The 60,948-nt window shown below is 42.7% G+C and overlaps 1 protein-coding gene across 5 annotated transcripts; it reads left to right on the top strand.

The window, feature by feature from the left end:
• Window positions 1-245: 245 nt before the first annotated feature.
• Window positions 246-52,739, top strand: RAB3IL1 (RAB3A interacting protein like 1). Of its 5 annotated transcripts, none has more exons than XM_060770542.2 (12): window positions 246-526; window positions 26,646-26,898; window positions 27,945-28,040; window positions 30,273-30,350; window positions 35,325-35,543; window positions 36,519-36,644; window positions 38,264-38,392; window positions 38,524-38,636; window positions 39,436-39,459; window positions 43,720-43,819; window positions 45,707-45,773; window positions 46,892-52,739. In XM_060770542.2, exons 1-12 carry the CDS (start codon window positions 516-518, stop codon window positions 46,972-46,974), a joined length of 1,299 nt encoding a protein of 432 aa, XP_060626525.2. In that variant the 5' UTR covers window positions 246-515; the 3' UTR covers window positions 46,975-52,739. The 5 variants fall into 5 exon arrangements, with proteins under 5 accessions (XP_060626525.2, XP_060626534.2, XP_060626542.2 ...); XM_060770559.2 differs by having other exon boundaries at window positions 247-526; window positions 36,570-36,644; XM_060770551.2 differs by lacking the exon at window positions 39,436-39,459.
• The last annotated feature ends 8,209 nt before the right edge of the window (window positions 52,740-60,948 follow it).

Raw genomic sequence — 60,948 nt, 5'->3', positions numbered from 1 at the left:
GAGTAGTGTGGTGGGAGTCTCTTTCTCAGGAGATATTTTAAAGCAGGGGCTGAATCCAGGCCATTTGTCAGGAGTATCCCAGAGGGTTGGACTAGATGGCCTTTAGTGGTCTCTTCCCAGTTTAGGATTCCGTTCATGAGTGGATAGAGTGAGAGAAGGGGGGTCACGTGAAAGCGGGGGGGGGGAGAGCTTTCGGGGAGGTCACGTGACCTCTCCTCCTCCTCCTCCTCCTCCTTTCCTGCCCCCTCCCCCGCCCATCCCTTCTCCTCCAGCTGCGGAGGCGTCCGAGCAGCTGGGCTGGGAGGGTTTCCAGCGCCTGCCGCAGCGGCTCCAGGAGGGGAAAAGCCAAGGCAAGCGGGCCGCCCTGCATTGAAGGCGAGCTCTGCGCTCTGCCTTGCAAGGAAGGAGACCCGACCATGGCTATGGCTATGGCTATGGCTATGGCTGCGGCGGCGGCGGCGGAGGCGCCCTCCTTCTCTTCCTGAGGCTCCGGCGGCCACGTCCTTGGAGGCAGCATGTGGCGCGGGTAGGTGCTGCGGGTTAACGGGGAGGGTGGCAGAAAGGGCACCGAAGGGGGCTGCTTCCCCGGGGCCTTTTGGCCTGCCTTCTGCTCTGCACCAAGGAGGGGAGGCTTGGAGAAAACCCGGTGCGGAGGTTTTACAGCTTCAAGGGTGCATCTACACTGCGGAATGAATGCAGCTTGACACCACTCTCACTGCTGCCCTTCGCTTTCCCTCCAAACCACAGGATTCCACAGCAGAGCCGTGACAGTTCAAGTGGTGTCCAATCGCTTTCCTTCCACAGTGGAGAGCACCCCAAAGGGCAGCAGGGACCACTCTGTCTTCCAAGTCGCATCTCGCTTATGGTGACCCTCAAGCACCCCGTCACATTAGTTCTCATCACACTAGAGAACGAATCCACTTTAAATCCGGTTTCTGCAGAATTCTGGGAATTGTAGTTTAGGGAGGAACCTTTAACAGCCTCACTAAACTACAAACCCCAGAATTCTGTAGGAGGCAGAAACCAGTTTTAAAGTGGATTCATTCTCTAGTATGATCAAGTAGCTTGACACGATTTCTTCCAGAAGGTGTTTGCAGTTCCCTTCCTTGGGCTGAGAGAGAGTGACTCACACAAGGTCATCCAGTGGGTTTCCATGGCCCACCAGTGGTTTGAACCCAGGTCTCCAGAGTCATCATCCCAATGTTCAAGACATTTTGTCACACTGGCTCCTCTGTGGGTTGGGATTGTGGACAGAGGCGGCCCTAGGTAATTTTCAATGGTAAGCAAACAGTATTTTGGCACCCCCCCCCCCCCAACCAATCACTGATGTATATTTTCTGTTCGTCGTGGGAGTTCTGTGTGCCATATTTGGTTCAATTCCATCATTGGTGGAGTTCAGAATGCTCTTTAATTGTAGGTGAACTATAAATCCCAGTAACTACAACTCACATATGTCAAGGTCTATTTTTCCCCAAGAGTGCCTCAAGAGCGCCCCTGGGCAAAATCAACTATGCTGCAAATGCTTACTTTGCGTAATGGGTTGAGCCACCCCTGATTGTGGATGTGGGAGACTTTTCCCCGCCTTGCTTTGCACCCTCCCCATTCTTTCCCATGCTATTCCTCTCCTACTCCCCAACTTCTATTAGTTCAAGCCTGAACCTGATGGGCAAAGGTCACCCAAGGATGGGTGGGAGGCATGAGACTAGAAGTTGCAGATGAAGGGTCTACCTTCATTCTACCTGCCAAAATGCTAAAGACCCTCAGGCACCCCATCACAAGGTTTCCTAGACACGATTTCTTCCAGAAAGCATTTGCAGTTCCCTTCTTTGGTCTGAGAGAGTGTGACTCACACAAGGTCACCCAGTGAGTTTCTGTGGCCCAGCAGAGATTCTAACCCAGGTCTCCAGAGTCATAACCCCAGCATTCAAGTCTCACACTGGCTCCTCTGTGGGTCGGGGTTGTGGATGTGGAAGACTCCTCCTCCTTTGCTTTTCATACTCTCCATTCTTTGCCATACTTCCTCTCCTCCAAAGCAGAATAGAGGGGTAGCATTACTTCCCTAGATCTAGGGAAGTAATGCTACCCCTCTATTCTGCTTTGGTTAGAGCACACCTGGAATATTGTGTCCAATTCTGGGCACCACAATTCAAGAGAGATATTGACAAGCTGGAATGTGTCCAGAGGAGAGCGACTAAAATGATAAAAGGTCTGGAGAACAAGCCCTATGAGGAGCGGCTTAAGGAGCTGGGCATGTTTAGCCTGAAGAAGAGAAGGCTGAGAGGGGATATGATAGCCATGTATAAATATGTGAGAGGAAGCCACAGGGAGGAGGGAGCAAGCTTGTTTTCTGCTTCCCTGGAGTCTAGGACGCGGAACAATGGCTTCAAACTACAAGAGAGGAGATTCCATCTGAACATGAGGAAGAACTTCCTGACTGTGAGAGCCATTCAGCAGTGGAACTCTCTGCCCCGGAGTGTGGTGGAGGCTCCTTCTTTGGAAGCTTTTAAGCAGAGGCTGGATGGCCATCTGTCAGGGGTGATTTGAATGCAATATTCCTGCTTCTTGGCAGGGGGTTGGACTGGATGACCCATGAGGTCTCTTCCAACTCTTTGATTCTATGATTCTATTCTATGAACCTGGAAGATCACTCAAGGATGGGAAAAAGGCTTGGGACTAGAAGTTGTGGATGAAGGTTCCTTTTAGTTAGCTGTCTTCTAGCTGCCAGAATGCTAAAGACCCTCAGGCACCCTGTCACAAGATTTCCTGGACATGATTTCTTCCAGAAGGCCTTTGCAGTTCGCTTCCTTGGTCTGAGAGAGTGTGATTCACATAAGTTCAACCAGTGGGTTTCTGTAGCCCAGCAGAGATTCGAACCCAGGTCTCCAGAGCCATCACCCCAAGGTTCAAGTCTCACACTGGCTCCTCTGTGGGTCGGTGTTGTGGATGTGGTAGAATTTTCCCCACCTTGCTTTGCACCCTCTCCATTCTTTTCCATGCTACTCCTCTCCTCCTCACCAACTTCCACTAGTTCAAGCCTGAACCTAATGGGCAAAGATCGCCCAAGGATGAGTGGGAGGCATGGGACTAGAAGTTGTGGATGAAGGATCCTTTTATTTAGCTGTCTTTTAGCTGCCACAATCACATGTCCATAGCAGGAGGAGATCGATAATCTGGTCTCCAGAAGTTTGACCCTCCAGTTGAATTCTGAAGAAAAAGTAAACACACCATTCAGAACTGTTGTTGTGGAGTGCCTTCCTGTCATTGTGATTTAGTAGTAAAGGTAAAGGTTTTCCTCTGACATTAAGTCCAGTCGTGACTGACTCTGGGGGTTGGTGCTCGTTTCCATTTCTAAACTGAAGAGCCGGCGTTGTCAGTAGACACCTCCAAGGTCATGTGGCTGGCATGACTGCATGGAGCGCCATTACCTTCCCACCGGAGCAGTACCTAGTGATCTACTCACATTTGCATGTTTTCAAACTGCTAGGTTGGCAGAAGCTGGGGCTAAGAGTGGGAGCTCACCCTGCTTCCCGGATTTAAACCAGCGGCCTTTCGGTCAGCAAGTACAGCAGCTCAGCAGTTCAACCCACTATGCCACCAATGACTGAGAGCATATGACTTGCTGAAGGTCACCCAGTGGGTTCCCATAGCTGAGCTGTAGTCCAACACTCAAACCACTACACCACATTGGCTCTATTCTAAAGAGCCCAGGATGGTATTTTTGTTGTTATTGCTATACTCATTTTACACATGAGAATTTATTTGCCTGATGGGCAGGGAATGAGGGAATGACCTTTCCTAAATTTAATCCTTAGCTGACCTGGAGTATGAATGACTTGGAGTATTTCTCTGTGGCCATGGACCGTTGCTGGGTTTAAACTGCAGGAAGCCACAGTGAAGTCAAGGAGCAGAAGGGATTTTGTCATAAGAAGACAAGCAGATCTTCCCAGTATGTATACTGGCCTACAACCTCCATCCTCTTCAGCCAACTGCCTGTAGGACTGGGAGCTATTTTGCAGGTTTGCAGGCTATGAGAGGTTTTAGTGACTTCCATGGATGCATCTACACCAGACATAGGAAAACTTTGGCTCTCCAGGTGTTTTGGACTCCCACCATTTCTAGCAGCATTTCTAGCAGCCTCAGGCCCTTTCCTTTTCCCCTCAGCTGCTTAAGCGGAAAGGAAATGGCCTGAGGCTGTTAGGAATGGTGGGAGTTGAAGTCCAAAACACCTGGAGGGCCGAAGTTTGCCCATGCATGGCTCAGTGTTATGGTATCATGGGAGTTAGATCTAGAGATTCCTAGAGAGGGGTTTCCTAGACATCTCTAGGTTTCTCAGCATCACTGGAAGAAGTTGGTCATGGAGTCGACTTCTTAGAGGACCTAAAGATTTATAGATGTCATTTAAAAATCAAATTTGTGCATAGTCAAATCACAGAAAAGCAAAATTATGAATGTGAAAGGGTGACTTTATGGGCTATCCCCGAGTTACAAACATTTGACTTACAAATAACTCATAGTTAAGAACAGGGGTGAGACAACAGGAAGCGAGAGAAATCAACCTCTAGGAAGGGGAATTCACTCTTGAAAGAGTTATTACGGGGAAACGTGTCTCCGTTGAAGCTTTCTCACCAATCCTTGTTTCCACAACAAGCCACATTTTTCAAAATCCAATTCTCATGGGGACCGAAAGTGAGGTGAAATATTCTGAACAGGGGCAAAGGCAGCAAAAGAAACACCACAAGGGTGTTAACCCCTATGCTGTTCAAAGATAAAAAAAAATAGCTATATTTGGCTGTAGTTATATTTCAAAAGGTACCTGTTCTGGCTTACATACAAATTCAACTATCCAGTGTGCCAGAATGTATCTTGTTCATAAGTTGGGACTGTGTGTTCTAGCTTTGGTCTTCTCCCAGCTAATGTGAGGCTCTCAGCAGGATTCCTCTGAGTGACTGTGTCCTTCAGCCCCTCTCCCAAGTAAATTAACTCATCATTAGACAATAATTGACTCTCTGAAAAAGCTGCTTGTGAAAGCTGGTTAGTTACAGCTCCAAGGAGAGAATGGCCCTCCATTGATTCTAAAGGGAAGAAATCCCAGGTTGCATGTGCTGCTGATTTTTGTCTGGTGGCTTTTCCTTGAAATCATCCCATCTCCAGAACGGATGTTGCAGTGGATTCTGCCTTGGATTATTTTTCTGCTTTTCCTCGCACATGAATTGCATTCCTTTCGTCTTTGGAGCAAATGGTGCAAGTGAGGTTAAAAGGCAGTGTGGCAGAGTACAAACAGTCTTTGTCTGGAGGGGACCATCCTGGGATTTTAATGATGTTTTGGAAGGTTGTGTCATAAAAAAAAAACTAGGAACAAGACCTGTTCTGTCATGAGAGGAAGACCCAGTTCTGCTGTCTTTAAAAAGTACAGAATTGTAGTATGGGGCAATCCACAGATAACAAGGTTGATTTTACAGAGTGATTTGTTTGCATGTAGGAGCAAAGAGCTTTTATATTGTATTGTCCAAGACCTTCATGGCCAGAATCGCTGGGTTGTTGTGAGTTGTCCGGGCTGTCTGGCCATGTTCCAGAAGCATTCTCTCCTGATGTTTCACCCACATCTATGGCAGGCATCCTCAGAGGTTGTGAGGTCTGTTGGAAACTAGGCAAGTGAGGTTTATATAACTGTGGAATGTCCAGGGTTTGAGAAAGAACCCTTGTTTGCTTGAGGCAAGTGTGGATGTTGCAATTGGCCACCTTGGTTAGCATTGAATGGCCTTACAGCTTCAAAGCCTGGCTGTTTCCTGCCTGGCAGGAATCCTTTGTTGGGAGGTGTTAGCTGGCCTTGATTGTTTCCTGTCTGGAATTCCACTTTTTTAGTGTTGTTCTTTATTTACTGTCCAGGCTTTGAAGCTGCAAGGCCATTCAGTGTTAATCAAGGTGGCTAATTGCAACAGTCACACTGGCTTCAAGCAGACATGAGTTCTTTCTCCCACTTTTGACATTCCACAGATATGTAAACCTCACTTGCTTAGTTTCCAACAGACCTCACAACCTCTGGGGATGCCTGCTATAGATGTGGGTCGAACATCAGGAGAGAATGCTTCTGTGACATGGCCATTCAGCCCGGACAACTTACAGCAACCCAGCTTTAATATTCTTGTACCTTTGATAACAAGTGGGTTACTTTTTAAATATTACAACTCTCAGAGTCTCTAAACCAACATGGCTAGTGGCCATACTAACTGGGGCAATATTGGGAATTGTAGTATCACCACTGCTAGTCCCTTTACCATGCTCTGCCCTTGAGGCTCCAAATTACAGAGTTAAAGTCGGTGATTCTGGAAAAAGCAAGGACCATCTATCCTTATTTAGATTCTTGGGAATGGCTTCTAGTATTGCCTGATCTTTTAAAAAAACTAAAGATAGGAAAATATTTTTGACTTTGGTGCAGGAAGATAAGCAATAGGAAAGAGGGACTGTGTTTTTCCTTGAAAAGCTTCAGAATGGATGTGTTTATGAGCCATATCAAATTCATGAAATGACTTTGATTTAACTGTGTCCTTGGTTTTATTGCTTGCCCTGTTAATTTGGGAGTCTGGCACATTGGAGCTGCCTATTTCTACCAAGTGTTGGAACTCTCCAGCTTGCCAGATGTACTGGAGCTGCAGCTCCCAGCATTCCTCACCACAATATGGGCTGTCAAAGCTACTCACAGTTTAACAGCACCTGGAATGCCACACAGTTCCCTCTTCTGGTCTATATCTTGTGACAGCCAGATACTGTAGGAAAACGGGTTGCTTACGTCAAGAATCTAATGCCAGGGGAGCTGGTATGAAGCAGTTGCTGCTGTGAAATTCAAGGACTCCGTTTGCAGATCAGTCACAATTAGTGTTGCCCTGATTTACAGCATTTCAAATTTACCACATTTCTCCAGAAATAAATACCTTAACCACAATGCATAGCCTTCACAGTGTGCCTGTGCAGTTAAATGAGATGTGGGAGCAAAGAGAGAGAATGAGGTTGTGTTGAATCCTTTTTTTCATGTCAGGAGTGACTTGAGAAACTGCAAGTTGCTTCAAGTGTGAGATAATTGGCTGTCTGCAAGGACGTTGCCCACGGAGCGCCTGGGTGTTTGAGGTTTTGACCATCCTGTGGGAAGCTTCTCTCATGTCCCCACATGGGGAGCTGGAGCTGACAGAGGGAGCTCGCCCACTCTCCCCAGATTCGAACCACCGACCTGTTGTCAGCCATCTTGCTGGCACAAGGGTTTTACCCACTGTGTCACCAGGGACTCCCGTGTTTAATGCTGATATGAGCTAAATAGTCTGAGTTTGTTTTATGTATCTTGATTGGGGTAGTGGAGAAGTAGATAAAGGTACTGAGATGTTGGCATTGCTGGGAAGAATTTATTTATTTTATTTGTTTAAAACTTTTGTTTCCCGATATTCTTTACCTCCATAGAGGGACTCAGACTGGCTAGGTAAACGAAGGGGTTCCCTTTACCTGCTTAGATGGGGAAGCATGAGGAGGACTGAAGGAACTGCAACCTGGAGGAAGGCTTTTCTTTTACCTGCCTAGAAGGAGAATCTGACAGTTTGAAGAAACTGGAATTTTAGTGTTTTGATGTGGCTGGAAGAGGTTCACCTGCTTGCTTAGGTGGTGTGTTTTTGTGTGTGTGAACAACTGGAGTCATTGTCTGGAATTGAAGTCTAAGGTGCATCTGTACTGAAGAAATAATGCAGTTTGACCCTGTTTCAACTGCAGTGGCTCAATGCTATGGAATCCTTGGATTTGTGAGGCACCAGCACTCTTTGGTAGAGAAGGCTAACAGCCTTGTAAAACTACAATTCCCAGGATCCTACAGCATTAATCCATAGTAGTCAAAGTGGGGTCAAGCTGCATTAATGTCACAGTGTGGAAAAAGTGCACTCTGATGTGTCATACTTTCAATTTCTTTACAATTTGTGATTTTTGGACTACCTTAGCTCTGTTGGACACACTGCCCCGGTCTCCAATGATTCCTTAGGCTTAGGCAACTGGCTCCCCATTTTATTTCAATCTCAATTTATGTTATGATTTCAGGAATGCAGTCCAACATAATCAAGACCCACCTCTATTTGGATAGTTTGTTGCATAGTCTATTTGTGAGGTGTGTGTCTTATATATTATTTTTCCCAGGGGGGGGGGGGTGATAGCTGTTGAGGAAGAAAGGTAATCTTGTCACATTTTTTTGTTTAATGTTTCTGTCATTTTAGTTTACCCAAAGGCTTCCCATTCTAAACCAGTGTTTTACCTAAACTTTGAATTGAATATTGCAGCAATTCACATACAATATAACAAGAAAGCAAGGCTCTATTGTTACCTGATTAAAACAAAGCAAGGTGCCAGTGAATATATCTTTTCGGACATTATTCTCAGACTTGGCACTAATACTTAATGCAGCTCGGCACGCTAGGAGATTCATTTATATGTCTTTATGAATTTATTTATATAGGAGAAATGTGGATAGTCTGCAGTTTCCCTCCTAACAACATGTCGCTTTGGATAAATGAAAGAAAGACCCCTTCTGCACTGCCATATAATCCAGATTATCAAATCAGATAATCTACACTGCTATATAATCCAGTTCAAAGCAGATAATGTGGATTTTATATGGCAGTGGACAAGGGGCCAAAGAAATGCATTGTGCTTTGATATGTAAGTTGGGTATATTTTTCTGCAGTACATGTGATAGCCAGAGGACAAAGAAAGGCTGGCTTATTTCTTGCATTGGCAAGGGTATATTTTTGCCTCTGAGTTGCTTTAGGGAAAAAAACTGAGACCCTTTTGGATGGTCCACATGTCAAATATGACATATATATATATAAATTCTGCTAGAAATTACTTGTAAGCAATTTGTCCTGCCAGAGCAATTCTGGGAATTAGAAGACACCCCCCCCCCCCCCGCCCCCAAAGGTAATGAAATGCAGACCTGCACATTTTCCCTTCATCTTCCCCTTTTTATTTCTACAGAATCTGGTTTTTAAAAAATAACTAGCAGTTTCCACTTGGCAAATAACATGGTGTGCCCTCTGGTCTTCTTATCTAAATTACAGAATGATTAGTTGAGGTCCCAAATCTTGCCAGGACATTAGGCAAGAGGAGCATCCCTGCCACAAAATCATGGGGTGAATTTACTGAAGTGCGACTTTCGGAAGTCTGTATTATCCCTGTAACTAAAGTGATGGAACTCTTTTGTCATAGTTACAGCTCATGATGCTTTCCCGCAGACTTACCTCTGCCACTCAGTGGAATTCTGATCAAAGCATTTCCAAGGCGCAGCAAATTCTCTACTGGGAATGATATCTGTAGGACTCTTCCAGTCATGGGGTGCCTTAAGGACAGACATCTGGAGAGTCCTGCTGATGTCCTGTTATAACTGCTTGCCTCAAGGCATTCCCACAGATGGCATGTCATTTCCCAGTGCCCCAATCTGCTGCATCTTGGAAACAGTTCACTAGGGGAGCTACCAGCCTGCAGAGATAAGATTTTGTTTCATGACCATAAGTGTGAATTCTCTGCCTTTATGGTAGACCTGTCTATGCTAATGTTGATAGCAGGCATGTAGCCGGGGGGGGGGGGCTTGGGGGGCCTCAGCCCCCCCCCCCAAATTCTCATGGTGGTCCGCGAGAAGGCCTTACTGGTGCATTATTTAAACTGTTATGTTTATTCATATCATGATCTGATCACCACACTCAATATATCCCATATACCAAAAGGTTTGCTAGGGTAGACCCTCTTTCACTCAGACTCAGCCCCCCCCCCCCGAATCAACCTCAGCCCCCCCCGAATCAAAATCCTGGCTATGGGCCTGGTTGATAAGCCAACCCAACTCTGTAAGTGCTAATGCAGAGTAACCGTACCACCAGGGCATTATGTAAGCCTTATCTTTAAATTGATTGGTTTCAGTTGGTGGCAGTTCAAACAACAGTCTGAGAAATGGACTGTTAAGAGAAATTAGGCTAATATTGGTGCTCTGTGGACATGAATATGGCTGAAAAGCCCTGAGTCTAGACACCTGGTTTGTTGTTGTTTATTGGTTCATTTGTTTCCAGCTCTTCATGACCTCATGGACCAGCCTACGCCAGAGCTCCGCCATTCCCAGCTCCATCAAGGTCAAGCCAGTCACTTCAAGGATAACATCCATCTGGCCCCTCTTCCTTTTTCCTTCCATTTTCCCCAGCACCATTCTCTTCTCCAGGCTATCCTGTCTTCTCATTGTGTGGCCAAAGATGAAACAAAATCTTCATCTTTGCCTCTAATATCCTTCCCTCCAGTGAGCAGTCAAGCATTATTTCCTGGAGTATGGACTGGTTTGATCTTCTTGTGGTCCAAGGCACTCTCAGGATTTTCCTCCAACACCACAGTTCAAAAGTGTCTATCTTCCTTTGCTCAGTCTTCCTTATGGCCCAGCTCTCGCATCCGTTCATTACTATGGGGAATACCATTGCTTTAACTATGCAAATCTTCATTGCCAGTGTGATGTCTCTAGTCTTCACTATTTTATCGTGATTGGTCACCTTTGACACTTTGTCATTGACACCTGGTACTGAAGGACTATATTGTAGGGTGGCTTTGTTCCATTTTCATAGTGTTTGTGAAATACATGCTTTGCTCACAGAAGACCTTAGCTTCAGTCCCTGGCATCTTGAGCAATGACTGTGAAAGCCTTTTGCCTGGAATTCTGGAGAGCCATAGCCATCCGTTATTGTCAGAACTAATTTGGATGGACCTTTGACCTGCAGATAGACAAATTGGTTGCAATTTTATTTCAAAAAATCAGAGGCAGATATCAGAGGCTAAGCTAAAGTCTGGCCCAGCTTACTTGTCCTAACGTATCTCCCTCTACGTTCCACCTCATAGTTTAAGATCGTCCGGGGAGGCCCTGCTCTCGGTTCCACCAGCTTTGCAAACGGCTGTTGGGGGCAAGGGACAGGGCCGTCTCGGTGGTGCCCCCCGCCTGTGGAATTCACTCCCCAGCAAGCTCAGGTTGGCTTCATCCCTCCTTTCTTTTAGAAAGAAATTAAAATCATGGTTTTGGAACCAAACTTTTGGCCAGCAGGCATGACAGCACCTTGGATGTCGAACTGGACTACATGACTGTGATAATGATGGAAATGATATATGATTGTGATAATAATGTTTTAATTGTTTTTAATCTATTGTTTTATTTATTGTTATATATTGCTGTTATAGTTGTTATATTTGTTGTGGCATTGAATTGTTGCCAGTGTAAGCCACTCTGAGTCCCCCCCCCCCCCTCCGGGGGGTTGAGAAGGGTGGGGTAGAAATGTTGTAAATAAATAAATGTTTTGAGGGACTGAGACCTGAAGGGACTGAGACCTGAAGTAAGAAGTGTATGGTGTAAATTCAATGGGAATGAGTGGGGCCACTCACACATCACAATGATAGCACCGCAATTTCACTTTAACCACCATGGTTCTGTCCTGTCAAATCCTGGAATATATAGGGAGGAGTATTTATAAATTTTCAGTCATAGAATTTCTCTGATGCCCCACTGGATTATAAACCCCAGGATTCCTTCGGTAGGAACCATGGCAGTTAAAGTTGAATGCTAGTATTAAAACTGTGCAATGTGAATGGGCCCCTGTTTGAGAAAGTACAGGAAAATTACTGTTAGGTCTGCTCCTCATTACCTATAGAGGCACTAAATCACAGGTTTGGTAAAAGTTCAGTGTTTTGAGTTCACATAGGGCTTTAATAATAAATAGGTTACACAAAAATAATAATTAAATCAATGGCTTGCTGCCTGAAAACAACCATAGCTTTTTTCAAATTAGTACTGGAACACAAACTCTTCCAGGACCATGTTATCTTTTTGACTCCTGGTTTTTTATTTTGACAAGATTGTTAGTTGAAGAAACTATTTCTAACCCAATGTTTTGCATATTTGTGGAGGAACATGTGATTTCTGTTTGAGCAAATGGACACCTTGTAGTTCTTAGAAGTGTGGGGTAAGTTTGAGATTGAGGAGTTTGTGGCTATGACTGTTAAGAAGCAATTTTAAAGTATTCCCAGAGAATTGGCAGTGAAGAAATACATATGGGAATGAGAGGAAGACTTTTGATACGAACCACTCGTTTCTAGCTTTTCTATAGGAAGTGATTTAGGACCTCAGCTATTTTGCTCACTTGGCAGTTCTTCTATTCACAGGAAACTGTTGCGGACAGAGGCCCTTTTCAACCAGGCCAGGGAAAGTGACCAGTGGTACTCTTCCTTATTCCTGTGCAGGGTGTCTATAAAGTTTGAATTCAGATGTAAACCTTTTCTTAGGGTATATATATCTATACTGTAACATAAATACAATTTTACACCAATTTAACTGCCCTGGTTCAATGTTATAGAATCCTGGGATTTGCAGTTTGATGAGCTACAAGCATTATTTGGTAAAGAAGGCTAAAGACCTTGTGAAACTACAATTCCCATGATTCCATAATATTGGGCCATAGTAGTTAAAGTGGTGTTGAACTGTATTTATTCTCCAGTGTATATGCACACGGTTTAGAGAATAAAAATGACTTCTTTGGGAACTTATGGCATATGATGTACCAAAGGGAACTGAAATTTTGGAAGATTGGACTCAGGCGATTAGCTATCCTAAATGGTCCAACATTTGGCAGCCAGGATGCTGACAGGAGCGGCCAGGGGCGGCTCAACCCATTACGCAAAGTAAGCATTTGCAGTATAGTTGATTTTGCCCAGGGGCGCTCTTGAGGCGCTCTTGGGAGAAAATAGACCTTGAGTTATGTGAGTTGTAGTTACTGGGATGTATCGTTCACCTACAATCAAAGAGCGTTCTGAACTCCACCAATGATGGAATTGAACCAAATATGGCACACAGAACTCCCACGACGAACTGAAAATATATATCAGTGATTGGTTGGGGGGGGGGGGGGCAAAATACTGTTTGCTGACCATTGAAAATTACCTAGGGCCGCCTCTGGGAGCGGCGCTCAGGGAGCATACTACTCCTCTGTTGCGCCAGCTCCACTGGCTGCCAGTCTGCTACCGGGCACAATTCAAACTGTTGGCATTAGCCTATAAAGCCCTAAACGGTTCTGACCCAACTTACCTGTCCGAACGCATCTCCTCCTATGAACCAGCTAGGACGTTTAGATCATCTGGGGAGGCCCTGCTCTCGGTCCCACCTGCATCACAAGTATGTCTGGCAGGGATGAGAGACAGGGCATTCTCAGTGGTGGCCCCTCGGCTGTGTAACGCCCTTCCTACAGAAATTGGATCGGCCCCCTCCCTATTAGCATTTCGGACGAAAGTGAAGACCTGGTTATTTGAGCAGGCATTTGAATAGGCAGTGTATTGAATATAGGAATATGGAACAACAGGTTATGAGATTGGATCTTGATTAAACTATGAGACACTAATGAGATGTTATAGTTATGTTTAATTCATTGTTTATTATGTCATTGTTTTTTAACTGTTTTATGATGTTGAGCGTTGAATTTTGCTATTGTTAACCGCTTTGAGTCACCCAAACGCTGAGAAAAGTGGTATATAAATGAAGTAAGTAAGTAAGTAAGTAAGTAAGTAAAGCACAGTGAAACAATTGTATCAGGCTGCAGAATGTGAGTGTCTTTGTTATTGTGCATCTTTGTTAGATGAACCAAAATTGCACACAATTCTCTATGCAAGCTTCCAATACCACAGACGTCTTCATGAGGCAATTATTTTTTTTACAAAAGCAGATGACAAAGGAGGGTGGTGGCAAACTTTATGTCATTAACACAACATATTAATATTGGGGTTTTTTAGAGGAGAGGTGGACAAAGTGGGCTGACCAATATATAACCTCACAGCCTTTGGGAGCAGGGAAAGCAGCGAAGAATTATAAACTTGTGTTGTCGAAGACTTTCATGGTTGGAATCACAACCTCTGAGGATGCCTGCCATAGATGTGGGTGAAATGTCAGGAGAGAGTGCTTCTGGAACATGACCATACAGCCCAGCAAACTGACAGTAACCCAGTTATGAACTTTCATTTTTCACTTTGAATATACACATGTGCAAACTAAAACGCTTTAAAATGTAGAAATATATCTGACTAGTGTGTAGCCAGATATAGATGGAGGGCAGGAAATTCCATTTGTGATAGTATTCACTGCCAAGGATGAGAGGAGGTAGGCGGCAGTTTGAGTCATGTGGACTATAGTGTAGTGGTTGCAGTAGTGGACTATGACTCGAGAGACCAGGGTTTGAATTTCTTCTCAGCCATGAAACTGACTGGGTGACAATGGGCAAGTTGCAGCCTCAGAGGAAGGCAGTGGCAAGTCTCTTCTGTGATAGATTTGTCTTAGAGTTACTGTAGGTTGGAAGCAGTTTGAAAGCACAGAGCAGCAACAGCAGCAACAACAACAACAACGAGAGGAGGTACTCAGAGAATTCTCTTATTCAAGTTCCACAACAACTTTTTTGAATTTAGTACTGCACACCCACTTGAATGATGCTGTCATCATGAAGCCTCTTAGCTGTTCTGCCAAAATGTCTTAAGCCAGCCCTGAACAAGGAATCTTTGCCTCCTAGGACCTAAGGCTGAAACATGGTATTTCCTAACTCAGCCTGCAGCACACTAAAGAAAAATTGAAATTCATCTGAACACCTGAAGGTTGTATGGGTCCCTTGAACCTGAAAAGCCAAGGTGCAAATTCCAGCCCTACTGTAAACTTGCCACATGATCTTGGGCATGCTCTGAAGCTGACTCTGCAGCTTCATCTTCAGTTTGAAATAATAATGACCTAAGCATTTTTTTCCAAATGAGGAACATTTTCAACAGTTGGAAATGCTGGTTCAGCATATCTGACATCTGTAAAAGCCATACAGGAACTGACATTTGTTGTTTCATCTCTGTTTCTCCAATGTCTACCAGAATAATATGGCAATATCCAATGTAGGGACTGTGACACAAATAACTGGTGGTATGTGTTGCTATTCCCCTAGTTTCTGTAAGTTTATATGTAGCAGCGCTATACCTGTCACAGGACAAGTTTAGAATTATTCACAATTTGATTTAAAATGTATCTTCTAGGAATATCTAGACCTAGGAAGACCTAGAGATTTCTAATAATAATATACTATATTTATATTCCACTCTATCTCCCCGAGGGAACTCAGGACGGATTGCAGTACACATATATGGCAAACATTCAGTGCCATTATACAATTAACAAAGACAGTACATAAATAGAAGTAAAGGCTTCCCATCTTTTTCCATCTCTGGCATCTGAAGGCTGTGCTCGACTCTAGCCATGGACGTGTATTTTCACTCCATCTTCCATGCCAAGAAGCTTTGTTGTCTTTAGATGCTCTCCAGATCAAATCACCGGCATGTCTGAATGGGTGCCTTTTATTACCTCCCCACCAAACTAGTACCTATTTATCTACTCACATTACTGTTTTCGAACTGCTAGGTGAGCAGAAGCTGGGCTGACGGTTGGGACCTCACCCCAACCCAGGCTTGAAATGTCGACCTTTTAATCAGCAAGATTTTATACTGTGTTTCCCTTCCCATGGCACTTGTGCCCCACTTTGTGCTGGTCAGTGACCGTAATGAAGTTTTTTATTGTATTGTATAAAATACAATACCGAGAGCCGGAGGACGGGGAGGCGGGGTCGCAGTGGTCTATAGAGATTCCATCCATCTGACCAGGAGCCCCATCCCGCAGACCACAAATTTCGAATGCGTCCACCTGAGGGTGGGTGACCGGGACAGAATAGGGATTCTTGTAGTGTACCGTCCACCTCGCTGCACTACAGTCTCCCTGCCTGAGCTAGCGGGGGTGGTCTCGAGCCTGGTGGTGGAGTCCCAATGGCTTCTTGTGCTGGGGGACTTCAACATCCATGCCGAGGCGACCCTCTCAGGAGCGGCTCAGGACTTCATGTCTGCCATGGCAACCATGGGGCTGTCCCAACAAATAACTGGCCCCACCCACTGTGCTGGACACACATTGGACTTGGTTTTCTGCCAGGGATGGGAGCAAGGTGGCGGTGTGGAGGAGTTGTCCATCTCTCCGTTGCCATGGACCGACCACTCCCTGATCAGATTTAGGCTCACTGCGCCCCCTAACCTCCGCAAAGGTGGAGGACCCATTAAGATGGTCCGCCCCAGGAGGCTTATGGATCCGAACGGATTCCTGATGGCTCTTGGGGATTTTCCCGCCACCTCGGTAGGTGACCATGTCGAGGCCTTGGTCGCTCTCTGGAACGGGGAGATGACCAGGGAAATTGACAGGATCGCTCCGGAACGTCCCCTCTCAAGTAACCGAGCTAAACCAGCTCCTTGGTTTACTGAGGAGCTGGCAGCGATGAAGCGAAGGAAGAGGGAACTAGAGAGCGTGTGGCGCTCGGACCCAAGCGAGCCAAATCGAGCACGGTTCGTGTCCTTCTTAAGGGCATATGCCGCGGCAATAAAAGCCGCAAAGAAAACTTTCTTTGCGGCCACTATTGCGTCTGCAAAAAACCGTCCGGCGGAGTTGTTTCGGATTGTCAGAGGCCTTTTAACTCCCCCTACTTCAGGTGGGAGCCCTGACAACTCGGACACGCGCTGTGAAGCATTTGCTCGGTTCTTTGCAGACAAAGTCGCTTTGATCCGTTCTGGGCTGGACGCCACATTAAATGCAGTCTCTGTGGATGTGACACAAGCACCTGCTTGTCCTATTTTGATGGATTCTTTTCAGTTTGTGAAACCCGAGGATGTGGACAAGATACTTGGAGGAATGAGACCTACCACGTCCATCCTAGACCCCTGCCCATCCTGGCTTCTGAAAGAGGCCAGAGGGGGATTGGCTGAGTGGGTAACGGTGGTGGTGAATGCCTCCCTTCGGGAAGGCACGATTCCAGCGAGCCTAAAACAGGCTATTATAAAGCCGCTGTTGAAGAAACCATCACTGGACCCCACTAAATTTGACAACTTTCGGCCTGTTTCCAATCTTCCCTTCTTGGGCAAAGTCATGGAAAGCGTGGTGGCCTCACAACTCCAGGTATTCTTGAGAGACACGGATTATCTGGATCCGGCACAGTCTGGCTTCAGACCGGGACATGGTACCGAGACGGTCTTGGTCGCCTTAGTGGATGATCTCCGCCGGGAGCTAGACAGGGGGAGTGTGTCCCTGTTGGTGCTTCTGGACCTCTCAGCGGCCTTCGATACCGTCGACCACGGTATTCTTCTGGGACGCCTTGCAGAGATGGGTCTTGGGGGCACCGCTTTGCGGTGGCTCCAGTCATTTCTGGAGGGTCGTACCCAGAAGGTGTTATTGGGGGACTCCTGTTCAACACCACAGCCTTTGACCTGTGGTGTTCCTCAGGGCTCCATACTGTCCCCCATGCTGTTTAACATCTACATGAAGCCGCTGGGTGAGATCATCCGGAGTTTCGGGGTGCGGTGTCACCTGTACGCAGATGACGTCCAACTCTGTCACTCCTTCCCACCTGCTACTAAGGAGGCTGTCGAAGTCCTGAACCGGTGCCTGGCCGCTGTGACGGTCTGGATGAGGGCGAACAAACTGAAATTAAATCCAGACAAGACAGAGGTACTCCTGGTCAGTCGCAAGGCCGAACAGGGTATAGGGTTACAGCCTGTGCTGGACGGGGTCGCACTCCCCTTGAAGGCGCAGGTTCGCAGCTTGGGTGTGACCCTGGACTCATCGCTGAGCCTGGATCCCCAGGTTTCAGCGGTGACCAGGGGAGCATTTGCACAGCTTCGGCTCGTGCGCCAGCTGCGCCCGTATCTTGGGAAGTCTGACTTGGCCACGGTGGTACACGCTTTGGTCACATCCCGCCTTGACTACTGCAACGCTCTCTACGTGGGGCTGCCCTTGAAGACGGCCCGGAAGCTCCAGCTAGTCCAGCGCGCGGCAGCCATGTTGTTAACCGGAGCAGGACGCAGGGAGCGCACAACGCCCTTGCTGTCCTAGCTCCACTGGCTGCCGATTAGCTACCGGGCCCAATTCAAGGTGCTGGTGCTAACCTACAAAGCCCTAAACGGTTCCAGCCCAAAATACCTTGAGTACCGCATCTCGGCCTATCAGCCCACGAGGACCTTGAGATCATCCGGGGAGGCCCTTCTCTCGATCCCGCCTGCCTCACAGGCACGCTTGGCGGGGACTAGAGAGCGGGCCTTCTCGGTGGTGGCCCCCCGGCTGTGGAACTCCCTCCCTGCTGAAGTTAGACAGGCGCCCTCCCTCATGGCCTTCCGTAAGGGCCTGAAAACCTGGCTCTTCGAAAAGGCCTTCAATTAAGTGCTGTGTTTTGGAATGACCACCGGAATGGACTAAGACGACGAGACTGATTATGACCCAAACAAGACGAAGCGGATTTTTAGTTTAATTAGTTGTGTGTTCAGTAAGATGTGTGTTATGATCCTGATTTATTGTAACTGTTGTCTTCATGTTCTGTGTTTCTGTACACCGCCACGAGTCGCCTTCGGGCTGAGAGTGGCGGTTAACAAATGCAAATAATAAATAATAATAATATTGGGTTATTTGTTTTAGCAATTTCTTTATTTGTGGTTTTTCACTGGAGTCCTTGCCCCTAGCCCCAGTCAACATGGAGGACTTACTGTATACTGTTAGGGATTATCAATTAGGGTAGGTTTTCTGTAAAGTAGCCATAATAAGAACCTGTTCACAATTTGCCTTGCAGATTGGGAGCTGCAGTAGACAATGAAGTTGTAGAGTTCAGGGCAAGTCAAGCTTGCTTTTCATCTTGATATTTTTTTTCATGCTAGGAGCGACTTGCGACTTGGCCATCTGCAAGGATGTTGCTCAGGGAATGCCAGGATGTTTTGATGTTTTACCATCCTTGTCGGAGGCTTCTCTCATGTCCCCAATGGGGAGCTGGAGCTGACAGAGGGAGCTCATCCACACTCTTTCCAGTTTTGGACCCCTGACCTGTCCGTCTTTAGTTTTCAGTCCTGCTCATTGTGCTCATTTCGCCCCTGGGGGCTCTTGATGAAATTCTACTAAGTGGGTCACCCTTGGCATGCTTGTAAATTTGGTGATGTCTTCTCTGATTTTTCTTCCTTGATGGTTTTCATATAATCCTGGGCATATGGTAAAGCAATATACTTTCAGCCTCCTCATTGCTCCTATGGAGCAATGGCAACATTCCTGAAGTTTCTCATGCCTTTAACTGGATAGAAAAGAAAAATGCAAAGCATGTTGGTTTGGATCCAGAAAAACCTCAATTGAAATGACTTACTGGCTTTCCAAATTGACTAAACCAGCCTCCTGTATAGAATGCATTGTTCTGTCAGTAACTGAGGGGGAAGAGGGAACTACTGAAATTGAGGAGGAGCAAATACCTTCCATGAACGATTCCAGTAATACAGCAATCTGTCTTCCTTTTCAGCCCCGCATCAGAATAGTCCACATCATTCCAAAAAGGCTCCCTGAGCCTTGGGGAATCCTTTATAGCAGGCCTGCACAACCTGTGGTCCTGCAGGTGTTTTGGACGTCAGCTCCCAGAATTCCTGACCATTGGACAAGCTGACTAGGGCTTCTGGGAGCTGAAGTCCCAAACACCTGGAGGGCCACAGGTTGTGCAGGCTTGTTTTAGAGGTTGCTGGGAGAAAGATGAGAGAGAGAGAGCGCCAACATTTGTCAATTCCTTGTCTTCTTCTTTTTCAGATCCTAGTCACCAAGCACACACTCTCTCTGGCAGGGTGGCAGGTAGATCATAGCTGGACTCCTTTGCCTCCAGTGCAGTTATACCTCATTTCTATAGAATAGGAAGAGAACATCTGACCCTCCAGGTGTTGCTGGATCATTTCTCATCAACTATAGACAGCAAAAGGTGAAGGGTGATGGGAGATGCTTTCCAACAAGATATAAAAGGCTACAGTTGTCCCAGTGTCATACTGGGTTCAATTAAAAACATTCTTCTTCATTTTAGGCCTTTGTGGGTTTTTGCACTGAAAATATTAACTATCCCAAAAAGCCTGTATTCCAACTAAAAGCTTGAATTAGCTTGTCAAACGCCCCCTCTGTTCCCTCACTATTGAACCATTAAAGGCTTTCTAGTGGAATTCATTACATTTTGTTGTTCTGAGGGTTTAATTTCTCAACATCAATCCAAGCCTTTTATGATGCTAATTGGACAGCTTCATAAAGCGACAGGTTTGAGACTACATATTATCCAATTATGTATTTCCCGTTTTCTTTTGCATGATCTGACATTTTATTCCCGTCTTTATGCATCTCAAATAAAAATATTTATCATCTGCTGCTGTCCATATTATTCTCAACTCAAACCGAGGCCTAAGAATTGTTTGCATTGAATAGCATCTTGAATCAGCCTACGACAGACTGCTTTCCCTGTTATTTGTCATCACAAGCAGAGGTGGAGTGGAATCAGAGCTCACAGTGTGAAATCCTTGGGACTTTTTTATTAGCAGCAAATGTGATGTCATTTGACATCCTGCATGAATTCCCCTGTTCCTTGTGAATTGAGCTGCAATCTCCACAGTAACTAGAGAAGAAATAAATTTTCCCAGCAGTGATGCATTTTCACAAGCTGTCTTGCAGTCTAAAGCCTTATTGCTGGTAAAGATGAAAAGTGCCAGAAATTGTTTCAAAACAACAGCCCTTTATCCTTTTGGCCTTTCTGGATGCATCCACACTGTAGAATTAATGCAATTCCACACTAACTGCAATGATTCAATGCTGTGGAATCATGGGAGTTGCAGTTTGGTGAGTTGCACTTATACTATAACCCCCAGGATTCCATAACATTGAACCATGGCAGTTAAAGTGGTGTCAAACTGCATTAATTCTACAGTGAAGATATACCCTCTATGGGATGTTTGCAATAGAGATTATCGGGAACTCCAAAACTATACTACCAGTCAGAGCTTTTCAAGTATTTCATGTTGGTGACACACTTTTAGACATGCATCATTTCACAACACAGTAATTCAATTTTACTAGCAAACCGGAAGTTCAACCAATTCCTTATAAGAGATATGGACACATAGATAATTTGTAACAACAAAATGTATGAAAACACAAAATATCTCATGAAAACATTTCATTTATATTTTTTTAAAAATATATGATTTGTAGGATAACAGCATACATTTCCAAGATTTTTGTCATTTCTCATTACACTTGCATGATATACTTACACACTGCAGGTGACACACTAATGTGTCACGACACACAGTTTGGAAAGCTCTGCCACTGGTTATAAACCGAAGGCAGTGGGAAACACAGGAGCCTCTGCTTTTTACCACAACTAAGCAAATGTAGAAAAGTTAACTTTTGGACAACTCCAAGAATCTTCCAGTCTGGATGATCGTTGGGATTTGTATTTATTTATTTATTTATTTATTTATTTATTTGCTTATTTGCATTATTTCTACCCTGCTCATATCAGTCTGAAGGTGACTCAGAGCGTACTCCAAGAGCTTTGCTAAATTTTGCAATTAAGACTATTCCCAAACTATAGCTTCAAACTACAAGAAAGGAGATTCCATCTGAACATTAGGAAGAACTTCCTGACTGTGAGAGCCATTCAGCAGTAAAATTCTCTGCCCCGGAATGTCGTGTAGGCTCCTTCTTTGGAAGCTTTTAAACAGAGGCTGGATGGCCATCTGTCAGGGTTGCTTTGAAAGTGATTTTCCTGCTTCTTGGCTAGGGGTCAGACTGGATGGCCCACGAGGTCTCTTCCAACTATATGATTCTATGATTCTATTGATCGTTATGACTATTATCCATCTGTATGTTGTATATTGTGGAGCTTTTTTGATCTTTTTAGTATAAGCCCGCAGGTTTTGAGCCTTATTGTCGTGGTATTATTTGTACATCTTCAGTCAGGGGCAGCTCAACCCATTACGCGAAGTAAGCATTTGCAGTATAGTTGATTTTGCCCAGGGGCGCTCTTGGGGGAAAATAGACCTTGACATATGCGAGTTGTAGTTACTGGGATGTGTAGTTCACCTACAATCAAAGAGCATTCTGAACTCCACCAATGATGGAATTGAACCAAATATGGCACACAGAACTCCCAGGACGAACAGAAAATATATATCAGTGATTGGTTGGGAGGGGGGCGCCAAAATACTGTTTGCTTACCGTCGAAAATTACCTAGGGCTGCCTCTGTCTTCAATCCTTATTCCTGCTTATCTTTGGCTTCCTAGCATGCTATTTTACTTGGAATAAGAATCGGAATATTACATAGAACAAAGATAGCCAGATTAAATATCCTTTTTGTTATGTTTTGGCAGCTTTTTTTTTTTTTTTTTTGGCAAAGCCGCTTACTTGTCGCTGTCCTATATAAATTATTATTCTGGCTTTTAATTTTGAAAAATAAAGGCTATTTTACTCTGTTTTTCTATCCTGTACTTCAGAACTCCCCAGATCTGTCTACTGTCTTCCAAGATACCCATTTACATATCTAAAGAAATCAAATAACATCTTCTTTGATATTTCTGGGCTGGTGGGCTGCTACTTGTTAAAAATGTAGGTTGCATGAATTTGAACTGACACATTCGGGGAAGAGTGTTCTGCTGTTGCCTCTTCTCGTGAGGAGGAATGTGAGATCACAGGGCTGGTTATATAGATAACATATACTGACTCATTCCAGACCTCTTTCAGATATTGGCCATACTCTGTCTGAAATGTAATGCCATTGGCTTTGGGAGAACTTGTTTTCTTCTGTTTGATTCTCATGGTTTTCAATAGCAGTAAAATTCTTCTCTTTTCAGACCTTCTCCTCCTTGGGTTTTCCTCTCTTATTCAGCTTTTCTTGTCTGTAGTGTATGTATATGTGTCTGTATGCATTCAGCAATTGTGATGTTATCAATTATTTATGTTTAAGGAACAAACTTTTTAATAGAAGGATTTAAAAAATTGTTGAGGCTTGCCTTTGCTTTGTACGGGGAAAAATACTCGGCCTGTTCCTATTTTGTAGATGAAAAAATGGGACAAAGAAAGCCTGGGTTCTCCTCCTGAGGAGGTATTTTATTTGGGAGAGGAGCCTCTGGCCAAATCCAGCATTTAGTTCCTGTGAGCATTTTTGTCTCTTTAAACTGCTGCTTCTGCTTAAGATTTTCCATCTTCATTTGCACAAAGTCTCTTTTGTGTTTCATTTTTCTCTTCCCCCCTTTGTTTTATATTAAAACACACATATTTTGACATGCATGCCATGAGGCTGGTATATTATCTTAGGAAGCTGATATCGGGGAAATTGCAGCTGTGTCCAAAGCCTGCCTTCTCCACATAATTCTCCTTTGCTAGCTACAGTGGTTAAGAAGTATGTGCCAAGGCAAGCAGATGCCCTCTTAAGTGAGTGAGTAAGCAAAGAATTGGACTGGATATTTACTGGTGTGGCCTGGATGTGCTGAGGGGCAAGAAAGAGCCTGACCTAAAAACTGATCAAAATAAAGAGGCAGAAAAAATATGTGAAGAAGGGATTCAGACAGCTCTGAAAATTATAGTACTGTAATTGATAGACAGCTGAGCTATATCCTGTTTTAACAAAGAAAAGAAACTAAAAGACAGAATATATATCTGCACACATCATACATATTGTAAAGGAAAATCACAGTGACCAGCACTGCGGATATGGTCATTGCTAGAGTTCCTTAATTGATTTATCAGCACAACTTTGGGTTACCATAAGGGTTGGAAAGGACTTGAAGACACACAACAACAAATAAATTGCTAATGCTGATTTATGAATAGTGCCATGTCCAGATGTTCACTGATTTGACCTTTCCACATTTTGTTGTGTGAGAACCTGACACTAACATGGATTTAACATGCATTGTTACTGACTGATGTACACAAGACACTCAACACTGTTCTGTTATTGCATAAAACATAAAGTAGCAAGTCTCATGGTAAGGGGGTGATTATTTATGTAACCAACAAGTACAATTTTGTTGTTGTTTATTTACCTTTTGGGCTACTTGCAAATATTTTGTTTCTTTATTGTGTTCAGTGTATTGTGTAAATCAAGTGGTGAAACCATGAGTGCCAGTCTTGTGGGCACAAGTGTTTTATTGTAACTACAACAGTAGCATTGCTTGGATCACACTACATTGCTTTACAATCCCTTGCTGATTATTAGATAGTCCACTAGTGGAGAATTTTGTGATTAGTTAACCCATGTGCCTGCTCAGCCTGCTGTCCAGGCATAGAGTGCTGATGCAAAACTCATTGAATAGTTTCATGTGTCAACACTTAAGTAAATTGAGTTAATGCAGGGGGATTACTTTAGCTGAAAGCAACACTATGGTTTATTATTACTATTATTCATAGTAGCATGGTTAATATTTCTACTCTGTTATATATCAAAAAGATTTTATACCAAGAATATCTATCAGTGTCCCTCACCCAAAACATAACCAAGAAAATGGATAATCAGTTGGCATAATGCTCATAATGCTGACATGTGTGCGTGTGCGCGTGGACACACACACACCAACCAGGCAGATCACATATCAGAAGGAAGACAAATGAGCACTTCAATCAAAACATTCCGTCCAAAAACTTAAATGTTGAAAGATGAAAGAAATACAAGGAAAATACTGATGAAATGGTATAAGACCCCACACAGGACTGTAGCCAGAGAGGGGGTTTCGGGATGTGTGTGTTAAGGATTCAACCCCCCCCCCCCCGGTTCCTAATTTGAAAGTGTTATTTACTGTTTAATTGTGTGGTACTTATTTTGAAAGTAGTTATACTCCAGAAACTTTGTTTTTGTGGCTGCCACAAACTGTGTTGAATTGGTTGAGACTCTATGACCCTTTCCACACATGGATAACATGGCAGTTTGGACTCAGATAATCCTGTTCAGAGCAGATAATGTGGATTATCTGCCTTGACATTCTGGGTTTTATGGCTGTGTTGAAAGGTCCTATGAGATACTCAATGAAAAATTATAGCAAAATGTGCTGCAGGATGTCCTGCCAAAACAAAGTTTATTGCAGTTTAATAAATGTTTTCCATGTTTTTATGATAGAACTAATTAGGAAATGACATTTGTAATCCAGGAACAAAAATTGTGTTACATAGTGTAATAGATTATTTTTGTTTGCTTGAGACCCTTGTGTCCTTTTTTTTTCTGTCCTCCAGAACTCGAGGAAGAAATCTAAACATTGCTTAGAAAGGAGAATCAGATACAGCTAACAGGGGTGGGCCTTCCAGGATTTATTAATATGCTTTTGGCACTCAGAGCTGCAAACTCTTCTTGACTGGGATCACTTCCAGCTCTCAATACACTATTTGGATGCTTTTAAAGGAAACACCCATCCTGTATGGTGGTGTGTATTTGGTGTAGATGGATGATAGGAAGTGACCTCTAACTCTTCATTCTTGTTTCCATTGACTGCCAGTGACTCTCCAGGATCTCTGGAGTCTTTCCTAGTCCTCCCTTAAGATGCCAGGATGGCACCTGCAGCTTTCTATAGGCAATGTATGTGTTCCTGCCACCAAGCAGTGTCCTTTCCTTAGTGTTCTCTAATTAAAGCTGTACTGCTTGAACTGAGAGGGACATATGGGAAAAAGAGGGAAGTAAAAGCACTTTGCATGCAATTATGGAGCTGGGGAAGTTATCTCCTTACTAGTATCACCCTTTGTGAGGATGCTGTCCTTTATTGCATTACACTGCTACCTGCAGTGGCAGTTCCTCTCAGGCAGTTCAAACTACTGTGCCAAACATTGAGCTTTTCTACCCTTTATATTCTGGTTTCACCTTTTATCCCATTGCTATGGCTTTCCCCAACTTTCTACGGTGCTCACTATCATTCCCCTGATCTTCCAGAAAGTAAGGCGTTCCTCTTGTCCCACCTATATGTCACCCACTGAGAAGTCTGCCTAAATGCCCTCAAGGTATTTGTGAGGACGTATGCAACTTCTGTTCTCAATGAGCAGCCATCCGCTATCTTCAATGCTTTGCCTGAATTCAAGCTCTCAGATTGATAGCATTTCCAGAGGTCTAAAATGTATGAAAACAAAAGCAAATATTTAAATATAGATTTTAAACATAATACAGTAGGATATTTATTTATTTCATTCAAAGCACCATACAATCTCCTTATCAGATCCTTATCAACAACTCAACTCAAATTCCCTTCTCTCTGGCTCCAACCCTTGACTAACTCAAACCTCTCTGAAACCCTGTTTCTAACTATACTTTTCTCAAATCCTAGACTAATTTCTCACTTAAACTCAAACTCCCAATTTTACCACCCATCCCATTTTTAAAAGAGGTTCTTTCAAGCTTCAGAGATTGCTGTGGACTACATTTTCGCCACTTTTATTGTATTTAGATTCTTTTGTTTATTTTCCATTTGGGTTGGGCAGGTATACTTTTTCCATGAGTTGCATTCAGAGTTCTTTCTGCTGGTGGAAGGTCTCTGCTTAACTAAGATGCATCTTCTTGAATGTCAAAGATCTCTCTTCTGCCTGTTCCTTAGCTCACCTCACATGTAGCAACCCCACCCCCCAAAACCCCTCCATGAAATATTTAAGAAGCTGGAAGTTTTATGATCTGGGGGCAAGGAACGTACTTTATCAGGTTCGTTACCTATGCCTAAAACTGACTTTTCTTAGTGAATCCAAAGCTAATGTGTCTTTTTCCTATAGGCAGGCCCAGTTTGAGGAGACCAGGCAACAGCTCTCAAAGCAGCCAGTAGTGGGACAATGGAAACCTCTTGCTCCAGCAAATAGAGGTCAGGAACGACAGCACCCAATGGACCCTTCCATCAAAGACCTGGGCAGTGGAGATGAGAACCAGACTGTTGCTCAGCTGAATGTCTCACGCTTGCGCAGCTCTTCGGTGGAGATCCGTGAGAAGGGGTCTGAATTCCTGAAAGAAGAGCTCCATAGGGCTCAGAAGGTAAGGACATTACTAAGAATAAAGGAAATGACAGTTGCCTACCAATGTTGCTGTATGCTCCGCATGCATATATCAGCTGTTCTTTCACAGTGTATGATTAAAGCATTACATTTGCAATTCAACTTTCTGTGGAATCTCAGAGCTTGTAGTTTTGGTGAGACATTGTCTTGCTGTAGTTCCTCAAATATCCTTCCTTAAGCTGCAAATACCAGTATTCCATAGGATGAAACCATGACAATTGAAATGGAATATTATTATTATTATTATTATTATTATTATTATTATTATTTCTTACCTTCCTCTTCTCATGATTCGAGGTGGGCTACAGAACAATTAAAACACATAAGCACTGCAAAAACACCACAAATACACATATTAAAATATACCTCTATAAAAGTTAAACACTGAAATGTATCTCTATAAAATACATATTAAAATACACAAAAGAGATTAAACAAAGGACACACATTTAAAATTCATGTTTAAAGACTGTCTGGGTAGGCCAGCTGGAAGAGATAGCATAGTTTTGCTGAGGAGTCAGAATAATTGTGGCAAACAGCTACTAGGCAGCCTTAGTAGTGTGGAGATATACTGGTGGAAGATCTTTCAGAAACAACAGTAGTAGCATAGCTAATGCCTGTTAGTACTGTTCAGAAAGAGGCATGGTAAACTCAAAAATCCTATGTTGAGACAATCCAAAATGACAGAGGTTGTGCCAGAAATGAATTTCTCAGACTGCTAGCACTCATCAAGCTACTGGGACAAAATGAATTGTGCTGTGGCAGTTGATACAATATGATTCAAGCCAAAAGGATATTAAGCTCTTGGTTGCTCAGAGGTAAAAGAAAAGTTTGCAGCAACACAACACATATTATGGGATTATGGGATGTGAGAATCAGGGGAAACTAGACATAGTAAAACAAGAAAATGAAAGTATCAACATTACCATACTTGGCGTAAGTGAGCTAAAGGAATGGGGCATTTTGTGTCAGTTAATCTTTGCCCCATGCATGCCGTTCCATGTCTTTGTGTTTTCTCCATGGCAGGAGCTGAAGTTGAAGGATGAAGAATGTGAGAGACTTTCAAAAGTCAGAGAGCAATTGGAGCAGGAGCTGGAGGAATTGACAGCAAGCTTGTTTGAGGTACTCCTTTCTTCTAAATTAACAGCAAGCGTGGTTGAAGTACTGCTTTCTTTCAAACCTAGAGTTGGTACCTGAATACTTAATATATATTACTGACCCTTCAGAACCAAGTTTAAGGCTTTCTTAAGTCTGACATATACATTGAGTGGTGTGTCTTTACAGACACATTTCTTCTCAGCCTCAAACCATGCATCCTCCACCACTCCCATAAAATCCAGAATAGCATTCAGGGATTGTAATCAGATTCTTTCTGTGATCTTGTAGTTCAACTGCTGATAACTGGTCTCTTCAAAATAGAGATTGGTTTCTCAAAGCTAATATAATGACCATTGTTCCTCCGCTTAGATAGTATTCTGGCAGATGCATTTTCTCCAACATTAGGAAGCATCCCAATGTTCATGAGAACAAAATACTCATGTATAGGTCTAGAAATTGTAATGAAGAGCAACCCAAAAACCTGGGGCAATTTATCCCTAGATCAGTTTGAGGACTATACTTTGACTTTTATATAAGAAAGCAGCCATCCCCTTCTCTGAGCAGCAAAAGGTAAATCTTAGTCTGTCCCTGGAAATCCAAAAAGAAGCACCAACCCCCTCTACTCTCTCCATCCTGGCACCACTTCTGGGCCTTTGGAATGCCTGGACAAGGAAATGGCACTCGCAGCCAGAGGTGGCTGCTCCCTGAGACAGCAGTACTGTTTTCTCCTCTCTATGGTACAGCCCTCGACTTATCTATGGGTCATATCAAATTTCATATTTTTGACTCCTTAATCTGCCCTCAACTTATATATGCAGTTGATTTATACATGAGTGTATATGGTGTATTCATTGTCCTTAATTTAAGATACTTTGGATTAAGAGAACTCTCCTCCAACTCATGGATATGCACTACTTCTTTCTGGAACCTAGTACTAGCTTTTATGATCATGGAGACACAATGGATACCTTTACCAAGGCGGTAGCTTTTTACTCTGTTGAAACAAAAATGATGTGGAATTTTGCGGTATCTTAACGACTAACAGGTTTTTTTTATAACATAGGTTTTTGTAGATTTAAAAACACCTGTGGCCAATTGCATGGGAGCCAGTTTCCCCTCTCGCTCATCACAACATGAAAGTTTATCCTGTAATAGATTTATTATCTATTGCTTGTTAAAGCTTCATGGAAGACATCAGGCTTTGATGCCCTGACAAACGTGAGATGGAGCTGGTAGGACATTCTCTGTAAGTGACAGCAGATGGAAGTTCTACCATACTTCTCTCTAATCAATAGGTGATGGCATTCTTTCTTGCCATTTGGCAAGAATCAATATCTTAAGCTAGTGTTGTGCAACATGTAGCCCAAAAATGTTGTTTGACTGCAGTGAAACACATCATTTCTTACTTTTAACAATGCTGGCAAGAAACAGGTGACCCTTCGACTTCTTTGGTAGGTTGCATGTTCAGCATCCTTGAATTCAGCTACTCTAAGTTATAGGAATTCCAGGTGAAGAGGTCTCTCCCTGTTTTTATGTTATTATCCCTATGGTCTCATCAAATGCAGAATCTTTAACACTGTTTATTACATATTTATTTTAAATATTTCTATATTAATCCTTTATTGATATTCTCTGGGCAATTTGCACATGTACACAAAAGATAATCAAATGTAAATACAAAATAATAATAATAATAATAATAATAATAATAATAATCTGAAGCCAACAAAATTATAAATGCAGCATGAAACTGTCTGGAGAAGTAAGAGGGCATTTCTGAATAACATCCTAAGCCATGTGAGTACCTGATCACTGGTTACATGCATAGATTGGCTGATGCATAATGGGAATTGTCCTTGATGAGAATATTCCCTGTATATTCTCAATTAACATTTCCCCAGCTTCTTTTTTTCTTGGCCATGAAAACACACACTGTATTTCACTAAATGGTTGGATCTAAAATATTTCTCATGTAAACACCTCTTTTAATTTGGATTATGGGAATTCTGCTTTATATTGTCACACGTGTCTATGCTTTTGTTAACGTTGCTGATCTTTGCAAAAGGTGATATTTCTACATCAGTATCAGAGAGGCTGTGTGCTTTAGTTACTAAAGTTTAACTCCATTTGCATTTTATGAAAAGCTTGTTCTAGTGCTATAATTCAAGTAGGGGAGCCATATTATAATTTGATTTTGAGAACTCATTTACATTGTGTGCAAGTGTATATCTGTTGTGTTTTTTCTCTGTGCTACAGGAAGCTCATAAGATGGTACGGGAAGCAAACACCAAACAGGCTGCGTCAGAAAAACAGCTGAGGGAAGCCCGAGGGAAGGTGAGCCCTAATCTGCCTTGGAGTGTGTCATATTGACATCCTGGCCTGCTTCCCCCTCTCATGCATGTGGCAGATTGCCTGTGTAAGGAGGCCTCTTTCTCTATGGTTTGGTAGCCTATGGGTGCATCTACACCAGGCATGGGCAAACTTTGGCCCTCCAGGTGTTTTGGACTTCAACTCCCACAATTCCTAACAGCATACTTTGTTGTTTATTCATTCAGTCGCTTCTGACTCTATGTGACATAATGGCCCAGCCCACACCAGAGCTCCCTGTCAGCCATCACCATCCCCAGCTCCTTCAGAGTCAAGCCAGTCACTTCAAGGATACCATCCATCCATCTTGCCCTTGGTCGGCCCCTCTTTCTTTTTCCTTCCATTTTCCCCAGCATCATTGTCTTCTCTAAGCTTTCCAGTCTTCTCATTATGTAGCCAAGGTACTTCATCTTTGCCTCTAATATCCTTCCCTCCAAAGAGCAGTCAGGCTTTATTTCCTGGAGTATGGACTGGTTGGATATCTCAAAATTTTCTTCCAACACCACCGTTCAGAAGCATCTATCTTCCTTCGCTCAGCTTTCCTTATGTCTGTTAGGAAGTGTGGGAGTTGAAGCCTAAAACACCTGGAGGGCTGAAATTTGCCCATGCCTAATCTATACTGTAGAATTAATGAAGTTTGATACCACTTTAGCTGCTATAGCTCAATGTTGTGAAATCCTGGAAGTTGTAATTTGGTGTGTCACCATCACTCTTTGGCATGAGAAACTACAATCACCATGAATCCACCGCCTTGAGCCATGGCAGCTAAAGTGGTGTCAAACTTCATTAATTCTACAGTGTAGATGCACACTATGTGATCAGGTTTTCTAATTGTACATGGGCACTACATTTATTCAGCTCTTCGTCTGCAGATTTCACTTTTCAAACACTGCAAGAAATGTAAAGATGTTGGACGCCAGAGCGAGAAGAGCATACAATATGTGGTTGTGTCAATGATCACAATCTCTGTCCCTCTTTCTGTGTGGAGATAACTCGTAAAAAAGGGTCCATGTTGTTGGAGAGGACAGTGATGGACTCCTGGATAGGAATATGTTTTTCCTTACTCTAGTAATTCCTGTGCCCCTGCTTTTTGTTCTTGTTTCCACTCAAAGATGAGAGGCTATAGCTGCTTTTTTATCATCACTTTCTCAACTATTTTGAGTCTGGAATATATGTGCTGCTTCCAACCCTGTTCCAGACAAATCCATCCTAATAGAATTCCTAGATGACTCTAAACTTTTCCATCTGACATTTTGAACTATGGATTAGGAAGGGGTTCATTGGCATTGCTTGGCAGATCTGTTTGGATCAATGCTTCATTCAGACACAGATCCAAATGGTTTTTGGGCAGAAGAGTATATGACAATCATAGATATGCAAGAAATTCAATAAGAGATGTGTATCTTGGTGTTTTCATTGTAATGAGGATGCACAGAGTTTCTGAAGGGCAGAGGACAGGGAAAGCAAAATGTGATATTTACTAAAATGGGAGTTGATGAGTATATTGGGTGGAGACTACTGAAAATTAATAGTTGTAGGAATGCATTTTCACATTAATGAGAGAGTGATCCAAACATCTTTATTAATGACTTAGATGAAGGGTTAGAAGGCAGGATCATCAAGTTTGCAGATGACACCAAATTGGGAGGGATAGACAATACTCCAGAGGACAGGAGCAGGATTCAAAACAATCTTGACAGATTAGAGAGATGGGCCAAAACTAACAAAATGAAGTTCAACAGGGACAAATGCAAGGTACTCCACTTAGGCAGAAAAAACGAAATGCAAAGATACAGAATGGGGGGCAATGCCTGGCTCGAGAGCAGTACGTGTGAAAAAGATCTTGGAGTCCTCATGGACAACAAGTTAAACATGAGCCAACAATGTGATGTGGCGGCAAAAAAAGCCAATGGGATTTTGGCCTGCATCAATAGGAGCATAGTGTCTAGATCTAGGGAAGTCATGCTACCCTCTATTCTGCTTTGGTTAGACCACACCTGGAATATTGTGTCCAATTCTGGCACCACAATTCAAGAGAGATATTGACAAGCTGGAATGTGTTCAGAGGAGGGTGACTAAAATGATCAAGGGTCTGGAGAACAAGCCCTATAAGGAGCAGCTTAAGGAGCTGGGCATGTTTAGCCCGAAAAAGAGAAGGCTGAGAGGAGTTGTGATAGCCATGTATAAATATGTGAGAGGAAGCCACAGGGAGGAGGGAGCAAGCTTGTTTTCTGCTTCCTTGGAGACTAGGACGCGGAACAATGGCTTCAAACTACAAAAGAGGAGATTCCATCTGTACATGAGGAAGAACTTCCTGACTGTGAGAGCTATTCAGCAGTGGAACTCTCTGCCCCGGAGTGTGGTAGAGGCTCCTTCTTTGGAAGCTTTTAAACAGAGGCTGGATGGCCATCTGTCAGGGGTGATTTGAATGCAGTATTCCTGCTTCTTGGCAGGGGGTTGGACTGGATGGCCCATGAGGTCTCTTCCAACTCTTTGATTCTATTATTCTCTTTTGACTATCTGAATGAATATGCATACACATAAGAAATGAAAAACAAGTTAGCACTGTAGTAGATGGTCTCTTAGGACTTTTTCACACGTACGGCCAGAATTGCTGAGTGTCATAGTGGGGCTTTTAGGGTGGCTAGTTCATGCTCTGGCTCAGTTAGCTCAGGATCTAAAGCATCCCTACCAGATTGCTAGCTATCTTACCTCTGCTTCCAGAACAAGAGGGAAAGTCCTGTATTGAAACTCTGGCCGTCAAGATATTTCTCCAGCAACTCAGGCAAAATCTACCCCGTGCTTTCTTAAGCCTACAAGCCCTAATTGTGTCCATAGAGTCACTGGGAACAAATCTTTGTCCTCATCTATGCAACAGGCTTTCAGATATTTGAAGAGTCTTGCTGAACAAGTTTCTGTGTGAGAGGGGACACCGAAGATCAACAAATTCTTGCTGCTGTAACTGTCTCTGTAGTACATTCCTTGCCAGAGATTGGTAGAACCAGCTTATCTAGAACTTCTTGTATCCCCCAAAACTTCAAGGTACTGCCGTAAAAGTTTCTGAAAGGGATCTGTAACTAGTAAAAGGCATCTGTAATAAAATGATCCCAGTGTTGCGTAACTGCAGCACCATCTGCTGACAGGGCTAGAGCAAAGCACTCAAAAGCTCTTTTGTCTATTTACATAGCTGAATTTTAGGGTGTATTCAGTTAGTTATTCCACTAGATTCTTGAGAACTGTTAATTGGAGGTCCAAAAGGTTTTGACATTTTAATTTCTCCCCTCTTCTTGTTGACAGGAGGAAAAGTTGGCCAAAACCATAGCAGGTCCAATGGGATTCTCTCTCTTTTTCTCTTCTCCCTCCCTCTTTTTGCACACATACACACACACACACACACACACACACACAGAGTTATGATCAGATCACCAGAAATTTGTATAATCTGCCGGAGCAATGTTGCTTCAAAAGAATGGCTTATTTTATTTTACTGCCTTTTGATTTTTTTTTCTCATGTGGCTTTGGAATGTTACTGCAGGCAGAAATGACTGCCAGCCTTTTGGATGTTGCTTGCTGCACAAAGTGTTTCTTTCTCCAGAAAAGACTCCTGATGGCTGTCTAATGCTGACAACATTCACAATGGAGTCCTGGCTATCAGCAGCCTGCATTTATATTTTCTGTTAGGTCCCGTTGGAGGTGTGGGACAGCTTGCCATAGGGAAATCCTCTCTGCTTCCCTTCAAATTATTTGGGTATTTAGTCCCAACAATAACCTCTAAATTCACCTGGAAGTGTTCTTCCTGCCTTAAAGCAAGAGACAACTTTATCTGTACTACATTGGAGAAATCAATGTATACATGACTTTTTTTGTCAGATAATAGATTACTTTGATTCATCCCAGAGGTATAGTTTCCTGCTCACACCCATATTACTGTGTGTATTTTCCTTATGTGACAGGGGAAGGAAGGCAGCCATGACCCATTTTAAAATGTGAATACATAACACAAATATTCAGCAAGGCTTTAGCACAGTGGGTTAAACCGCCACCTGCAGAAAATCTTGCCGATTAAAAGATTGACATTCAAGCCCAGGTTGGGGTGAGTTCCCAACCGTCAGCCCAACTTTTGCTCACCTAGCAGTTTGAAAACAGTAAAGTGAGTAGATAAATAGATCCCACTTTGGCAGGGAGGTAATAAGCAGAGCCCATGTGGACATGCTGGTGATTCAATCAGGAGAGCATCTAAAGACAACAAAGCTCCTTGGCATCGAAGATGGAGTGACAGCACCTTCCCTGTATCAGGAGTTGAGCACAGATGCCGGAGTTGGAAAAAGATGGGAAGCCTTTACCTCTGTTTATGTACTGTCTATCTTTGTTAATTGAATAATCAGCATTGAATGTTTGCTATATATGTGTACTATAATCTGCCCTTAGTCCCCTCAGGAAGTGGCGTGGAATACAAATAAAGTATATTATTATTATTATTATTATTATTATTATTATTAAAATATTTTTTCACTAGGTACACATAATTTTATTTTTAACATATCACCAATATGTACACTAGTTGATTCTGTTTTAACTGTTGCTTTATTTAACACCTTTAATACCTTTTCCTTTGTTTAAATTATTCATGGTTTTTAAATCCAGAAGTGTTTTAAAGTGTTCATATTACACAAAGCCTGAAAGTCCATGATAAAAGTGTGAGTCAGAAATACTCGTAATAAAATGAAAAAGTAAATGAATTGTGTGTGAAGTTGACTTCTTTCAGTCCCTTTGCTCTTTAGAGACCAGAACCGAATGTGTTTGGGTCCTGACCATGCTGGGTGAGGATTCTGAGAGATGTAGCCCAAAAAGGGCAATGGATCTCATTCAGAGTTTCCATATGCTTCTAAGCATAGAGGATGGGATCAGTATTGACTTCTGCTTTGTGTGTTCTGCCTCCAGATCGACATGTTGCAGGCAGAGGTGACTGCCTTGAAGACCCTGGTGATCACCTCGACTCCTTCCTCTCCAAACCGGGAGTTGCACCCACAACTCCAAAGCCCTTCCAAGGTAGTCTTCAGGAAAGGCCACGGGCGGAACAAGAGCACCAGCAGCACTGGCATCATCCCGGCGGCAAACCAGACCATGTCTGTAGAGCCTGCCAGCAGTGAGTTCAAAGAGGTGGGTAAAGTTTTTTGGCTAATGCTAAGGTATTGTGCGGGAGAGGCTGAGTCCTATGAACTACATCCTCCACATGGGAGTGGGAGTTAGTTCAAAGGTCCTGGGAGTGCAAGATCCTTTCCTCTTGCACTTGTAGCCCTTCGGGGGTTGAGAAGGATAGGGTAGAAATGTTGGAAATAAATTATAAATAAATAGCCTCTTCTCTGCACCATTTCAGAGCATGGTCAAGTGCCCTCAGCTGACCTCTTTTTGTAGACTGCATGAGTTTGGGATGATTCTTTTGCTACCTCAAGCCAAAGTCAATGAAATGAGCAGTGAGTGTCCTATCAATATGGGTGTGAGGACTTTAAATATGAATTTAGGGAAGAAAGCTACAGTGCTCATCAGACACTAAAGTGCAGAGCTTGAGAAAGTTACTGTTTTGGACTGCAACTCCCAGAAACCTCCAGTATGACAATGCTGGTGGTGACAGTCTCAAAGCTGTAGTACCAACCTCACCCCATTCCAATTGCTTCGCTGCAGCTCACTATTTTTTTTTTTTGTCGTGTCAGGAGCAAGTCGCTTCTGGTGTGAGAGAATTGGCCGTCTGCAAGGACGTTGCCCAGGGGACGCCTGGATGATTTGATGTTTTTATCATCCTTGTGGGAGGCTTCTCTCATGTCCCCGCATGAGGAGCTGGAGCTGATAGAGGGAGCTCATCCGCCTCTCCCCGGATTCGAACCTGCGACCTGTCGGTCTTCAGTCCTGCCGGCACAGGGGTTTAACCCACTGCACCACCGGGGGCTCCTGCTCACTATTATGAAGCATTTTCAGAAGGACTTTGTACCCTTCCGTGAACAAAGTTTTGCTCTTCCAATCCTTTCTCTCTCTCATGCTGTTTTACTTTCTCTCCCTGACTTTTTGTCTGTCTGTCTCTCTTTCCTGGTATCTCCCAATCTCCCTCCTATTTCTGTCTGACTCCCCCTTTCCTTAAAGTCTGGGGTTCCCACTCTCCTCTCTCTGCTTCTCTGTATCGTTCCTGCGAAGGCTCTCCACATCACCTACGAGCCAAGCTGGCAATCCCTGGCAGCAGACTCTTCTTTCTCTTCTTTTTCACAGCAGGTAATCTCTTTCAGTTTGGGGTACCTTTGGGGGACCTGCTCCCAAATGCATAGGAAGGTGGCAGTTCACATCCATTTTCATGGCCGTGGGGAAGAAGTCATTTTGGCAGGTGCCACTGCTAGCACGCATAGAAAGAAATCCTTTTTTAATGCAGATATTGAAAAAGTTCTTATCTCCTTCACATCAGGGAGGATGTTCCAAACTCTACTTTAGCACCTCCTGATTTTTCATTTTTTTTCTTCAATATTAACACAGACAGCTTGTTTTGTTTTCTCTCATTCTTTTCCTGCCCTGGGCTTACTGCCTTATGTAACACTGAAGTTGTCTCCTGGTGTCAAGTGAGCAGTTGCTGTAGCATAGAGAGCGTGAATTGTATCATTTCAGATCTCTCTCCCAGACTGCTTCTTCATTACCTGATAAAACCAGTGTAAAGGACTGTGAAGCTGGTCCAATACAACTCAGGAGTGTCCCCAGAGCTCTTTGGCCATTTACTCAGCTGGCTGGAGAGTACACCAGGACCACCACTGTGTCACCACCAGCAAGCTTCACTCTCCCAAAGGCTTGCTGGCGATACTGTATTTTTGATCCCATGGGCCAAAATCTGAAATGATCCATATATAGTCATAGAGTTCTGGAGAATGGAGTGATGGCTACTAGAGGGGCAATTAATACAGAAGAAGCTTTTCTGGCACATCCTGTGGCCAACCAGTAGTTATTTGGGCTGAGAGGAGTATTTGTAGTACTCAGAGCCAGCTAGATTATTATGGCACAGAAGGTAAATCCCTCACAAATGACTTCTTAACTCCCACAGTGAAAAACAATAGCAAACTTGATAACGAAGAATTGCCTTCCTTTTTTGTGACACTGAAAAATCTGTTGCCAGAGGTAGCTACTTCACTCCCTAATGGTAGAGCTGGCCAATCCACAAGTCATCTATGAATTGTTCTGGAGTCAGACCCAAGGCCTGCAGTGCTCACCAAATATCCACATAAACTTTCCCAGATGTTTTGTTCATTTTCTGAACTTTGGTGAAGTGATTCTTCTTTTGAAATTTATTTTGCCTGGTGAAGGAATGGATGTTTGTTCCCCTTCCTCTCTTGGCATGATAGGGGAATTCATTTGCTTCCTTTCATTCTTTTATCTCTTGTTAGGATTTTATCCTGAAAGCAAATGATAATGTAAATTAAGCATCCTCCTACAATGTGGCATCTAGTTTCCTAGTAACTTAAACATTTTGTAAGCTAATTACCAAAACTGTGTTTGCATAAATTAATCTGGTATTAATGTGGATTGAGGAAGCATTGTCTCCTAGTACTTTCCCTCCTAATATAGCCCCTTTTCTTTCTTTAATAACTACTTTGTGTCTGGAATCCCACTATTTGGCCAACAGATTACACTTGCTTTATTTTCAAGGATGCACATTGTTAGTCTAGATTAATATTTGCATACTTACACTGTTTTTTCAACTCACAGAGGGGCCAATGAATATTGATTATTCTGGGTTGTCCTCTTGGATTTTGAATGTGAATACTGTTGCCTTGCTTGTGTTCTTACTTTCTCCCTTCTTTCTTTCATTTCTTTTTTCCTTCCTCTTACTCTGTGTTTCTCTGTCACTTCAGGTGGATTCTATTCTGTTTGCAGAATTCCAGGCTTGGAAAGAGTCTCCCACATGGGACAAAGCATGTTCTTTCCTTGAAAGAATTTATCAAGAAGACGTGGGGCCATGTCTGGATTTCACCAAGCATGAGGTGAGGTTGAAAAGGACTCACCCTGAGATTTCGGAAAGTTGATATGCTTGGCCTAGTTCATACAATGGCTCTCCCTTTGGCACCTTGCTCAGTGTTGACTTGGCTGCTTGTCTCTGTTTTGTTTTCTGCAGCTCTCAGAGCTGGTTCAAGCAGCCGTGGAGCAGAACACACTTACCATTGAGCCTGTGGCGACCCAGGCGCTGCCTGTGGTGAAGGTGTCAGCCATTGAATGCGGTGGACCAAAGTAAGGACACATTGGCTCCCCTTCCCTGCCTTCATTCTTCTCTTCACATATACATACAGGCATGCTTTTTTTTTTTTTGCACCTGACCAGCCCCTGCTTTCTATTCTCTTCCTCAGCCTAGTTGTAAATTTCTTTAACATTGGCATAGGTGATGAAGAAGGGTGGGAGAAACACAGACTTTTGATGTTGGATTACATATCTATAATGAGCAGTGCAGTAAACCATGAGCTGGGGCAGGATGTGGTTCTGCTCTAGCCAGTCCTGTTGTAGCTGCCTCCAGACCAGAGGGATCACTGTTGCAGGCTACAGCTTGTAGCAGTTACTTTTGTGGACTATATCTCTCCAATCCCACGGTGAGTCAAGGAACTGTAGTCTACCGTCAGACTCCTAAAAATCTTTCCCAGGCTCTGGAATAAATCTTATGAAGAGCCAAGCTGCAGAATTATAATGAGAAAGGATCCTTTTTAACTACGTTAAATATAGCTTCTCTTTTAATATCCTACTTTTCTGTTAAAACAATTAAGGCATCTTACAAAGGTAAAGATAATATTCGGCATGAAGGCATGAGGACGCCCCCATTCCCACTCAGTTGAGTACTGAAGTCTAATCAGAATAAATTCCACTGATTTCAATAGAGCCTGTTCCTAGTCTCTTGGGTATACTATCTTCAACCTATATTTCTCTCTCTCTCTCTCCAATCTCGACTTTCGGTGAGCATATCAATTTCATGCCAAGAGCAATGTAATAGATGCATTTTCTTTATCCTGATTTTGTTTTCCTCCTCTTGTTCTTCTCACAGTGGATTCCGGTCCCCAGTTGTAACGTAAGTTATTTTAAAGCCAAAGACAAAAAGTTGTTTGCACCACTAATAAGTTACTAACTTGCCTAAGTATTAATGGCTTTGAGGCTGGTGTTAGCAATTAATTTTTAAAAATACCATATAGTTAATCCATGGAAGAACACCTTAGTTAGAGCACTTTGAAACTAGTAGCCTGGATTTCTGCAAAAAGCCTTTGTTTAAAAGCTTTCAGAGTTCCTTTGGAATAATAAATTAACTTAGCTTTCAGAATAGCTTTCACTTCTCAAACTGTAGCTAATGTTTCACTAACAACTTCCAGTTTCCAAAACCTTGATGCATAAAACTTTTACTGCTTGCAGGTGATTTGGAGTGCTGCCATGGTTTTGTCCTATGTGATCCCATAATTTGCTATTCGGAGAGAGGCATTGAGAATTCCCAGCAAGAAACTACAAATCCCAAGAGTCCACATGATGCAACTATAGCTTTAGTGTAGCTTTCTAATTCTATAGCTTTATAACTGTATAATGTAAAAAGGGCACTGCTGAATTCACTGGGACTTTCCCTCCAATAAATAAGCTTAACATTTTATTGCCTCAATGTCCCCCTTTCTCTAGGCCTAAGGCCCATTATACAAACAATAACTGAAAGGGGTTATAATAGGCATTAATATATCTTAAAGAAATCAGGGGAGAGAAAATATGGCCTTCCATAATGTTATTGGATCTCACTAACAGATATGATCTCACTAACATTCCTAGCGAATATACAGTGGAAGTGAAGAACAGATTTGAAGGACTAGATTTAGTAAACAGAGTCCCAGAAGAACTATGGACAGAAGTCCGTGACATTGTTCAGGAGGCGGCAACAAAGTACGTCCCAAAGAAAAAGAAAACGAAGAAGGCAAAATGGTTGTCTGCTGAGACACAGGAAGTAGCCCAAGAAAGGAGGAAAGCAAAAGGAAACAGTGATAAGGGGAGATATGCCCAGTTAAATGCGCAATTCCAGAGGTTAGCCAGAAGAGATAAGGAACTATTTTTAAATAAGCAATGCATGGAAGTGGAAGAAGACAACAGAATAGGAAGGACAAGAGACCTCTTCCAGAAAATTAGAAACATTGGAGGTAAATTTCAGGCAAAAATTGGTATGATAAGAAACAAAGATGGCAGGGACCTAACAGAAGCTGAAGAGATCAAGAGAAGGTGGCGAGACTATACAGAAGATCTGTATAGGAAGGATAATAATATTGAGGATAGCTTTGACGGTGTGGTGAATGAATTAGAACCAGACATCCTGAGGAGTGAGGTTGAATGGGCCTTAAGAAGCATTGCTAACAACAAGGCAGCAGGAGACGATGGGATCCCAGCTGAACTGTTTAAAATCTTAAAAGATGATGCTGTCAAGGTGATGCATGCCATATGCCAGCAAATATGGAAAACACAAGAATGGCCATCAGACTGGAAAAAATCAACTTATATCCCCATACCAAAAAAGGGAAATGCGAAAGACTGCTCAAACTTCCATACAGTGGCCCTTATTTCTCATGCCAGTAAGGTAATGCTCAAGATCCTGCAAGGAAGACTTGCCAGATGTTCAAGCTGGGTTTAGAAAAGGCAGAGGAACAAGAGACCAGATTGCCAATATCCGCTGGATAATGGAGAAAGGCAGAGAGTTTCAGAAAAACATCTACTTCTGCTTCATTGACTATTCTAAAGCCTTTGACTGTGTGGATCATAATAAATTGTGGCAAGTTCATGGTGGGATGGGCATACCAAGCCACCTTGTCTCTCTCCTGAGGAATCTGTACAAGGACCAAGTAGCAACAGTCAGAACTGACCACGGAACAACAGACTAGTTCAAGATTGGGAAAGGCGTACGGCAAGGCTGCATACTCTCACCCAGCCTTTTTAACATGTATGCAGAACACATCATGCGATGTGTGGGGCTTGATGAATGCAAGGCTGCGGTGAAAATTGCTGGAAGAAACATTAACAACCTCAGATATGCAGATGACACCACTCTGATGGCCGAAAGCGAGGAGGAGCTGAGGAGTCTTCTAATCAAGGTGAAAGAAGAAAGCGCGAAAGCCGGGTTGCAGCTAAACATAAAAAAAACCCAAGATTATGGCAACAAGAATGATTGACAACTGGAAAATAGAGGGAGAAAATGTGGAGGCCGTGACAGACTTTGTATTTCTAGGCGCAAAGATTACTGCAGATGCAGACTGTAGCCAGGAAATCAGAAGACGCTTACTTCTTGGGAGGAGAGCAATGTCCATTCTCGATAAAATAGTAAAGAGTAGAGACATCAGACTGGCAACAAAGATCCGCCTAGTCAAAGCCATGGTATTCCCTGTAGTAACCTACGGATGTGAGAGCTGGACCTTAGGGAAGGCTGAGCGAAGGAAGATAGATGCTTTTGAACTGTGGTGTTGGAGGAAAGTTCTGAGAGTGCCTTGTACTGCGAGAAGATCCAACCAGTCCATCCTCCAGGAAATAAAGCCCGACTGCTCATTGGAGGGAAGGATACTAGAGACAAAGTTGAAGTACTTTGGCCACATCATGAGGAGACAGGAAAGCCTAGAGAAGACAATTATGCTGGGGAAAGTGGAAGGCAAAAGGAAGAGGGGCCGACCAAGGGCAAGATGGATGGATGGCATCCTTGAAGCGACTGGACTGACCTTGAAGGAGCTGGGGGGTGGTGACGGCCGACAGGGAGCTCTGGCGTGGGCTGGTCCATGAGGTCACGAAGAGTCGGCGACGACTGAACGAATGAACAACAACAACAACAACAATGTTATTGGACTCCAGCTTCTATCAACCTTAGGCAGGATAGCCACTCTTAAGGATTGATAGGAGTTCAAATCCAACAGTATCTAGAGCAGACATGGGCAAACTTTTAAACTTGGGGGCCACATGGTGGGCCAGGGCAGGGTAGGTGGGTGGGTGGGGATCTCTCAAGTCCCCCTCCCTGCCCTTTCTTCCCTTTCTGCTCCTCTTTTGGAGGCAGAAAGTGAAAGAAATACAAAAGGATCCCAAAAGGGTTTTTCTTGGTGAGGATGAAATGGTGGATGGGAGATAAAAGGTGTATCCATTAGGCCCAATATTGCCTGCTGATATAGAATCCTAGAATCCTAGAGCTGGAAGAGACCCCCAAGGGCCATCCAGTCCAACCCCCTTCCATGCAGGAAGGGACAATCAAAGCACTCCTGATAAACAACCTCTGCGGAAAAGCCTCCAGAGAAGGGGACTCCGCCACACTCTGAGGCAGCCTACACCACTCTCCAACAGCTCTTACTCTCAGGAAGTCCTTTCTAATTTTTTTCAGACAAATCTCTTCCCCTGCTATTTGAAACCATAGCTCCCTTTTGCCCTGGTCTCTAGAGCAGCAGACAATCCAGTTCCACCCCCACCCCCCTCCTCAATGGGACACCCTTTTAAATCTTGAAATATGGTTCTCATGTTCCTTCTCTACCTTCTCCTCTCCCAACTAAACATCCCCCAGGAGGAAAGGAGGAAGGAAAAAGAGAAGAAAGAAAGGGAGGGAGGAAAGGAGAGAGGGAGGAAGAGAAGGATAGAAGGAAGGACAAAAGAGTAGAAGGGAAGGAGGAATGGAGAAGAAGTTAAGGGAGGAGGGAGGGAGGCAAGGAGGAAGGAAAGAGAGAAGGAAGGAAGGATAGGATGGTGAGAGAGAGGAGGGCCCGAGAAAAGAGCACAAGGGGCTATATCTGGCCTCCAGGCCTCGGTTTGCCCATATCTGATCTAGAGGAATACACACACAAAGATGCCTAAAACAATAAGTCAAATCCAGTAGAGCTGTTTGCTAGTGAAACTATACCTTGGCCTAGTTTATCTACCCATATATCGGATTACACTGTTGTGTGATGAGTCTAACAACTTACATCATACTGGTGGTGCCCAGAAAACAGTTGGTGCCTCACTTAAAGTGCAGTAGGGGTAAAGTTATGAGTGACTTAAAATTTGAACTTCTTGTACAATATTCACACTGCTAGACCACCAACTGTGCATCAGTAATTAGGATACAACCTTTGCTAAACAAGTACAGCCACTGACAGGATTCTAGCTGATATAGCCACAAGTTCTCCATTGCCACATACACAATTCTTTCTGAAACTAGGGAGTGATGGGCTTTGCTCATGGTTTGCTTTGCAAGCGGCAACACAGCTTGGCTACAGCGTGTTCTTTTTTCTCCTTCGCAGTCTTTGAAAACCTACCTTTTGATAACATGTTGCTTTTCTTTCTTTTTTATTACCTTCTCTTTTTACAGGAAGTGTGCTCTGAGTGGTCTGTCTAGAGCTTGCAAGCATCGCATCAAACTGGGGGATTCTGGGAATTATTACTACATTTCACCTTCCTGCAGGGCCAGGGTAAGTCTCCAGAAGTCCAGATAGTATTGACTCAGAAGAAAGGGTAGCAGCACCTCCCAGGCAAAACTTCTAATTTTCAGCATGACTCTGTGCCAGTTGATATGTGCTGCTGAGCAAGAATGAGGAATGTGGGGCTCTCTAGATATTGTTAGACTGTAACTCCTGCACTCTGCACTCTAGGAGATGAAGTGTAACTATTTTTGGACAAATCCCACCCTTGCATTATAAGGCATAAGTTTAGTTGTCCTTCAGTTCAGTCAGAACATTATGTCCAAAGCCCTTGGATATAAGTCTCATCTCTCAACAAAGGTTTAGTAGTGCCTTAAATCTTAACAGGTTTATGGTGCTAGGGACTTCTTTATGAAAAATGTGATTCATCCAGGTGATGAAGACACTATACATTATGTAAGTGGTATCTGAAATACATTATGGCAGCCCAGCTTCAGTAGGAACGCCCTTATTCAGGGTGCTAGCCAGCCAACCGTTGAACTCAAGAATATTTTAAAGCCAGGAGAGGCATTCATGGAGCCTTCCAGATGTTGGTGGACTATAGCTCCCAGAATCCTTCAATATCAGTTCTTCTGGCTAAGGCTATTGGGAACAATGGTCTGACCTGATCTCCATCCCCCTTTAACCTGGAAGGACCTGAATTAGCTCACAGAAATGTTTGATTTTAATTTGTCAGCTGACACTCAACATTCAGTGGCTACTAAGAATGATTAGTCTTTGGGCAGTTTGGTTCAGAAATGTGGTCACTTTTGGATATGTATATGTCTTCTGTGTCCACTTGCATGCACATGTACCTTTGCCCTGCCCTTTTCCCACATATACTCATGCCCAGTTTCTTATTTGCTCCATGGGGATTCCAGGTATTTGCCAGTACTCATTCTTTAAGCTCACAGTTAGAGGAAGTGAACCCATGCATACCATCACAGAATCAAAGCTCCAAAATGTTGATTAGCAGAAACTGTGACATCATCTGCCAACCCTTTTGATCTCTGATTGACAATCTCCAAAGTAACCCGAGGGGGTATGGGTGTTCCAAGTGATTGTTATGAACTATCCCTAGAGTCCAAACTATGGCTGACAGAGCCTTACCAAGTGTCTTTTTCTGGTAAAAAATGAAAAATTGTTGAAATTGTTTTCAATCCATGCAGCCACCTCTTTCTATGCTCTGTGGGAGCATAGAAAGGATGGACAAAGTGGCTGTTTTGCAAAATAAAATAAATATTATTATTACTATTATTATCCTCATCATTAATATTACAATTTTATCCCACCTTTCTCGTAATTTAGAGATTTGTGAAAATTCCTTTTTGTGGTTATCATAACAACCTCATAAATGTATAGTTGGAACCCTGTATTTGCATGTGATATATTCCCAGCCAGACCATGGACATGGCTGAACATCATTAAATTACCTGACTTTCAGTCCCAGCATACCATAGATGTGCCCTGGAGGACTAGACATTCTTACAGAGGTATCTTCTCTAGGAATTTGCTAGGTCCCCTAAGGCAGCTTTGTAGTAACTTCCAGGGGAAGCATACTATGGACAGTGGTTCCCAACCTTTGGGCCTCTGGGTGTTTTGGATTTCAACTCCCAGAAATCCCTGTCAGCTTACCAGCTGTTAGGAATTGTGGGAGCTGAAGTCCAAAACACCCATAGGCCCAAAGGTTGGGAATCACTGTGTACAGAATGTCTTGGAGGACATAACAAATTCTTAGTCCATTTTCCTCTGGGCCTGGAGAAGTGAAACTACAGTAGGACATTTATAAGGGTCTTATTATATAATGTACACATTTGCATCCATAAATTAGTAATAAAATACAAATGTATAAATATTACAAAAATACAAAAATATTGTAAGATGTTCTCTCTCTTTCAGATTACAGCAGTATGCAACTTCTTCACTTACATTCGCTACATCCAGCAGGGACTGGTAAGACAGGATGGTAAGTAGTTCCGTATGTGTTGGTGTGTGTTTTGAAGTTCACTGTGACTTACTACACCCCTGTCCTAGAGTTTTCTTTACCAGATTTCTTCAGCTGAGGTTTGTCATTGCATTCCTGTAAAGGTGGGAGAATGTGATTTGCCCAAGGTCACCCAATAGATTTTTATGTGTCCCTCAGGATTCTGTCCTATCCCAACATTTCATAGCACCAGGTCTCTCAAATTGCTTTCACCTTTCTGGTCAGAATGTAGTAAAACCAACACAGTTCTAGTAAAGGAAGATGTCTGAACTGAACCTGAATTCCTGTCATTCTATTCAGATGATTTATCAGATGTTCCCAGGTGGAAATTGGTGTTTCTTCCTGTTTGCATACACATCTGGTCTGTGTTACCCATGGCAGATTGGAGAGAAATGATTCCAGTTGGTTGCAAGTGGAATGGAAATGTAGAAACAAGATGAGAAAGGTGTATGAATAATTAGGATGCTTGAAATATGAAGTTTGGTTTGAATATGAATTTAGGTTGGCAGGAAATCTGCTTCTATTAGAACCTGAGCTATTTTTAGCTCAAAGCATTTACTGGTCAAAAATGGCTGTTTGCGATTCTGGTTTACAGTTATCTTTCAGATTGACAGATGGCTGACCAAAATAGAAAAATACACAATTAGCAAAAAGAAGTGTGGTATCTTTGCATATCTGATTCACAAGGGAAGTTGCTTTGCCAGCCCTTGGCTTGCCTGAACTGTGAAGTACGAGTTACATCTGACACATGCCGTTCACCGTGATAACAGAACCTTACAGTGGCACAAAAATAGCAGAATTTTCCTTTGTTTCCTGGTACTCCTATGCGAAGGGACCCAGTTTGAATAATTGGGTGGATTATCCAAAGAGAAATATGCAGAACAGAGTAGATAAGTGGGCCAGAAACAGCCATCCATTTTTTGTTTTCACTTGCCAGTGGAATACTATCATGGCAATGCTGTCTTGGGGAGGTGGAGTCCAATTTATTTGCCCAGCTCATATAAATGAAGCCTACTTCTTACCTTCTACATGTGTCACTCATCACCATCTCTTTATCTCTCCCTCTCCCTGTGTGTTCCCTCTCCCTTTTTGTCTTTCAGTGGAACTGATGTACTGGGAAATCATGCGGCTCAGGAAGGAAATGTCCATGGCTAAACTGGGTTTCTATCCCAATGAAATGTAGTTGGGAACTTGGATTCTTGGAAGGATTGTTTGTTCCGCAGCAACCCTGCTAGGCAGAGAGAGGACCTACTGCTACTATTGAAAGCTGTGTGGTATTAACTCAACTGATGTCAAGAGCAGGATTTCCCCATCCAGTGATTTGCTGCGCTTCCTGGAAAATGCCTATCACAAGGCGGATTTGCCAGGGGGCACCAGTTTGCTGGTACAACTGAGTGATTCCCCCTCTTGGACTCTCCCTCCTTTTTTCTATGCATCCCATAGCCAATATATAGTTAGATTTAGAGTGTGTGCCAATGTGTGTTTTGTGTAGACTTAAATTACCTGCTTCTGCAGGTCCCAAGACCTCGGCTGGAACTTGGTCTTTTTATCTGCTTGCAAATGTAATATCTTTGGGCATTCCCACATGAGAGAGAGAAAGAGAGAGAGAAAGAAAGAGAGAAAGTGTGTGTCTTTGAACTCAGAATGCCAGCTGCTAGCTCCAGCTGTGCCCATGGAAGGGGAGGGAGAAAAATTACTCTCTGAAGGTACGCACCATACAATGGTTTTGCTTGATAGCACCAAAACATTTTTCCATGCTTTCACCCTTTCTGAGGCATCTCTCCTTCTTGGGATCCCTGAAAGAGGGCGAGTGATAAGGAATGCCTTTAATTCTATTTAAAGCTCAGGATTTGCTTTTTGGGTTGTGGAACCGATGCTGAAACTCATTCGGCAAAGAGAGGCATCCATTCTGGGCTAAATACCCTGACTGGGGCCTCCGTTGTGATGCAAAAATTGGGAAGTTACATAACAGAGAGCAACCCGCAAACTTGCCAAGGTCAGCTGCTTGGGACTACAGATGTTGGATGGTGGGGTTTTTTTCCACACTAAAGCACAGAAAGTTGGCTGCCCCTTTCATTCTCGTGGGAGCAGTTGTCCTCAGCTGACATTTTCCTCTATGCAGATTGCTTGGCATTTCTCTGTTCTCTAAGTTGGAATTGTTCTTCCATTGTGATCCTGTGTTATCCGGTCTATGACATTTGAGACATGCTTTAGCTGATTCTGGTTAGATACTTTAAGAAAAATATACCACTTTCAATTATATCTTCATGCTGACTAAGGAATTCTGGTAGTTGTAGTCCAAATAGTACCTTTTCCCAAGGTACTATTTGGACATGTCTAAGGACACTGCAAACTTGTTGTCTCTAGCATTTCCTCCTCCTCCTCCTCCTCCTTCATTCACATTCTAGGCGGATGAGGGAACATGCAGCCCTCCAGATGTTACTGGAGCACACCTCCCCCCCCCCCCCCCCAAATTTGCGTCACAGCTTCAGAGCTTTTCTGGCAAGATCTGGAAGAGTTATGTCAACACTTCCTTTCTTTTTTAAAGTGGAGGTTATTCAGATGTTGGTTAGATTAAAGTTCCTCAAAACTCTGGGGCAAAGGAGAACATAAAGTATACTTAGACTTGGTTTTTTATTTGCAAACCATGGAATTGGAAGAATGGTTGGATTTTGACACAGAGGGAAAATCTGTTAGAATTTCATTATGGAAGTTTCAAAGGGAAGAGAGAATTGAATTTCTCTTCTGGAGACTGTGATTGGCTTCTGCAATGAGAGTTGTCAAGGTGCCTTTTTCAGGTAGGCACTCCCTTTGCCCTTTTCTCCCATTCTCATATATATGGAGGGCTGGTTGGTGGCTATAAGTGAGTATTGTGCACATGCTTCAAAGCATACACTAATTTATATTCCACAGGTGAGCTCGGTTGGTGAGAGTGGGGCTTTGAATGTAAGCTGTGCACCAATGCTACCACCATCCATAGTCAAAAATCCCATATTTAAGGAATGACTCTGAAATGTGGGCTGGATCACCTCTCCGAGGCCTCTTCCACACAGCTGTATAAAATCCGCATTGCACAGGATTATATGGCCGTATGGACTCAGATAACCCAGTTCAAAGCAGATATTTTGGATTGTCTGTCTTAATATTTTGGGTTATATGGCTGTGTGGAAGGGGCCCCTAGTTCCATCAGACCCAAAACAAACTCCAGAATGAAACTTCCTGGCTTGCATCAAAGTTTTTTTTTTTTGCACCTTTTTGGTTGGCAGGCTGTCTGGCTGCCCTGCATGATATGCCTGGTTCTGTGTGTAGCCTCTTGACACCTGCCTTCCCAGTTCCTCTCCTTGGAGGAGTGGCATCCTATAAGCTTTCATAGGAAATACTCTCTTGCCTTTTGTATTGCAGTAAGGGCCCGTGCAATTGAAGCCCTGTAGGGCTTTATTGAAGTCAGTGGCTATTTTTAGCAATCTCTCCTTTAATATTACAGGTAAATGGCTGTCCATTTGGACCCTGGCTAATAGAGTAGAATTTGTGGGTTACCTGCTGCTTAGTGCCCCAGCTCTTGTCCCAGAGCTTTCTGTCATCCTCATAATTTGTAGTAGCACTTGCATGCGAAGGATTATAATCAATGTAAATACAGTACATATATGTGCTAAACTAAAAATGCTTCTCTCTGCAAATATATCTGGGAGAAGATACTATTGGAATAATACTTACAGGAGAACAGTGTGCAACTACGTTTGCCTCTTCCTACTTTGAATGAAGGTTTCTGTTTGTGAAAAGACAAGCTGTGTCCCATGGGATCCAGAGGATTCACCACAAACTGCTCAAAACCTATCTTGTGATAGACAAACAAGTTAATGCCCAGCAGATCTATACATTACCATATTTTTAGTGTCTTGTTCTGTTTCCCAGGTTACCTTTCTGAATTTTAGGCCCCCTCAACTCTCTTTGCGTGGTTTCACTCAAAAAATAAATTAAGCTTCCTTGCAATTGCCATCTTTTAAAAGAAATAATCAGAGAGCATGTCCATGCCATACTGACATAGTTTTTAAGTCACCATATCTCCTTATCTCCGAATAATGGAGACTCTAACTCACTGATTCCCAAACCCGGTCCTCTAAGCCAGTGGTTCTCAACCTGTCGGTCCCCATGTGTTTTGGCCTACAACTCCCAGAAATCCCAGCCAGTTTACCAGCTGTTAGGATTTCTGGGAGTTGAAGGCCAAAACATCTGGGGACCCACAGGTTGAGAACCACTGCTCTAACAGCTCTTTTACACTGCCCTTTATCCCAGGATCTTATCCCAGATTATCTGCTTTAAACTAGAATATATGAGTCCCCACTGCCAGATAACCTGGGATAAACAGATGATTTGAGATCCGATCCTGGGGTATAGGGCAGTATTAAAGGGCCCTAAGTGTGTTGGACTTCCCAGAAGCTTTAGTTGCTTTGGCTACTGATCAGAGATTATGGGAGCTGAAGTTCAACAACCTGGATGATCAAAATTTGGGAAACACTATTCTAGCCTAGTCAATGCTTAAATGTGAATTTAGATCAGGTCTGCAAAACCTGGTGTTTTGACTTCTCCCAGAATTCCTGGACATTGGACAAGCTGGTCACAGGTTGTGCATACCTGATCTATATAGACACGTTTCGGCTTTCCAGATGTTGGGACTATAGATGTTGGAACACCAACTCCAGCTATTAGGAGATTGTGGGGAGGTAAATGGGTGTTGTGACAATATCCACTACCAGTAATTTCATGGTGTGATTGGCAGGGCTGGTTTTAAACTTCTAGGTCATAATACCGTTCCTGTTGAACAGTATGCAACAGATTATTCCTCTATAAGACTGAAAGAGGATAAGTAAAGGCTTCTAGCAATCCTCACCCTGAAAAACTTTTTTCACCAGTCAGATTGTTTGTGGATGGGGAATTAAATAGTGAAATGAAACTCTGGCATAGGCAAGATAATGTTTTGGAACTTTTGCTATCTGGTTTGCTTGTTGTTGGTTTTTTGTTTTTGTTTTTTGCTTGCTTGCTTTTAAAAAGTCCCACAAAGTCTGAGATGGTGGCTACACAAGGCCTGCTGCCTCACCACCCCATTGTAGACAGTGTTAATCATTTATGGATCCTGTGGGAAGGATCTGTATTCAGTAGCGAGGAATGGAACCTCGCAGTGTGTAAAATTAGCGATTCTGTACTCAAAGATGCCCTCTGGAGGGCTTGTAAAGCTGTTGTTCCCATTGTTTGCTTTTTGAGCTTTTCGGGGCTTTTAAAGCATATGTGAAGGCAGTTAGTGAAATTAGCCTGTAATAATGCTCCATGCAGTCATGCCGGCCACATGACCTTGGAGGTGTCTATGGACAACGCTGGCTCTTCGGCTTAGAAATGGAGATGAGCACCACACCCCAGAGTCAGACATGACTGGACTTAATGTCAGGGGACTACATTTACCTTTACCTTTTAATGTTTCCTCAGCTTATTTATTGAAAGTTGGTTCCTTGAAAGGAAACAATCACAGTTTACAGTTCAATATGCCCATTGGAGTGTGTTGAATGGCAGGTTCTCTTGCATTGTGATAAGATTTAATGTAATGTCTAAAAAGCCATTTCTTATGTCTAACCCCTCCCATGGAATTATGTTTTCCTTTCTTTTGAGATCGTAACTTATTGCCTTCTTTTGTTACTTGTTATTTTCCCATTGCATGGGGGTGAAATTCCAATCAGAATGCCTCTAAAAATGCCCTTTCGAATTAGATAGAACAAGGTAGCCAATTGAAATATCCACACCTAGTTCTTTCTCCCGCCCTGGACTTTCCACAGATCTATAAACCCAATTTTCCTAGTTTCCAACAGACCTCACAACCTCTGAGGATGCCTGCCGTAGATGCAGGTGAAATATCAGGAGAGAATGCTTCTAGAACATGGCCATACAGCCCGAAAAAACTACAACAACCCAGACAGAACATAATTAGAAAACATTACTATTCCCTACTGCTAGAAAGAGCTGCCATTTCTATTGGTTACATTGTTTTTTCAGGTACGTTTGTTGCACATTGATAACTTGTTACAAGTAATGGCATTTGTAATGTGTTGCTTCCAAGCTCTGGTGATGCCTTAATAGTCATGTGCCTGCACAGGGGTGCGTTGGTGTCTAACTTCAGATGCTTCCAAGTCCTCCTTGCCAATGTGACTTTTGAGGAAGAATGTCAACCTGACAAACAGGCCCCGTTTGAGACATTTCTCTGCTTGAAGGAAAGAAATGAAGGTCTTGTTCTACTTCCATGTACTTGAATGACTGTCAGATTTTTTTCAGTACTGACCAATGGGCAGCACCTTTCATCATACATAAACATAGCTTAGTGGGCACAGGGCAGGCTATGTGGCACATTGTTTGCTTTACTTAAAGCTTTGCTGCCACCTCCCAGATTCCGCTGCCTGAGGCCACTGCCTTGCTTTGCATTCTGGAGGACTAGCCCTCTTGAAGAACGGATGCAGCTTCTTCAAGTACATTCCACAAAGCAAAATGAAGGATTGAAGGCTAAAGACACTGCATGTGTCACTGGTAAATAGGAACATGTTCAGTCTGGTCAATGCATAGATACATGAAAATATTTGCCTTTATTTGAATGGTTCAGATGCTGTAATTAAACCGCTAATACATGATAATGATGATTGATGATGAAGTGTTTGCCCAAGAGCATTTCTGACCTGGGAAGGGCTTAACTTTTCTCTCTTGCAGAAAGGGCAAGTATTTTCACTGTTCTCCTGGTTGTGTTACTATATCCTCCTTTATATCTTCCTATTTTAATAAAATATATTGATCTCTATTTAATAAATAGACTCCAGTTCTGACAGTGAGGCTGGTTCTTATTGCCTTTGGGCTGCTCTGTTTGTTTTGAAAACTGCATGTATTCCAAATGTAAAATAAACAAAGCACATTTCCAAAGCAGAATTGGTTGTGCATTTCTTCATCCCTCTACAACAATTAATGCTTCAGTGTGAATTTAGCACCCTGCAGGGTGGACATGCGCCCAGAATTAACTGCAGTCTGCAATGCACTGGGGTCTGCTTTAGGGATCAGGATTGACTGCCAGATGGGGCTTGACTTGGTTATGTAGTAATTAGCCATGGAAAGGATCCATGCCAGGAACTCAAGAAGGGACATCAGTGTACATCAGGTCTAGAACTTTGCGTGGTTCTATGGCTGAATAAACATCATGAGAGAAAATAGAAATGATATGCAAATATATAGAATGGTGGCATCTTGACAATCTTACTTATTATTTTTAAATAGCTTCAGGAAAAAAAAGAATTTTGATCAAAGGAATACTCAGAGATGCCATTTGTGTGTCGTATTGTTTTCCTGCCAACTATTTTTCCACTTAATATTTGACGCACACACTACAATGATACTTTCTTTCCCTGTGGAATTTCCAGTATAGAAATGTCCTTCAAAAGATCTATGTGGCATATATACAGTGCTGTTTGGAAGCCATTACCACCTTTAATGAGCCCACACAACTTTAAGATTGTTTGGAGAGGCCTTCTCTCTGTCCCATCACCTCTGCCAGCAGAGTCCTGTGTTATGATTTGATTGTACATTGTTTTGAGGTTTGTTTGGTTTTTTAAAAAAATCACTGTTTTAACAATATAGGCTATCTAACACAAACATATCAGATGTCTTGTATGTTTTTTACTCTGTATGGGATTTAATAATTTGTAAGCCCATTGTTTTGGAAAATATGATGATGATGATGGTGATGATGATGATGATGATGATGATGGGTAGAGGAAGCAGTTGTATTTGCATTAAAGAAAAATAGCTCCCTTCCATTCAAAACCAAATCAAACTATAGTGTTGCAATTCACATTAACTCACTCTTTTGTGCGCTTGTCCCCCCTTCCTTTCTCTTTCTCTTTCTTAGGCTGGATCTACACTGCCAAATCATGCAGTTTTACAATGCACTATAACTCTGTTGAACTGGATGATATAAATCTACACTGCCATATATAATCCACCACAATGCAGGTAAACTGCATTTTGAAACTGCATTATATGGCAGTGAAAATCTAGCCATAGTTGTATTACCCCTGGCATCTAAAACTAGGAGGATGCACTTTCAGGAGTGGTAAAGGAAGGGCATGTCCAGGTTGCACAGTTCCCCTACCCCCAGCCTTCTGGTTCTAGAAAGAGAAAAATGGCAGTTTGAAAAAGTATCTATAAATATCAATTGAAGATCCAGATGCTCTGTCCATCAGTGAAACATGCAGGCTTACATAATATGTGTATCAGGACATGGGTGAGGAAATTAATGGCCACAACTGTGTATCTGCTAGAGTGTATCAAGAGCATAGTGAATGATATTGTGCACAAAATTTAGTTTTCAGGAAATGTCTTTTATTTTAAAGTGGGTGAAGATGAGTATGAGTGTAGACGGCTATAATCTTAGGCTGCTACAGAAATTGCTGTAATAACAATGCCAGTGATTGGTGGTATAGTTCCCTGTCTTCCTCCATCAGTAATGAAATAATATGCAATCTTGTAAAATGTCCTGTGGTCTTTTGGCACAAATGCAAAAAAGGGACTGTTGTGCAAAAGAATTCTACATCACAGTCCCAAAACGTGAACCCTTCCCCAGTGCAAACACCTCAGCCAATCGGGAGACACCTGAAATTACTCATTTATATGTGTGAGAATGAAATTGGCAAAGATTTATATTCCTAGTGAAAATACATTCCCGTACACAATTCAATACATGGGTAATTGTTCAAGATGCTTAGTTACAAGATTAAAAAAAGATTTTTAAGTATGGCAAATGAGAGCTCCTATTTAGGAAAGACCAGTTTAACACTTTTCTTCATTAAACAACACCAGATAAAAATGTACCCGGCCTTTATGGTGAATCTTGTTGCAACTCTAACATGAAATCAGTTTTTTAGATGTATTCATTTATTTTTCAGTGTGAAAGTAGTAGAGGAATTTATTTATTTATTTATTTAGAGCTTTTATAACCCGGTCTTCTCAACCTCCGAATAGGGACTCAGGCTGGATAACAACAGGAAATTCATACACAAATAGGATAAAACATAATAACATCGTAATACATTAATACATTAAAATACATTAAAATACAGATCAAATAACTACATAAAGCCAAGTCGTCAAGATAAAATCACAAATTCATCACCATCCGCCAGTGCAGTCAGCAGTTATTGACTCAATCATCATTCTACAAATGCTATATTCCAGAGCCAATATTTTACCAGCTTTCTGAAAGTCAGGAGGGAAGGGGCAGATCTAATTTCCATCGGGAGAGTTCCAGAGCCGAGGGGCCACCACCGAGGAGGCTCTGCCCCTCGTCCCCACCAGACGCGATTGTGAAAGTGGTGGGACCGAGAGCAGGACCCCTCCAGAAGATCTTAACAACCTTGATGGTTCATAGGGGAGAATCCGTTCAGACAGGTAAACTGGACCGGGACAGGAACAGTCCTATGAACCCTGAGAGGTCAATTCTGCAAGACAATGTGCTGAAAGTTAACTGGAGTCAGGTTTCTTGGTTTTGTTGGAGCAAATCTGATAGCAGTGGCTCTCTTTGGAGGAAAAGTCACATTTTCTTGCTCTGGATGCACCTAGGAAGCAAAGAGAAAAGGCAGAGATTGTCCTGGAGAAACAAGGTAGCTTGGGTGTTCAGTTTCTGACAGAACTATAGAATAGAAACAACCTAGGATTTTGTTTTTGTTTTGTTTGTTGTTTTTTGCAATACTCTCCTATGAAACTAGAGCTGACAAAGTTACTGTTTGGATTAGAATGCTCAGAATCCATAAGCTAGTACTGGGATTTGTCCACAAAAGAAGGGTTTCTGAGGTCTGAATGAAACAGTTTGACACAAAGAAAGGGAGAAAGTGGCTCTAACATCTGTATGGGCTGGTAGAAGTTCAGGGTTGGGAGATCATTTGGATGCCCAGCTTTTATCTCAGGCATTGAACACACAAATGTACACTGAGGTCAGGGCATGGGTGATGGACATCACGTGATGGCTCACCATGAACCCAAATGAGGGCAGTGTGCTGTCCCTGTGGCCAGGTCATACTAAGTACAAGTAGATGGATCAACTGCCATTCAGTCCCCATAAGGAAAGGGATACGACTAATGATGACTGACATCACACTCTTGTTGGTCTTGAGAGCAAAGAAAAGCAAAGCTAGGGCTGCAATCTACATACAGATTGACCTGGGAGCGTGTAAGTGGAATTTACCTCTGAGGAATTATGTACAGGAAGGATTATAAAGCATTTTGCCGTATTTGGGCTCCTTATAAAAGCCTTGATTGTTTGCCACGTGCACGGCCAAAATACCTTGAGATTCAGCCACTGTCTTGAATCCCTCAGGAGAGGAATAAGCTGTGGTGTGTCTTAACATATTGTTTCATGCATGGCCCTTTTGTAGGTTACAAAAATGCCATTGTGTAATAATCGAGCAATTACTGGGCAATGTATAGTGTACATAATTCTGTCGTGCCAGAGAACTTTTCAATTACCTTGTTCAACGGATTTATAAACACATTTTTCCTCCTCTTTCTCCTGACTCTTTTAGGCCCAAACAATACACCATGAAGGATTCCAGGCTGCTGCACAAAACTGTGCAATGTTTCCTTATACCTTAATAATGAGATATAATAAAAGTCATGTAGTGCATATGAGATTCTCCCGAGAGTCTCTCCATTCCTTGCAAGACGCAAGGAGCAGCAGCACTGAGAAACCCATCCCCATATCTCCAGAGCCCCCTGGTTATTCCCTTCACTTCAGAAACCACTGGATAGCAGCCCAATCTTTTTCGACTGGCAGCAATACGAGTCCTCTGTTGGGAAGCTCTCTCAATCCTTGCCATGGCAACACAGTTCAGAATAACTACATTATGTTTATATCTTGATTGCCCTGATGGAAAACTTGTTCTGACAACAATTCTGTGTCCTTCATTTTTCTGTTTTTATTGTGTTTTTCCCCATAACATTATTTTGTATAATTAACTGTTGTTTTAACGAGCTCACAAGAACTTTCAGTCAGCTGCTATGAAACTTTATAGGGTTTTTAAAAAAATCCCACAAGGCACCTTGCTTATGTAAAAACAGACAACATGAAAACAAGGCATCAGGAAAAAGTGCCCCCACACTATCACTATAAAAAGAAAAGTGCTGTTAAAAATAAATCTGGTGTCCTATTTTACAGATGTTCCTCTGTGACATCATTGTGCAGAAACAAAATAAGCCCAAAGTGAATTTGTGAAACTTCTCTCAAATTGTGGACTCTTGACTACCTGTTAGTCTAGCAAATCTTGCAAGATCTTTTTTTAAAAGTGCACGCACACACACACAGAAACATACCATCTTCCAAATTCAACAATCAAAATACAAGTATTTTCCCCAATCCCACCACTTCCCCATTCTCTCCCAAAAACCTCTACCCTTGACTTCTCATTACATAATACAAAGATACAGGAATACTATTGAGTATTTATACCTCACTATGTTTGAGTGTTTCATCATTTCCCCCTGGTTACCAACTTATATACATCCATCTGTCTAAGGTTCTCAAAAGTATTGCAAGATATATAATTCCCTAACAGCCAAGGAATGGCTGGATGCTGAAATCCCTGTGGACCTGTATGAAAATGCTAAGGTTTATTTAGATCCCAGCTCAGCCATGAAGCTCATAGGTAACCTATTCCAGGTTGCTAGACAAAGTATATTATGAAAGTCACACAGAGAGATACATCAGATCCCAGTGTCTCTGCCATTTGGAACCCTGATTTGTATTAATCCTGTGAAGGTTTCAAGAGGACAAAAATGTCTTTCTCTACCCCCCGAAGTTATCCACACAGTAATGGGCTCTGGCACCATCTCCTGCTCTTGGGTAGAAGAGGGTATCCTGAAATTCTGTTTAGATGCCACCACTTACTAATTCACACCAAATGACTCAGTAACTTAAGCAGAAAGTTACTGAGGGGTTTAACTCATTTTCCTCCGCAGCTGACTCTGCAGAGACTTTGCCTCTTCCTCCCTTGAGAGGTGATAATCTCATACACGTGTATGCACACACACTGAGCAAAAACATGTTAAGAGGCAAGTTTATATTTGAAGCTATCAAACCTGTATTAGCATACAAGATATCTTGTACATAAAGGCACCTTCCTCTGGGTGTTACTTATGAGTAGTTACAAAACAGGTGAAGGTCAGAAAGAAACACACTTTAATGCAACTAGCTGCACATTTCTATTTTACTCAAGATACAGGTAGTGGTCTGGCTCTTTGAATGTTCATGGAAAGCTGGAAGTCTGGATTTCTTTCTCCAGCCTACAACCAAGTTTACTTAAAAACAATGAGGCAGACAAGTACCCCTACCTCTCCATCAGTCCCAAAATCAACCAAGTCTCTTATGTGCCACTTGTTTTATAACTTCTCATCTTGGAAGCATCTCGAAGCTTCCACACTTCACCCAAATTGGCCATTCTCATTGGGCAATTGTCTCTGGACCCTTCCACACAGCCATATAACCCAGAATGTCAAGGCAGAAAATACTATTAAATCTGCTTTGAACTGGGTTATCTCAGTCCACACTGCCATATATCCCATTTCAAAGCAGAAAATGTGGGATTTTATTCAGCTGTGTGTAAGGGGCCTCTATGGATCTCTGTTGCTCTAGGTGATGCCGATCTCCAATAAATATAATTGTAAACCATCACACTGTTTAACTATTTGTTTACTTTTTTGTACTTCTTTTGGGTTTAGGGTTCAGCACCCAAGAGAGCTGAAGCCTGAAACCAAAGACAAATTTGCCATCTTATCACCATGGGAGTCACCAGCAGGTCCTGCAGGACTTTTCTATAATGACGTAACAAGTTTGGAAACTCAACAGGCACCAACATTACAATATTTTTGGCAAGAAGGGAAAGGGAGAGTGAAGGCCTCATTCTGTAAAACACTTTGAGCTGGTTTGAAAGCTTCTAATTGGAGTCTTATGGCTTTGTTGCTTCTCAGCTTTATGCCAGGTGAAATGTTGTTTTGATTGTGTTGTATTTTTATTGTGCTCTTATGCCTTCTTGCAATTAGTTGAAATGATGAGTTATCTAGAAATGAATATAGTATGATATATACTATTTGTTTTAAATTATTTTTTAAAAGCTGGATTTATGAGACCAAAGGCATCTAATATCAGCATTTTCTTTCACTATTCATATTTGGTTTTTAAAAAACCTGCCATTGTACATCTAGGGGGAAAATGAACCCAGTCCACCCATTGCCCCTCTCCCCGTTCAGCAGTTGCAGTCCCAATGGGAGAGAGTTGAGCAGTCAGGAGGGAGCTCTGTGTTTTGCAAGCTAAAGAGCTTTATGTATTTCCTGGCCAGTTAAATTTTCACATTAGCTTGTGGTTCTTATGCATCTTCATGAGAGGCCTCCTGAGATTAGAGCTGCTTGAGTACAAACATATTTGTGCATTTATGTATTGTCTAGAGTTTTCTGCTTGATCAACTATTAGCTGATCAGAACAGGTTTTACCAAGCAATGAAAAACAGAGCAGAATGTGAGCCAAAGGAGACATTTCTCCAAACACAAGACTACTGATAAAAATAAGTTCCACCTCGATTCTTAGGTGTCTCTTTTTGTTCATACATTGATTTTAAGTTACTTGACTATACTGTCTTGAAGATTCTGTGAGCTATAGAAGGAAAGTTTTTTTTTGCAGTGTCCATTCTAGGATAACTTGTACATATCCTCTTGACATCTGAAACATTTTTTAAAAAGGAGTGCGTAACTAGGTGGTGAAAGGGGGCATCCCTGTCTTTCCAAACTCAACAGCAGGTTCTCCAACCTGTTGAAAAGACCACAGAAGAGACACCTCCAATGAGTAAAGGCTTTTCACCAGCAGAAGATATATCCTGGATCCAGCCTCTATTTATTTCCTGGGTACTGTTCCATTATCCTGGTGGAGGCCACCAGGGGGCACTAGAGAGAGAAAGATAGTCTATTTTATGGGGGGAGTTGTTTTTGCTGTTTATCCCCTAGTTGCCTCCACCCAGATAATGGAACAGTACCATTTTGCTATACCTATTTTGTATTAGAGTTAACATGGCACAGTGGTTTGGGTGCTGGACTAGGACTCCAGGAAACCATGATTCAAATCCCTGCTCAGCTGTGGAAACTATAGACCAATGGTCCTCAAACTGAAGCCCACAAGCTGAATTTGGCCCTCCAAGGTCATTTACCCAGACCCCACCCTAAAAATCTAAGTTTGAAACAACTTGAAGGCACACAATTCTAGTTAAATTGACTATCTCATCAGCCAAAAGGAGGCCACACTTCCCATTGAAATACTGATAAGTTTATGTTAGTTAAAATTATTCTTAATTGTAAATATTATATTGATCTCTCTCTCTCTCTCTCTCTCTCTTTGCACAACAAATAAGATATGTGCAGTGTGCATAGGAATTCACTGGGGTCATTTATCGACTATAGTGTGTCCCCCTCCGCCCATAGTCTGAGGGATTGTGAATGGGCTCTTGGCTTTAAAAGTTTGAGGACCCCTTCTATAAAGTGACCTTTGGCAAATCATGCTCTCCCAGCTTTGGTGAAACGGCAACCTCTTTCGTAACAAATCTTGCCAAGTAAACCCTTTGATATGCTGGTCACCATAAGTTGGAAATGACTTGAAGCCACACAACAACAACTCTGTATCCTTGTATACTCTTAGTGTTGGGAGGTGACATGTCTCAGTTTCAAGACCAACATGAATTTTGCTTAGGGGAGAGTGGAGCTGCTATTTTCAGTGTAGACCTGGGTTCAACGTCATATATCGTTTCTGTTAGAATTTGGTAAAGAACCTGTTAAGGTTCCCAGAAAAACACAAGACTGTTAAACCCTTTGTCAGGCAAACAGCAGAGGAAGCCAAAAGAGAGAGAACCTTAAAAAGTGCAGTGCCAGCTTCCTCCCCACTTACTTCCCAAGCACTAGCTTAAAAAAGTGAAACCAGGCTACAGAGGTAAAAAGGTACAAAAATGATTTGCTCCAAATATATACATTGAATAACACAAGCAAAACTTCTCAATGGAAGTAAAAAAGAAGTAGGAGAAAAAAGTTAAAATTCAAAATATGCAAATGCATG

The sequence above is a fragment of the Anolis sagrei genome, chromosome 1 (assembly GCF_037176765.1).
Source record: "Anolis sagrei isolate rAnoSag1 chromosome 1, rAnoSag1.mat, whole genome shotgun sequence".
NCBI lineage: Eukaryota > Metazoa > Chordata > Lepidosauria > Squamata > Dactyloidae > Anolis > Anolis sagrei.
This window is presented reverse-complemented; position numbering and strand designations above follow the sequence as displayed.

Coding starts and splice junctions, on each gene's coding strand:
- RAB3IL1 (XM_060770542.2), top strand. Junction 38,393..38,523: donor TGGATTTCACCAAGCATGAG/GTGAGGTTGAAA, acceptor TGTTTTCTGCAG/CTCTCAGAGCTGGTTCAAGC. Junction 43,820..45,706: donor CACCTTCCTGCAGGGCCAGG/GTAAGTCTCCAG, acceptor TCTCTCTTTCAG/ATTACAGCAGTATGCAACTT.